Here is a 54,590-nt window from a genome sequence, read left to right as displayed (position 1 = left end):
GGGTGTAGCTCGGACTGGAGCACCCTAGCAAGAAGGGGATGAGGAAGCAGAGGTTGGTGTAGGAAATACTCACAGGGTGACAGAGGATGACGAGTGCACAGGAACCAAAGCAGCAGGGCCCATCACCAGACCCAGAGCAGCCCCTGTCTCCACAAACATGGCAGGTTCTGAGGCATAGGGAGCAGCAGGCAAGGCACTCCAGGAGGCTGAGACAGGCAAGGGCCTTCAGCCCAGCTCCCTAGCTGACCAGGTGGGCTCACTAGCTCTGGGAGGTGGTGTGTGATTCCTCAGCAGGTGTAGGCTTGGAACAGTTGAGGTCCACCTGCCTCATCGAGCCCAGATGTTGCAATCAGCATGCAAAGCACCAAATGGAAGCAGAGCTGAGGTGCTGTGTCTGCTCAGATGCCCATGTTGATGGATCTCAGCTTGGATACTCCAGGATCTTTGTGGGACTGTGCTTTAGTTTGGGCTTTGGACATGTGGATTGAACCTGGACTTGGGGACTTGACATACTGACCAGGTAGGCCAGGGGTTCAGGACACCTGGAAGCAGAATTTTTTCATGATTGTTCTTATTGCCTGGAACACCCTCTCCTTTGATGTTCACATAACATAATCAAGTTATCTGTTTTAGGTGCTTTGTTGTTGGTTTGGGTGTGAGTTCATCACAGAGAATTCTCTTGTGCACTCAATCTTGTAGGAAGTAGGATTGAAACCTCCCACACTCACCCATCATCTGGGTGGGGATTTTTGCCTAAGTCCGATTTGGTGAGTATCCTTCCTCTGCAGGCTAACTTAGGCCAGGGGTGAGTGTCCAAGTTGCCCCGCAGGCTGGCGGGAAATAAAGATCTGGCCCACCAGGCCAGAAAGGTTTCCCACCCCATCTAAAGAAGAGCCCAAATGCATAGTGAACAGCTTTCCGAAATATATAATACGTAAAGGAACTGTGATGAGCTGCCATTCTGTGTTGAATACACACCTGGTGATTAATGCAGACCTGCCTGTGCCATCATTTGTGAAATGCCCTTTCAACAGAAAGGGATCTTCTTCTAGAGACCAAATGTCTATGCTTGGTGCATTGAAATGAGAATGCTTTGCAGACTCGTAACACAGCCACCCTCAAATGAGTCAGCAGCAGCAACAGATGGCTTACGACATACACATGAGGTGTTCATACAGAAGAAAATTAAACAAATAAAATGAAGATTGGAGAGGAGTGGCACTAGGCACATCTTGTCAGATGTTTAATTAGGCAGAAGAAACATCCTAAATTTTAATTGCTTCCCTTTTGGACGTGCTGCGCAATCCAATTTAAATTGTTTCAGTAAGGGCCTTTGAGGTTTCATTTGGACAGAGCAATTCAAAGCGGGTGGGGGAAGGTTAGAGATGCGAGGCGCCCTGTGGTCTTCTTTTAAGGGACTCTAGGACTGCAACCTTAGAAATGACTGGCACATAGAGCACCATCATTTACTAATCAAGTCCATAGTGTCCTGCTGTTTTTACAGGAAAGGTCATAGAAGTTAAATGAGTATGTGTATTAGTTCACATAACTACCCATTCACTCAGGTTGTTTTCATCTGTTCTGATATTCACTGGGGTTTAATACACTGGGGCAGAGAGGGCAGCGTTTGTGACACTCTCCCTTCTGCAAATATCACAACTCATGTTCACATAGTGTATATATATGATTGCCCTTTAACTAATGTAGTTATGGAAATCACCACATCTCTTTTTCTTTGTCTTCTCAGTCCTCTAAAACTAACAATGGACTCAAAAGTTCCAAAATGGAGCCCACTATTGGCACAATATTAGGTGTATGTGCTCTGAAGATGGTAAACAGGCAGTTTCAGATGTCTTAAAGACTGGCATTCTAACAACACTCACAAACTCTAAATTCATGACAAGGTTAACTGTGTCAACTTAAGACAGGGCTTGATTTTATTCTCGTTAATAATAATAATAATAATAATAATAATAATAATAATAATAATAATTTATTATTTATACCCCGCCCATCTGGCCGGGTTCCCCAGCCACTCTGGGCGGCTTCCAACAAGATATTAAAATACAGAAATCCATCAAACATTAAAAGCTTCCCTTAACAGGGCTGCCTTTAGATGCCTTCTAAAGGTCTGGTAATTGCTGTTCTCTTTGACCTCTGGTGGGAGGGCATTCCACAGGGTGGGTGCCACTACCGAGAAGGCCCTCTGTCTGGTTCCCTGTAACTTGGCTTCTCGTAGCGAGGGAACTGCCAGAAGACCCTCGGCGCTGGACCTCAGTGTCCGGGCAGAACGATGGGGGTGGAGACGCTCCTTCAGGTATTATTAGTTGCTTTATCAGTTCCTTTCTGCTTTTGATTGCATTATTCTTTTAATCACACTGCAACATGTTTGTAAGTTTTCCCCGCTTATACCCTGATGGGTTTTCATCATGCATATAATCATCTGAACTCACACTATTATTTCTCTACTGCCCCTGTATTTAGAACTGTGTTTCACTTAACCTTTGGCACAGTGACATGACAGTTTTGCCTAGTCTTAGTAAGCTTAGCCAATTTCCTCATACCATCTTAGGGTGGTGGCCAACTGGGTGAAACAGGATTAGTGTTGTAAAAGGAACAATGATAATTAAGTAAATACAATTGACAATTGTAAAGGTTATTGTCCTAAAGCTGCACACCCTCAGTGACACACACAGATGCCGTTTCTAAACGGACTTTGGGGTACAGCTGGGAAATGCACCTCTGTTTGCATTCTACCTACAAGGCTGCATTTCTGATTCTTTGTATAATTTTTGAAATCCAGCCAATCCTAAGAACCTCAGAATCCCATCAGCTTCAACTGAAATAATGTCTGCAATCCCATGCACTTTTATTTGGGACCAAATCCCAGTGTATTTAGTACACAACACACAGATGCTTTGAACAAATCCCTCACTTTGGAAATTAAGAACCTAGAAGATAATGTAGCCAAATCTAAAGTTCTTAAAGTTAAAAGATGCTTACTTGTAGCTGTGTAGTGTGTTCCACTATTATGTTTTAACACCTGGTGGTTTTACTCTTTCATTGAATTATTCCAGCATGGAGAAGTGTGCTTGCCAATAGCCACAACAATGGAAGTAGTATTATATAATAAACTTTTTCTGAAGGTTTTAGAATCCAGAGAGAGAGAGAGAGAGAGAGAGAGAGAGAGAGAGAGAGAGAGAGAGAGAGAGAGAAGCCGTTTTGGTTGTACATCAAAATCAGAATTTAAAGATGGCTCATGTGAGCCATCTAGTGCCAAACATAAAATAGTACAAGGGTGGTTTTTTCCATTAAAAAAAACAACCATCACCCCGCATCATGATGCAATGGGGGGGGGGGAGTGCATGGGCTCACTGAAACAGCTCAGGCCAGAAAAGTAGGAAATCATTGTCATACACAACTAGTATTATTATTATTATTATTATTATTATTATTTTATTTATACTCCGCCCATCTGGCTAGGTTTCCTCCGCCACTCTAGGCGGCTTCCAACAATTACCAACATATATTAAAATATCACAGATTAAAAACTTCCCTAAACAGGGCTGCCTTTAGATCAGGCATCCCCAACCTTCGGCCCTCCAGATGTTTTGGACTACAATTCCCATCATCCCTGACCACTGGTCCTGTTAGCTAGGGATCATGGGAATTGTAGGCCAAAACATCTGGAGGGCCGCAGTTTGTGGGTGCCTGCTTTAGATGTTTTCTAAATGTCAGTTAGTTGTTCATCTCCCTGACCTCCGATGGAAGGGCGTTCCACAGGGCGGGAGCCACTACCGAGATGTGCTAGTAGTCACATTGTTCTGAACTAGCAATGACCTAGTTCTGCACCAATCTGTTATGCATGTGAACTGAGGTCATACTTTACCTCTGGCCTGCAGAAATGCATAGCATTTCAAGCTCCAAATCTTTGATAGGAAATTTGCACAATTAAGGAAGTAAATGAAATATTGGCATACAAGCACCTAGACAAGATGTGTTTGCGCTTCCTTGGAGGTAGTCCGTTCTCAGTCCAAGGAAAAGCAAACCTTTCCCAAAGGGGCCTGGAGCACAACTCTTCAAAGCCTTTATTTTCTCTCTATGGAAGTCTGCTGATGTCAAAGTGCTGTCTCCTCTGACTTCCATGGAGGGGGGGGGGTAATCTGCCCCTCCAAAAATGCCTGCTGGATAAGTTCACCCCTTGCCAAGGAGTGTGTTACCCCAATACTTCTCAATGGAGAAGCTGCTTCTCCCCACCATTTTCAGGGATACCTTTCTAAATTCTGCCCCAAGGAAGTTGGAGGCAGTACTGTCTCCATTGACATACATGGGGACAGAAAGCTAAAGTGAGACTCTGCCTGTGTCTTGAGTCAAGGCGGTCCTTGACTAAAGGGGACTTGCATGAAGCAACTTCCTGTCTGAAACAGTCAGTCATAACCACCCTCTACCTCACTCACCCATTGTTATAGCTCTGGGAGCAGTGTAACTCCCCACTAATATAGACCTAGTTAGAGGAGCTGTTGCTACCCAAGAAGAGATACTAAAGATAAGTAGCTCTCAGCACAGTGATAAATGCCGTTCTTGAAAGTTTGAGAGGAAGCTGGCAACCCCTGCCCTCCCCATCTTCCCTTTCATAGTGAAAATTATCCATATGGTAAAGATGCTTGATATGAATTACTACCAGCAAGCACTACTTAGTCTGTAGTATTTGCCTTTATTCAACAGCAGGAAGGGTTTGAATAGGAAGTAAGAAGGGCACTTGCTTGGTTTCAAATGGATAGTTTTAATCTCACTATTTAACAGGTTTTTTTTTTAAAAAAAAGACAAATATATCCACATTCATTTTTATTACTTTACATTAAGTTCAATTTTGAGCCCACCCTATGTGTATATTATCATTTAAACAATCTAAAGGCAAACAGGTATAGGAAAAGTGCAAGGATAAAACATAATCAAAGAGAGAAATAAATAGTCCTATGACTGGTAAAGTCTCATCTGGAATTCACTTCTGGTTGAACATCCCAAAGTCCAAAGGTTGGGAGTATGTCCACGCCTGCCACATTCAGTTATGGTGAAGGCTAAAAAATGTGCCTCATTCAAGCACAGAGCTTTCTCTTCACACAGGCTATGGTGGGAAACACATGCTCTTGTGGCCATTTGGATCTCGGGCAGAGGCCCAACCATCTCCAAGAACAAAATGGCTTGCATCAGGCTTTTCAGCAAAATGGGGCTCAAGACGATGCAGGGAGCAGAAAGTCCATGTGCGTTTCAGGTAAGAATTCAGGCTTCCAAGCTGGCAAATTGCTTCTGGTGTATGAAAATCCTATCTGTGATATTACCGTTCAAAAAACGTCACCTTGGAATGTTTAATCACATTGCTTAATATACATATACAGTCGATTGAAATGTAAAATTACAGCTAATAGCACCTGAGCTGCCATCCAAGCAAGAGACATCTGTCATTCAAATATGCATGCAATTCTATGTGAACAAACCCAGCTGCTCTGCAGAAAACTCTTAGGTCTCAATGTGACATGTCACCATCTTATATGAGGTGTGTTGACCTTAGATGATGAGGTATTCCCTATGTGACTTCAAAACTGGCACCAACCACCTGCAGGTTTTTGTAATGAAAACAATGTTTATTTTTTTAAAAAAAAAATCTGATGGGGAAGATGCCACCTTTTATCTGATCAAGTACTGTATTAATATAACTAGTCTCATTGTATTAAAGGCTGTTCTCAGCTGAAAGTAGGCCTCGGTGAACTCGACAGTGCTAGCTTTTGAGTAGACATATGCAGGATTACATTAATTTAGGCAGTTACAGGTAGGTAGCCGTGTTGGTCTGACGTAGTTGAAACAAAATTAAAAAAAATCCTTCCAGTAGCACCTTAGAGACCAACTAAATTTGTCATTGGTGTGAGCTTTCATGTGCATGCACACTTCAGATATCTGAAGAAGTGGACTGCAAGAAGATCAAACCTATCCATTCTGAAGGAAATCAGTCCTGAGTGCTCGCTGGAAGGACAGATCCTGAAACTGGGGCTCCAATACTTTGGCCACCTCATGAGAAGACTCCCTGGAAAAAGACCCTGATGTTGGGAAAGATGGAGGGCACAAGGAGAAGGGGACGACAGAGGACGAGATGGCTGGACAGTGTTCTCGAAGCTACCAACATGAGTCTGACCAAACTGCAGGAGGCAGTAGAAGACAGGGGTGCCTGGCGTGCTCTGGTCCATGGGGTCACGAAGAGTCGGACACGACTAAACAACAAAGGTGCTACTGGAAGGAATTTTATTTTATTAACTTAGGCAGTTGTACTTAGCACCAGCGCCTAGACTACACAGAACTGACATAGATCCCATCACATTAAGGTTGGAGAGGCAGCACAGGACCAAATTTGTACAGAAGGCAGTTGGGTAGAAGTGGAGCATAGAAGGGCAGGCATAATAATACCAACAAGGCCTGGTGTAAAGGGCCTCTACAGCAATGGTGACACTATGTCCCAGTGTGCAGAGGAATTGTGAGGCATTTTAAATTTAAACTTTTACTGAAATTTAATCCCAGAGGGTGGGGTTCTGGTTTCAATTTGTTCTGAATTGCTGCTGTATTTTTTATTGTCCTGTAGTTTTTTTATTGCTGTTTTAATGTATTAAGTTGTTGTTACTTTTTGTCATACACTAGCTTGGAATGCTACATCAAAGGCTGTATAAAAATCCTTTAAATGAATGTGGCAGGGACCTGTTCAGTGGGAACCCCAAGGCTCAAAGGCTCAAGTTCTCTGAAGGAAGAACATGAAATAAAACATTTGGTTTTTTAAAAAAAGATAACGTTCAGGGAACATTCAGATTGTTTCCTCAAGCAGACCTTAAGAAGGGAAATGGGAGAGGAGGTATCTTGATCCCTGGCGTGGGTGAGTGTGTCTGATCCAGACCTGGAAAAGCAGCATGATTTAAAACACAAAGAGAAAGTTAAGGAAGAGACCACAGGAGATTAGTCTATGCTGAATTTGGGGAGCCGGGAGAAAAGGAAAGACAAAAAAGGAATCCTTTATGTACTTTCAAGGGGAATCCTGTCCTTTATCAAAAGGTTGATTAGCTGCACATGTTTATATCAAACCAGTAATAATACAGTTTAATATGAACAGAAATAATTCTCTGATCATAGATAAACATTCATTTGCTTCAAGTCACATGAAGACTGGCATCTTCAATATTTTCCAATAAATAAGGTTTTAAAATTCACACTGGTGCACGAAAAGAGGACGTAACATTTCTCCGTCATGTGGATTAAAAAGTGCTAGCAGTTACAATTACAAGACCTGTCTGCAAACAAGCTTAGAGCATTTACCACGCAGCAATGCCGTACATATGGTGAGGAAGAGGGCCTGGAGTTTCATGGTGTCTGAGAGGGGGGATAGAGTCCTAATAAGTTGCACAAAACTTGTGTAGGGGTTGAAACTGTTGTCCTCACACTGAATTACAAATTTGAGACACATGGACTTCAATGAGGTTTTCAAAGGGGTTCTTGTCGGCTGATTGTTCCACAGCAGAACAAAAAAAAGTGCAATTCGACAGAGGACTGGAAAAAATAATTCAGAAGGAGCTGTAAACAGTCTTGTCACCTTGGCTCTTCATAATTCAATGCGTTACGTAGTTTAATCCTGAAAGATGCCTCAGCTACATCATTTCTAAGACCGTCTCTCCCCTATCTCTGGCTGGAAATTTAATCAAAGAAATAAGCTTGATCAAAGGAGGAAAATGGCCCCGTGAAAACGGGGTTAAAATTATAGATCAGTGCATTGGTCTCCTCACTTTTGTTGGGAAAACGATGGTTGCTCTTCCGGGCTGCAAAACATTGGAGAAATACCCATGTTATCAATTGTAAAAGAACAAATTTTGTCAAATGCATTTTAACAATGCTAGACTAAATGCAAGACTCGGGGTCACACAGGGAATTAATGGTCTCCTCAGAGGCACTTGCGGGAAGTGCCAGCCTCTCCTAGAAGACAAACCCCCCTCCCACTTTTAGTCGCTAATACTTTTCTTAAAGGGACACGGGTGGCACTGTGGTGTAAACCACTGAGCCTAGGGCTTGCCAATCGGAAGGTCGGCGGTTTGAATCCCCGCAACGGGGTGAGCTCCCATTGCTCGGTCCCAGTTCCTGCCAACCTAGCAGTTCGAAAGCACGTCAAAGTGAAAGTAGATAAACAGGTACCGCTCTGGCAGGGAGGTAAATTGCGTTTAGTCATGCCGGCCACATGACCCAGAAAAACTCTCTGCGGACAAACGCCGGCTCCCTTGGCCGCTAAAGCGAGATGAGCATCGCAACCCCAGAGTCGTTTGCGACTGGACTTAATTGTCAGGGGCCCTTTACCTTTTTTCCCTTCAAAAATGAACATTCTGCTACACAAGTGCACATAGGATGTATGTTCTGCTGAAATCAACCTTAAAAAATTAGTCTAGAGCAAGATGTTAGGCAGCCACAAGACAATAGTTGAGCTTTGCCAAAAAAATATTCCAATATCATTTGTGTCAAGAGGACTACTCTAGGGTAGGGCTGCCATATGTCCCCAGACACTTTTACCAATTTTCAGAAATTCCACCCTGACACTCTCTTCAACAGACAAATCCCGGATATGTCCAGACATCCTAGATCTATGGTAGCCCTATGCCAGTGTAGTCCTCTTGACACCAATAATATTGGGATGCCACAAGCAGTTTGAGTACTGCAACTTCCAATAACCAGCCATCCAGACCAATTTTTTGGCATTTATTAACTTGAACGGCCACCCTATTAACTTATGTTCTGTGGGTAGCTCACAAAGTTGGCCAGAAAAAGAACAAAAACAATGAAAGCAGCATTCATTTTTTGTTCTTTTTCTGGCCTATATACAGGAAAACACAAATCATAAAGACTAAGAGGCACTGTAAACATTCAAGTTGTTTAAAAAGGCCTGGGTAATTAAAAGAAAGAGATGGTAAGGATGGCACCAAGCAAGCTTTTCTGGGGATGTTATTCTAAAACCAGCACGTCAAGAGCAAGACAACTCTAGAAGATGCCTGCCTTACTTTACTACTAATCTCAAAAATTCTACAGTTCCTTTGACTAGGTCTCTCTGCTCAATGGTTAAGATCAGGCATCCCCAAACTGCGGCCCTCCAGATGTTTTGGCCTACAACTCCCATGATCCCTAGCTAACAGGACCAGTGGCCAGGGATGATGGGAATTGTAGTCCAAAACATCTGGAGGGCCAAAGTTTGGGGATGCCTGGTTAAGATCAAAACATTAAGGACTGCATTCAGTGAAGTTCTGTTGGTGCAAGGACACCTGTCTGTGCAACAGAACTTACCTGCTCACTTTCTCAACCCTCCCCACTCTGCCTAAGCTGAGCTGGGGTTCCCCTGACCAGGGAGAGGGAAGTCCAGCAAGCAAGTGGAGAACAGGACTTCATGGGATATTGCCCTCAGCATTGTGTGGATAAAAGCTGGCACTGTTTTGTCTAACTTTTCTTTAATCTGAATATGTGGTTGCACTGCCACTAACTATTGCCATTTATATTTCCACAGTTTAGCTGTAAGAAAAAGGTGCCACTTAACATACAAGCTTTTCTCCTTTCAGGTGAAATTTCACAACTGCCATCTACAAACTTTTAATACCTTCGCTGACTAAGAAGTCAGCTATGTAGTATGTGACTTTTACAGCTGCCTGGGAATGTGGAATGCCTGTCGAGTTCTTCCATTCATATGGGTTTTTCTCTGGATGCCACTGGACGCCGTACACAGGGTATCTGTGAGCTAGAAAATAACCAATTGGTTTCCATCAACTCACGCACATAAGACAAGAAGTTTCTCTTTAAAAGTTTGGATGCCGGATTTATAGTTCTAACCAAGATTTTCCAACAAAGGAATTTCACACAAAATATTACCATTAATAACAAGCATCTGTATATAGAGCTTGGGATGTGTCCAAAACACTTTGCGGACATTATCCTTGCATGCTTCCCAAGACAGATGGATGCCAACCAACAACCTTACAAGCTCCAAGGTAGGTCAGGGCTATTACCTCCATTTTCCAGGTGGAGGCACTGAGACAGAATGGCTAGCCACCCAGTGAGTTCGGTGTGGCAGAGGCAATATTCAGGCCCAGAGGGAGAGAAGGGTAGAACTGATGGAGCAATGAAAGGAGGAGGAGAAGGAAAGTCCTCTAGTCTGTAAGCCGACGGTTCAGATCTCTGGCAAGACTAACATGTCACATACATAGACACACCCCAGCAACCCACTGGGAAGCTTTTAATGTTTAATAAATTATTGTATTTTAATATTTCTGTTGGAAGTCGCCCAGAGTGGTTGGGGAAACCCAGCCAGATGGGCAGGGTATAAATAATAAATTATTATTATTATTATTATTATTATTATTATTATTATTATTATTATTGGGCTAGGAGGGAGGAGAAAGGTAGCCCTACTCACTGCCAGCACCAGCCCTGCCCACCATCAGCATGCAGCCCCAGGAATGCTGCCCTCAGCAGAAAAGGCTTCTGCACATCTGATTTACATTACCTTCCATGGTAGATATGAAGTCCACGTTGTTATGAACATTAGTTGTCAAGATCTTATAGAAGTTGCGCAACTTTTCATTATTTGTAAAATTCTGTAAGAGAAAGGGTTTATTATTATTATTATTCCAAAATATTCTTTTAGATGGGGCACTTTTACTCTTCTACTAATCCTTCTCCTATTAACATGTCCATCTGTCCTGCTGCTATTCTTTTTTAAGAAAAAAAATCCAGATGCATCAGTGCGTTTACTTTGAAGTGAGAATCACAGGTTTCACTCAGCAAAACACATTGTCATCATTTGCATCTGTCCTGCTGCTATTATTTACACCTTATCTATCAAACCTTTGCATGTTGCTTCGTGAGGTCATAGTTGTAGAAGGCAGTTTGATATATTTTAAATCATGGGTAGGCAAAATTAAGGCCCAGGGGCCGGATCCGGCCCTATCGCCTTCTAAATCCGGCCCACGGACGGTCCGGGAATCAGCGTGTTTTTACATGAGTAGAATGTGTCCTTTCATTTAAAATGCATCTCTGGGTTATTTGTGGGCCATAGGAATTCATTCATTTCTCCCCCAAAATATAGTCCGCCCCCCCCACAAGGTCTGAGGGACAGTGGACCGGCCCCCTGCTGAAAAAGTTTGCTGACCCCTATTTTAAATTAATGCTTTACATGCAATCTTTAAAAGTACCTGCACGGAAAGGCTCCAGAAGTGGAAGTTTGATGTCAAGGGTTCAGAAGCCATCATTTGTAACAAATCAGCAGGAAAATTCTGGAATATTCCGCTGTTTTTGCCATCTTATACCAAAAAAAAAAAAAGGCAAGAAGAGTTAACATTACTACCTGCAGCGTGCCCACTTGTTTAAAGCCTGCCTGATCTGCTCAGGTAGTGCTTAGAAAAGCTGAACTGATGTCAGATCACACACACACACCAGTCAACAGCAGATACCACATTGGTGGTTGGTCTAGATGTCCTTTGGGGTACCTTCCAACTTTACAATTCTATGGTCCTATGATACTGGTGTTTATTTTGTCAGTCTGCATTTCTTAGTGCAGAAAGTATCAATCTGATTTGTAGAGATCTTTCCTATTCTACTTAATTCAAGAGGGTCCTGGAAGCTTCTCTGTGTGAAAGAAACAAGAAGAAGGTTCCTGATGTTCCTTCAGAGACGCCGAGTACTGCTGGCTTAAACTGGTTCTGTTATCTCTTCTGTCAATGTCATGTTGACTATAAAAGTAAGGCCAGAAGGAAGCGTGGGTTTTGCTTTTCCCTTTCTTTCTCTTTTCCTTCTGGTGTGTTGCTCTGTATATAGTGTTAAGGTTTAGACTTATTACGAGTTACTGTAAATTTAAGTTAAGTCTGCTCCAACTGGATTTCTTATGGACAGTGCCAATCCTGGTTGTATTGGATTTGTGACCATTATGCTCATTTGCCTTCAGTAGCAGTAAAGCTCTGCTGGATTGCCTCCGGTCTATTTTTTAGGAATCCTGCAACGTGTTTAAGTTTTTACTCTGCTGACTATAAATTGGAATCTACTCTGGATCAATACGGAGAAATTTTTCCACGACATATTTTGCTTTAGGAGGCTTAGTTTGGTCAGTATCGAGTAAACGTCCAGATTTAATGCAAAATACATTGCTTTTGTTAAATGAGCTACCATAGCCGCTGGAGGGCCATGAAAAATTGTGTCCCGGGCTTTTTATACTTATCTACCCATGTATTATCTGGAACCAAAGTGGTAAATTGGTTGCCAAATGTGAAATATTTTGACATTATTTTCAACTCTCCCTCCCCACTATATAGAACCCTTTATCAAAGTGTAAATCATAAAACAAACTTCATGAAAAAAAAACCTCTGTTAGCATCGTGTTGAACCAAAGGTGAATTGTTCAAGAAACTTTGCTAACTCCATCTTGGTAGTCAAGATAACGCCACAATTAATTGGCTGTTGTTGCAGCAACAAGCTCATAACAGTCAAACCTCGGATCCCGAACGCCTCTGTTTTGGAACATTGCAGCTCCCGAACGCCGAAAACCCGGAAGGAAATGCTCCGGTTTTCAATACTGTATTCAGAAGTGTCCTCTGAGTCATATTCACTTTATTGGAATGTATTATGACGCATAGATTCAGGATTAACTCAACAAGATGACAAACCACCTATTAATTGCTGGAAGAAGAGCCACACCAGGATTTGGCTTAGGACCTTTCGGTGACACAGACGCTTATATAAGAACATCAGCCCAGCGTGTTTTCCTGCATTGGCCAATCAGATGCTTCTGGGAATCCCACAAGTAGGGCACTGATGGCAACAGCCCTCCCGCTATTGTTCTCCAGGAACAGGAATTCAGAGGCACGCTACCTCCAAACCTGGAGGTGGCACAGCATATAGTCATCAGGGCCAGTAGCCATTTCCTTATTAACACATTACTGCAATCCAGCATCAGCCATACTGTATCCCATTTGCAATTAATGGAGGTGGGTTAACCATGCTGCATTGCTGCAAGGAAAGAACTGTGTTTGTTTGTTTTTAGTAGCAGGGGCAGGAAGGGGTATCGTACTGGGCTCCAGGACAGAGGAGAATAACCACTCAGGCTTCAAATAAACACACAAACCCCTGTGTTGCAAAAAGTACGTCAACAATATCTAAGGCAACACGATGACCATAAACAATATACAATAGGGGAAAATTTTATGGAATGTCTTCAAAACATCAAAAGAAATAAACTGAAATCTTTGAAAGTTTCTGTAAGCCTGAAAGTCTTTAAATGAAGCACAGCGCCAGACTTTGTCCGGTGGAAAACAAGCTATGAAGCTTTGTGTAATCAGGAAATATGATGTCCAACATTGCAACACTGAACAGTGATTCCGGATAATGGCTACTGTTTCGTAGAAATCTTCACCAGTGCAGTGGAAGGATATAGAATTGCTTCATTAACACATTAAGTAGCAGTGACTACATAATTACATGAGCACTGTTCCTTAGCATTTGTCATTTTCATTTATATCTATTCGGAAAAAAGATGTGTTACAGAGACTTTCAAAGATTTCAGTTTATTTCTTTTGATGTTTTGAAGATATTCCATAAAAATTTTCATATTGTATATTGTTTATGGTCATTGTGTTGCCTTAGATATTGTTGACATTCAAATAAACACAGGCTGAAAAATGGTGGGGAATGCTCAGCATCTAAATGTTGTTTTCTTAAGGCAATTAAAAACAATAAGGCTTTTCAGAAATTCATAATCATTCCTCTAATCACTGACAGCATTACAGGCACTGTCCACAACACTTGCACCCTCTTGCGCTTTGCAATAATCAGAACTCTAATAGAAGCACCACTTTTCAGCAAAAAAAAGGAAAGAAGTTGCAATCTGAAGGTTAGAAAAAAGCAATATTCCTTCCTTAAAATGCAAGAGTTTAAGGGCGTTCTTTTTGTGGTCAACGTGTAGGAGCTATGGGTTTAACCATACCAATACCGTTCTGGAAAAACCCTCACTGCCTGCTAATTTCCGGCTTTGCATAATGATTGCTGACTTCCTGCTTTGAAGGAAGACGATCCACCCACTATGTAACAGTGCTAACAAAAGCGGTGCTGCCATGAGAAAATTAAAAATGAAAAAGACTGCAGTGTTTAAATCATTTTCCCCCTAATATTTGGACATTTTGCTTATAACTAGATACAGGTGTGACCTGTAGCATTCCGGATAAAGAGCCCTCCCTCCCAGTTCACTGTAATTTTAAAACATAGACTCAAGAAGTAACAGCATTGCACACATTATGAAACCCTAAATTTTGACTGCTGCTCTAAACAGCTAGCAAGGGTCATCATTAGCTCTACGGAGACAGAGCCATTTCTCTGCTGTTTGGGCCATCAGTGGCTCCATCTCCAGCAGTGGAGAACTTGTGGCCTCTCAAGTGTTGTCAAACTCCCACCAGCCCCAGACAGCATGTCTAACAGCCAGATATTATGGGAGCTGTAGTTCAGCAACATCCAGAAGGCCACAAGTTCCCGACCCTTTTCCCGTCCTTTTCTTAAAGTCCCCTAAAACTCATTATACAGCACAGCCAAACCAACAGCAACAGTCTGCTCCAGCAGAGTTCATGGAGCCAGACTACAATACCAAAGAAGGGACTCTTGCACCAGACCCTGTATTCTGCTACTGATCCCCAGCGCAGCACAGTATCAGGCCTCTCAAACTTATGAGATAGAAGACTAAACATCTCCAGGACCTCAGAGCTCAGTGCATTCTCATGGTCATTATTTCACTTTGACTCACAGAATTTATTATCACCGACCCCCACAGTCTTAAGTCTTCTGTGAACTGAAACTCAGAGTTTTTACCTGGAGTAAAGTTCAGCGGCAATGCAAGGCCATCCGTATTAGTCCAGGTGAGCAGATCTTCCCCGCAAGTGAGAACGCTAAGCAGCTGGTGTCCCAGGCATGTCCCCCATACAGGAAAATAGTCCCCTCTATCATTAGCCTGGAAACAACAAGAAGGGGGGGAATGAATCAATAGCTACAGATCCTAGACACTTATATTCCCCATTATTTAACTACCTAGGAAGATAGCAGGAAAGTTTCTAAGATTTCCTAATGTGTCCCCAGGCCTCAAAGGGGTTGGGGACTCCCTATATACATCACCAGGATAGATCCACTTTATATATCGGAGAGGCTGGGGCAACTCAGTTGGTAGAGCATGAGGCTCTTAATCTCAAGGTTGTGGGTTCAAGCCCATGTTGGGCAAAAGATTCCTGCATTGCCAGGGGTTGGACTAGATGATCCTTGAGGTCCCTTCCAACTTTATGATTCTATTTGCATCTTACATCCCAAAATCATGCACATAAAGATAAGGCAGAGTTGTATGACTGCCCACATGCCAGCTAAAAAGGTGTGGAAATAAGAGGCACCAACAATTGTCATTCCTCAACACTGCCAGCGTCCCAATGCAGAAATATTGGCATGCTCAAATATTTACCTCTAGTGCTTTATTGTAGAATATCTTTGCAACTCTGGCAAATTCAGAAGTCTCAAGGCTAACACCGCCTCCGGGATAGAGAATCCTAAGCCAACAAAATGACAACACTTTCGTCAGCAGCAATGAACTGACGATTGGTCACACAAAGGTAACATGAATAAACCTGGATTGTAATCACGGAAGGATCTGCAATACAATCTTTAAAGAAAAAGGTGACATATTCAAGTACTATAAGCAAGGGTTGTTTAAACAGTCATCGTGGAACATGGTGGGAAGAGCAGGAAGATAGTAGTCGGAAATCAAAACCTCAATTTCAAAGTGGTACCTGATGCCAATTCCATTATTGCATGAGCATTTTCCCATAACCACATTTGTTTTTCAAATGGTTGTTACCTGTCATGAGATCACTGATGATGAAAGGTGGGTTGGAAATTGTGTAAATAAAAAAATAAAAATCAAGTGGCTAGCAGCTGTGAAAGCCAAATCAGCTCAAATAAATTTGTGTGGAATATATAGGCAAATATGCACTTTTAATTACAGGAAATATCTCCCAGGATTCTGTTTAATATGCCTTTTGACAAGAAACCAATGTTAAATGTATCTGCTTTGCCTGCCACACTAAAGATTTGTTCTGTTTGTTTTCATTTCAGCTGGTCTCTTATTCTGGTACTGACAGCCCCACATTTCTGCTAGGAAATGCTCAGAACTGCATGCTCAGGTTATAGAATACTGTACACAGAATTATCAACAAGCAGAGCAAATCAAATGAAAAGCCACCATTACAGTACACTATTATTGTGACATCTTTTTCATTGCAGCCATACCTCATGTTATGCCTGCTTCAGGTTATGTGTTTTCGGTTTGCAGACCACGGGAAACCCGGAAGTAGCAGAACGGGTTACTTCCAGGTTTCGCCGCTCGCGCATGCGCAGAAGTGCTAAATCGCACCTCGCACATGCACAGCGCTTCAGCTTGCGAATGCTGCGGGTTGCGGACGTGCCTCTGTCATGGATTATGTCTGCAACCCGAGGTTCTATTAACTTCTGTAACACTTTGTATATTGCAATGTACTTTACAAACCTTATCATCTTCCCAACAGCCTTTCAAGGTAAACTGCTGAGCAACAGACACCCAATGAGATTCAAGGCCTGATAGAAATTGGAACCCGAGTCTCTGATATCGTCTCAGTTGCCTAATACTCCTTCCACTTCACTGCTCTACACTTTTACTACCAATAGCAACAAAACAGATGTTCATTAGGATGCTTACCCATTGACAGAATTGAAAATCTTATCATATTCTTCATCTGAACGATTCAGTCTGGAGAAATTAAAATGAAACGAAAAGTTGCATTAGAAGTGTATAGCTTCCCTGCATCAGTTTAGAACAGTTTTTTAGCACAGTAACTAAAAGGTTAACGCCAATTTTCTGTGCTACAATTGAAATTCATGTTAAGTCAGTTCATAGTTCAGACTTCCTGGAAAGTCACATTAATCAGTCACATCTATGTCCTCTAAGCACCTCAAGGCAGCATGCACATTTCCCCTAATCTTCACAACGACTTTGCAAAGCAGGTTAAGGTGACAGGTTGTGGCTGGTCACCCGGTGAACTTCATGGCTAAGCAGAATTTTGAACCTGGGTCTTCCCAGTCCTGGTCTAACTCTCGCACCGCTGCAGTGCAATTGCTTCACAAATACACCCATACTGAAGAGTGCTAATCTGCTTCTACCCTAAAGACTGGCCAATATCGTCCTGAGAAAAATTCTACTTTGCACTGCAGAATGTGAGCACATTATTCACACAAGCTTACCTGATTGGTACTACCCGGGCTCCAGCAGATTCAATAAACTTCACATATGAAGCCCCAATGTAAGAACTTCCAAATTTTTGGAAACTTTTAAAGTCAGTTTCCTGTGCTAATATTCCTAGAAAGATCCAGAGTAAAAAAGTTAGGCATCAGCGAGGTCACAGAAAAAACTGAGATGCCGCTGATAAACTAGCAGTAGGTGGGGTATGGTGATTAATGTAATATTATCTATATTTGAATCCAAGAAAGAACATGGTGTCCAATATAACATCACAATCACAATCCAGCAGCAGCAACAGCAGGGCAATCACTTGTTCAGATGGTGTTAAACACAACTATATTTAAGACTGGTTTGCATGTTGCTCATTTTGTACTCAGAAAGCATTTATGTGAAAGCAAAGTGAAAGCAGGAGTAGATTGCTTTTGTAAACTCCTTTGGGGGGTTGTTTTTGTTTTTTACAAGCAAACAGTATAGAAATTATATGATATAAATAAATTACATATATGAAAGTTGCATGTATGTCTCACTACGTGTTTGAGGAAGTACACTGAAAATCTGTGATCATCAGACATGACTGTCTACAAATGGATTTCATGCTACGCTTAAATACTTTCTATATGAAATATGGAATAGCCTAAAAGTCAAAGGCCTGACATATCATCATGAAAGCAAATTTTCCATACCATATGTTAAAGTACCTACATTATCCTTTTAAAACTGACTTGTAGAAATACAATACAGTACTTTTGACCCCTTGAGTGCTTCACAATTTGACACACACAGACAAGCTCCAGCAAGCATCACACTCTCTATATCAAAAATATGTTGTTGTTTTTTTAAAGGAGTTTAGAACCAGCTTTCCAAAAGTTCACAACCCAGGCATAGCAGAACATAATACAAAGATGATACAGGTAAGTTATGCAATGCTGTCACAAGACCCATTGCACCACAATTTGGGGTGGGTTTGAGGCATTCAAGGTTGCCAGCTCATCAACTTGGTGTTGAACAAGCACTTCTTCTTTTGGAATCCAACAACAAAATGAGGAGGAGGAGGAGAAGGTGTGTGTGTGTTTTACAGAAAGCTTAGAAAGAAGAACTTTATAAATTTATGGCTAGTCACACACACTCCAAAAATTACTGTTACTGACATAGTTCCCATCAGGGAGTATAGAACAGGAATGGGAAGACTAAGTTTGTTAGATCTACTTTGCTTTTTGCTAGAATCCCTAGATATACGACAGAGCAGATCTGCGCCTAAAGTCAGGCACAGAAGACTTTGAATGAGTGCTCAGGGTGCCTCCAGTAACATTCTAAGCCCAGGAATTTGTTCTAAGTACCAGAACTCCCCCTGATTAGCTTCCTACTTTTCAGCAAAAGTCAATCTGTTCCTATTGTAAAACAACTGAGGAGTCAGAAATCCTTACCAATCTACTTACTGCAAATCTTCCATAGATCTGCTATATACCCTCTGCCAACAACCCAACACAAATCAAAATAAATAAAAGTCGCTAAAAGGTGAGTTTTCAGCACACACTTTGCTTAGTCCAAAACATCTGGAGGACAGCCAATTGGGAAAGGTCAGTGAAAGACAGTTAGCCTCTTTCAGAAATGGCATTCTTAGTGTTGTTTCAAGATTTCTACAGAGGTACATTTCCCCCAATAACAGGTGATGTCTGGGTGAATGTGTTGTCTTTCACTACTTGCACAGATAGGCTAAAATCATTATTACATCAATCTAATTAATTCACTGGGGTGGTTTACTTCCAAGTAAACATACCTATAGGAACAGGTTGTCAACCACGGATACACATGAATTCTTGTATCCCTTGAAATGAAGACGCTGAAAATGGCAAGGGGAAAACAAGTATTCCAGAAGCTTCAGTTGCCCCAGACACTTGAAAGATGCCATGTTTGCTTGCTTGTTTTAATCTACCAGTTGCACCGTCTCGCCAGTGACAGGTGAATACTGATACGGTAGATCTCGAACCAACTACGGTATGACAAGGAGGCACCTTGCGGATCTTCCTACTCAAGCCTAGGTCATTTGCTTGGAAAGTAGCACTGCATTTAAGAGCAGGGATTCACGGAAGACTTCATCTGAAACAACTGGGGTGATAAGAATCAAGTGCGAAAGAGCCACCTGGTGTCGCAAATAATCCCCTTGGGTGATCCCAGTGCAAGCTTAATATTATTATTTTTTTAAAGCAGAAGTTGGGTGGTCATCTGTCATTCATGCTTTAGTTGGTCCCTTCCAACTCTTCAATTCTACGATTTAAACTTTGCCCGACCCACCGAGCTAAAGGAGGGAAGAGAGACTTTTTGCATTTCTTTTATTTCCTCTCTCTCTCTCTCTCTCTCTCTCTCTCTCTCTCTCTCTCTCTCTCTCTCTCTCTCTCTCTCTCTCCCCCCTCCACGTTCCTTGGCAACAGGACTCTTTCTCTGGCTCTTTGGAGAATCCCGGGGATCCCCCGTTACAGGCGCAGCGCGCGGCGACTCACCGATGATGGGTCTCTGGTTCGCGCCCCGCAGCGAGAAGGGCAGCGCGGCGCCGCAGAAGAGGCCCAGGAGGCAGCAGGCCCCCAGCGCGCGCCCGAGTCCCACCCAGCTCGCCATGGCCGCCCGCAGCGTTCGGCGACCCGAGCCAGGCTCCGCGTCTTATGGCGCGCGCTTCTGCCGGCGCCGAGCGGCTTTGCAACGCCGTCCAATCAGGGCGCATCTCGGCCGGGCGGCCGCGGCATTCTGGGAAATGTAGTCCTCGAGCAGCCGCGGCATTCCGGGAAGGCGCGCTTCTTCGCCGCTGCGCCTTTTCTTCCTCGTTCCTTCTTTGCCGGCAACGCAAAAAGAGGCGGAGGAGGAAAAGCTGCTGGAAATGCCTGCGTGGGAATCGGTGCGCGCGGGAGATTTAGGCCGGGTGGGGTTGTTGGAGTTTATTTTGTTTTGTTTATGTCGATCTTGCTGTTCGTTATATTATACATGTACTACTCTTTATAGATTTCGTTAAAACTTGTGTGGGGATTGCTTAATTTCGTTGTGGGCGCTTTGATACGGTTTAAAATTATGATGAGTGTATTTTGGTAATTATGTAAATAATGCCATGTAGTAAGGCGCCTTGAGCATGCTTTTTAACTATGGAAAGGCAGCATGCAAATGACGATATCCGGGGAGGTTTCTAGGCAGCCAGTAAGACAATCACGTAGGAATAAAGGGCAGTTCTGCCCAACAAACTTCCTTGATATTTATTTGGCTTAGTACTACAGCCTAGCAAACTGACCTTTGTGTCATAAATAGTGTAGCACACTTATAACGAATGATGAATTTTAATAATCACCATTTGGGTGTTCATACAGTATTTAGAAATAGCTCCTTGAGGACATAGTAGTATTAGTAGCCCTGCTGTTTTTGGTAGAAGCAGTGTGTTCAATTTGTGTTTGTACTGTATAATGTACAGAGAGAAGGAATAAATGGACTGTCCTCCCAATAGAAGGACATAGGAAGTAACACCCAGCTAGACCTGTATTGGAACTGATGCTTCTTCACTTTTTCATAAATGATATGGGATCAAGGGAAGTGGTATGGGGACCAAGTTTGCTTAACTCAGCACTGTAAAAAATGGGGACTGTAAAGAGCTCCAAAAGGGTAACTCCAAACTGAGTGAATGAGCAATAAAACGCCAAGTGAAGCTCAGTGTAAGTGTGAAATGACACAATGGGGCAAAAAGTCATATATCTGCTTATGGGATCTGAGCTGGTGGATACTGACCAGGAAAAAGACCTTAGGATTGTGTTGCATAGCTGATCAAAACTTTTAAGTCACTCTATGGTAGGTGTGAAAAATGCACATTCCATGTTAGGCATCATTAGGAAATGAATTTAAAATAAGGCTGGCAATATTATATTGCCTTTATACAAATCCATGGGGTGAACACACTTGGGAGTATTATGTATAATTCAGTTGCTGCATCTCAAAAATTACATTGTAGAGTCAGAAAGTTCACAAAATGGTAACCAAAACTAGCAGGGGTTCATAAAGCTAGAAACCAGGGTCACCGGGTGAAACTGAATAAGGAAGGAAGTTATCCTTCCTTCACACAGTGTATTCTTCATTACAAGGTATGGTGCCGCCTATGAATTTAAATGGTTTTAAAGGGGAATTCGACAAATCCATGGAGGAAAAGGTTATTGCTGACTACAAGTCATAATGGATATATGTTGGCTGCAGTATCAGAGACAGTATATCTCTGAATACTAGTTGCTGGGGAATAGCAGCAGCAGAGGGTTATTGCTTTTGGGCACTGCTGATGGGCTTCCCATCGGCTGAAGGTGGGTGGGAATTGGACAATACCAGTAGGACAGATCCCTAATTCACCCAACCCCTGCAGGCCAACTTTGATAGATGGGCTGGCTAACCAACTGTCAGTCACCAGCTGTGATAATAACATCAGATTATTGACACTCATCAAAGTTTTAGAGTGGCAGCTAGAGCAACCTCCTCCTGAAGATGCACATTCAGCAACTATCAGCTGACTGGTGCTGGGAGCTTGCCTTGTCTCTGCTGATCAGCTGATAGGCAGTTACAGAGAGTTCCTTTGAAGTGCTTCTGGAGGAAGCATTTTGAGTGTAAATAGCTTCCTATGCAGTAGAAAAACTGCTCCGTTTAAATGGAGCATCCCCCATGCAGACAAAAACATGCTGCTTGGTGGAAGTACTTTGAATCCAAAGCACTTCCTCCAGCCCTATTAACATAAATAGTTTGTCTTCAAATTTTGACTGCTTTATTAACTACTCTTAGTGTAGAATGAACAGAAATAGACTGTCCTAAAATAATATTTAGTATTGCAATAAAAACAAGTGGTGTTGAGGAAAAAATACACACTCACAAATGATGGGACAGCTTGGCTCATTTATGATGTTTAATTTTATATGTACAAAATTAGAAAAAAATACAGCATACCGGTATAATAAATTGTATCTGCTAACATGTTGCTGGTTGGGCACACTTGGTACAATTAGAGTTCCTTTATCATTTCTAAATAACATGATTTCTTCTTTTCTGTTCTGTTGATGTCATGCTACCCTATAGGATTCTAAAATTGCTGGATAAAATATAAATTAGACATCTGAAAATTAAATATATTTCCCATTAATAAATAATTTGCTCATTAACTGTTAATAGAACAATGTTGGCAAATGCTTAAGTATTTATCACAAGCAACATAGAGTATTGTGACACTTTAAAGACTAAATTTTTAGACTGCAATTCAGTGCACTTAACTCGTTGGGGGTTACTTTTTAGTGGAGATGCATATGATTGTCCTGTTATTGCAGAATAAGCTTTCTGAGTCCAAAGCCCATTTTGTCAGATGCATGGCATGGTAAGAGGTCTAGGTAGACAGAGAAAGCTGTAGATCTGTCACAGTAGTTTGTAAGTAATTCAAATGAATTCAATAAAATAAGAAAAGTTTACACATCCTAAGGACCTAAAGCTGCCACAGAACCATCAGAATTGGCTCATTGCCTTGTGCTGGGAAGTGACAAGGCACCGCAGCGTGATAGAGCTTTCCTCTTTGCTTTGCAGAAAACACTGTTGCAGCAAAACTGTTTCATATTAGCAGGTATTCACATCTTTTCAGGGTGCTGGTCCAAGAAGATAAGCAATCAGGGCTTACCCAACTAGGGAATTAATAAATACGTAACAGCTAAAATGTGACTTTTCCCATTAGTGCACTAGGCCACCAACCCCTCTCCAGCAGCGGTAGCTAAGTATTTCACAGATAATCCACCTCTCCCCATAAAATAATTTCAAGCAAAGATAATCTTCTGAAACCAAACAGTAAGGCTAAGAAAATCATTAGTGTGTCTAAGCACAATTACTATTGTAAGGACTATGCTGCAGTTGGTGCATATTATTTTATGTATTTACTAGTTAGCCCCTTGTCAGCTTGTACAATGAAAGAATAAGTAAAAGCTGCAATCCTATATTCACTTACTTGAGAGCAAGTCCCAGTGAACCCATTGCAATTACTTCGGAGTAGACAGAAGGCTCAGAAAAAACTCCACTGAATATAACAAAGATTAATTTTATGTAAACATAAGCTTAGCCTGCAAATATATCAAAATTACTAGCTATTGTTGTATAAAAAGTTTGATCCCTCTCCAGTATCCCAAAGGCACCACAATTGAAAGTAGGTTCATGATTGATAATAAGACTACTTTGTGTATGATCAATTATTTTATGGCTATTAGTCATAACAGCTGACATCAGCTTCCGTATTTAGAGGCACCATATTTCTGAATACGATATTAAGGCAAGAAACTGAAAATGTTTAATTGCACTTTGCCACACATGGCAGCTTCTAAAGGGCATGTAGCTGGCCACTAAGAAGACCAGTGGGGTAGATGAGCCTTTGATCTGAACTTAGGCTGTTCTTATGTTTGTTTTAATCGTAAATCCAGCAGGCAATTCAATTAACATATAAGAAGCTGCAAAGTGCCTTCTAGTGGAAATATTCCCCTTCCTGTAAAATGAACGGGGAACCTGTGTCATTCATACATTACTGGACTAAATCTCCCATCATCCCTGGCCAGTGGCTGTGCTTGCTGGGGCAAATAGAAGCTGGAGTCCAGCAACATCTAGAGGACCCTAGAGGACACATTCACCACCCTTGTTGTAAAATTTCCATTTTACTTGTTCTCTTCCTTGCCTTAAGAAAGAATGCAGTAGATAAGGCATGTATTCTCCAGAAATATTATTCAGATATCAAAACATTTGACATTGGTCTAAAAGCAATTTCACATTTATCTAAGGCAAGTCTGCATGTGTAGTTGTTTGTTTCACTAACTTCTGTATTCTGAGCCAACCTCAACCCCCATTTAAATCTTCTGGAAATCACCATGAAGCTATCATTGTCGTCACCATCATCATCTTTTGGTTAATAATCAAATAACTGTGCTTCTCCCACAACATACTACTTAAACAGAGTAATACTCTGAAGATAACTTTCAGATTCCATTACGAAGTTAGTCCATTCTTGGGAAAGGGTTTCAATGGAGACAGCTTCACCACCATGTTCTTTTGGGAGAATGCTGGCTGGAAAGTGTTGTTGGAGAGTATGGACATAGTTACTCCCATGCATGTGGATCTGCAATAAGAGGAATTGTTTATAATTTTACATAATACTATTCAATAAGACAAAATTCACTCTCAGAGTATTGTACAGTTTAAGTACTATTAAGGCAAGTGGCTTAGTTAATAGGGAAACTGATGTGTACAGTCATTCATAATGACACCACTGACTGCCTGTTTCCTACTAGGCCCAATTCAAGGTGTTGTAGGTGCTGCACTCTACCTATAAGCAATGCTATTTTTCTAGAAAAAGAGGTGCTGGAGCTCACCATGAACTTCTCCCTTGTTCTCTTAGAATGGCAATGGCACCCACCTAAGAGGTGCTGGAACTGAGCTCTGGTGAGCTCTGGCTGAAACAAAAGACCTGCCTATATGACTTATGATTGCATATTACTTTTATCTGATGTTTTCAAGCTTTATTATTTGCTTCGTGATACAGATATTTTTATTGAATTATTTTGCAAACCATCCTAGGATCTGAACAGATGAAGTGCAAGTCTGTGAGCACTTACCCTGTTTCTCATATTTTAAGACATACCCATAAAATAAGCCATAGCAGGATTTTTAAGCATTCAAGGAATATAAGCCATACCCCAAAAATAAGACATAGTGATAGGCACAGCAGCAATGCTGGCCGCGGCAGGAGGAGGAGGGAAAAAATAAGACATCCCTTGAAAATAAGCCATAGTGTGTTTTTTTGAGGAAAAAATAAATATAAGACGTGTCTTATAATATGAGAAACACGGTAGAAGATGATGCTGTGATTACAAAGACCCAGCATAAGTTTCTCAAAAACAAGTCATGCCAAATTAATCTCTTTTTTTTTTTGGATAGAGTTACAAGCTTGGTGGATCATGGAAATGGAAATTTCAGGAAGGGTTTTGACAAAGTCCCCCATTATATTCTTGCAGAGAAGCTAGTAAAATGTGGCCTGGATGAGGTAACTGTTAGGTGGATTTGTAGCTGCTAAAAACTAAAGAGTGATCACTAACAGTTCCTTGTCATTCTGGTGAAAAGTGATAAGTGGGGTGCTGCAGGGTTCTGTCCTGGGCCATTGTTGTTCAATGTCTTTGTAAGTGAATTGGATGAAGGTATTGGGGTGATGCTCATCAAATTTGCAGATGACACCAACAGGCAGGTATAGCCAATGCTACTGAAGACAAAATTGGAATTCAAAATGACCTGACCAGATTGGAGCACTGTGCCCAATCCAAACTAATAAATGAATTTCAATAGGGACAAATATAAAGTTCTACAATTTAAGAAGATTATTGACAAGCTGGAACATGTGCAGAGAAGGGTGACCAAGATGATCAAGGGTCTGGAAATCAAGCCTTATGCAGAATGATTGAGGAAATAGTGTATGTTTAGCCTGGCAAAGAGGACACTGAAAGGAGATATTATAAACATCTTCAAAAATCTAAAAGGGTGTCACATGGAGGATGGAGCAAGCTTGTTTTCTCCTGCTTCAGAAGCTAGGACCTGAACCAATGGATTCAAGTTACAAGAAGGGAGATTTTGACTAAACATCAGGAATAATTTTGTGACAGTAAGAGCTGTTTGACAGTGAAATAGACTCCCTTGGGAGGTGTTGGACTCTCCTTGGAGGTTTTTAAGCAGAGGTTGGATGGTCATCTGCCATATATACTTTAGTTAAGATTCCTGCATTGCAGGGTGTTGGACTAGATGACCCTCAGGGTCCCTTCCAACTCTACAATACTAGGATTCAATGTGGAGCATCTATACAAGGGCTGTTGTTCTTGTGAAGAAGAAGAAGAAGAAGAAGAAGAAGGAGAAGAAGAAGAAGAAGAAGAAGAAGAAGAAGAAGAAGAAGAAGAAGAAGAAGAAGAAGAAGAAGAAGAAGAGTAGTTTGGATTTGATATCCCGCTTTATCACTACCCGAAGGAGTCTCAAAGCGGCTAACAATCTCCTTTCCCCTCCTCCCCCACAACAAACACCCTGTGAGGTGGGTGGGGCTGAGAGACTTCAGAGAAGTGTGACTAGCCCAAGGTCACCCAGCAGCCCCGGTTCCCCAGATTACGAGTCTACCGCTCTTAACCACTACACCACACCACTTTGGAGACAGTGGGGAATACAGTGTGGCCAACATGGGAAACATGCATGAAAATAACTTGAATGGCACCATCTCGTGGCATTTGGAACTATCGTATGAACCCACATTAATGAAATATAAAGCTTACAGGACCCTATTGGAATAAAACAGGTGTAGTCTCTTTATTTAAAAAGAAAATGTGTTGGGATAATTACAGGTAGGTAGCCGTGTTGGTCTGACATAGTCGAAACAAAATAAAAAAATTCCTTCCAGCAGCACCTTAAAGACCAACTAAGTTTTTTATTTTGGTATGAGCTTTCGTGTGCATGCACACTTCTTCAGATACCATAATGTGAATTTCATAGAAAAAGAATGAACATTCACTCACCCGTGCTTTGATCTTTTCTGAGAGGAATGTCTTAATTAGAGCAAAGACTGGGTGAAAGAGCAAAGGCTCATTAATCAAGTGGATTCCACGAACTTTTAGGGGAAAGGCATCCTGCAAAGAGAGTGAAGAGAAGCATGATAGAAGACTAGGATCTTCATATTTGAATGCCTACATTCACATGAGCAAACCTGTAAAAATGTCTTGACTACATTTGATTTTAAGCAGACGTTTTCTGACCATAGCCACCCCTGGGTTTTCAAGTACTTAGGAATGCACTTATAAAACAGTCACAATATGCCTATCTCATAAGAAAGAAAATAAATGTGGGGTTGAGAATATGCAGGAGAATATGGCCCAGTTAAGACAGATATATCTTGCCTTATTAAGCTAAGATATGCCTGTGCCTTGTGCTTAAGTACTCCATTCTCATGCTGCTCTTCCCTCCTTGGCATTCCTGGGTTAATTAATAGTAGTTTCCTCATTACACCTGAACCACCACCAACACTTTCCACCCTGAGCAGCAGGGCTTAAGAGGCAGCAGTGGATCCACATCTCTGCTGAGCCCCACAGCTCCCAGTGAGAAGTTATGTTGGCTCCCTAAGAAGGACCTGACCCACACTGCCCACTTGACCAAGTGCTAATAATACTAAATATCGGTAGTGGTGGTGTTAGTATACCTCAAGCCATCTAGAACAGCAGAATTAGACTATTAAAAACACAGGAGCTATCTAATCCTCTTATTCTCCAAAAACATTGGTATGTGAAGGCCACTATCTGCTTACGGCATAACTAAAATTTAGAACCAAAACTCACTGTGATCGCAGCAGCTATTATCCTGGCAACCGTTGGGGAGATCTGAAAGGCATGTGCGAATCTCCATCCTTGAAGATCAAAGATAACCTTGACTCCATTCCGCTGTGTTTCTAGCTCTCTCACAATGAGCTCAGATGTGATAAGACTTAAACGAAACAAATCAAATGCTGTGAATGTCTTTGGGTCCCATTTTGCTAAATGACAAAAGAGAGAAGGAGAGAGAGAGGGAGGTGGATAAAGTAAGCACTTTCCCAACAAAGGCCAATGGAACTAAAATGGCTTAAACCTGGTACTTTGGCTTAAACTGGATAGTGGACTAGGCTGCAAGAATAATGGGCAAAATACACCAGTTTGCTGATTTCTCACCTGCTTTGAAATGATGTCACTTAAATAAATGCCTAACCCTTCAAGGGCTACAACAACAACAACAACAACAATTTATTATTTATACCCCGCCCATCTGAAATAAAATAATCTATTAAACATTAAAAGCCTCACTAAACAGGGCTGCCTTCAAATGTCTTCTAAAAATGGGCCATTCCGTGAAAAATGAGCCTGATAAGAAAAAAATTATTTTTAAAATATACTTATTTTACTTATAGTTTCATTAACTAAACATATTAAAGTTCAATATTCCAAAGGAAAAAAGAATTTGAAATTATTTTTTTCATGAGAAATTTGAGCTTGAAGTTTCAGTATCACTTTTCTGATTGTGTAGCTTAATTCTGTTCATTTAGGTTGGCATTATTTTTTAAAGATAAACAAAAATTGTGGTTGTCATTGTTGGTATATTATTAAAGTGAATAACTTTGTCTACACATTGGACTTGAAAAATTTTAAATAGGTAAGTTATTTCTATTTTATTTTTATTATTGAATGGGATGCTGTTTCAGTGTCCCACCCGTGACAGCAAAAGGTACAAAAGTTTATTTTGTGATAAAACTAATTTATAGGTTATGTTTGTTTTATTGTGGGAGTATGTATTAGAGTATAACACACCTATCAATAATAAAAATGCAGTTAATTAATGTAAACACCATGAAATTTTAATAATTTTTTTCTGTCCCACCCGTGACAGTTTTCAGCTTGTTTTATTAGGTTGCTAACTGTTGTAGCTTGAGTTAGTGATTTCAGCAAGTGATTTCAGCTCTCTGCAGACAGGAGACAGATTCCTCATGTAATAATTCTTTATTCTGGCAAACAAGACTGAGGGACTGAGGAGAGGGGAACTAGCTAGAAAGAGATACATTTTGGAGGGAACAATCTCAAGCAATCACAAAGCTGCCTTTTGGTGGAAACCAATAAGACTAAGGAGCCAAATGCAGCTGCTTGAATGAACCAATAGTAGCTGTTCCTTCTGGAACATAAAGGCAGTTACCGTTACTTTACCCTAATGCGAATACATACAGTAATAAAGATAATATAACCTTTGAATCAATACACAAAATGGGAAAGACTACATCTGCAGAACGTATGAGAAAGCTGCGTGAAAAACTAAAACAAGATAAAAACAAATGTGAAAGCTTCAAAGAAAAGGAGAGGGTCAGAGATAAGAAGAGGCGAGAAAAGATGAAGTTGGTAAAGAATTTGTCTGCAAAATCACTTATGGAATACAGACGGAAAGAAACTGAGTGCAAAAGAAAGTACAGACAAAAGATAAAAGAAAAAGAATCTAGGCCAATTGGCGACACTACTATTCCAGAGATTGGGTCATTTAAATGCCCACAATCTCTTGGAAAGGCTGTTACCAAAGTTAAAAGAGTGTTGCCATTAAGTCCACGGAAAAGAATAGCCGTGTTACGAAAGCTTGTGTATGAGAGTTCACCTCAAGCGTCAAAAACACTATTTGATAAAAGCCCTAAACAGAACACCAAAAGTTCTATTATTTCACAAGATAATATCGCAAAGGTCCATGGGTTTTATAATTCAGATGATATTAGCAGGCAGGCACCAGGAATTAAGGATGTCAAATCTATTAAAGATCCAACAAGTGGAAAAAGAATCAAAATCCAAAAGCGGCATATGAATATGACAGTCCAAGAGGCCTATGCCTTATTTAAGATTGATAACCCAACAGTTGAAATCAGCAAATCAAAATTTTATGAACTGAGGCCTAAAAATATTGACTTAGCTTCTCAAATGCCACACAATGTTTGCGTTTGCAAATACCACGCTAATTTCAATTTCCTAATTGAAGCCATAAGTAGGAAAGACATTTTTTTTCCTTCCACACATTCTGATCTTTTGAGCCTTACTTGTTGTGATTTGGAAAATGAAAAGTGCATGAATGGTGAATGCAAAAAGTGTGTACTTAATTTGCACACCCTAATTGATGAAGACTTAAACATGTCGTCTGAGATTTTCTGGAAGCAATGGAAAGATGACTGTTCTAGCCGGCCTAAGGTTTTTGAAGCAAAAGGAACCATAGAAGAAGCTGTCAATGAGCTACAAAATCAATTTAGTAAATTTAAGAAGCACTTCTTTGTAAAGCGATTACAAGCTAAAGCTTTCAAAAATATGAAGGACACAGTAGCTGATGATGAGGTGATTCTTCAAGTGGATTTTGCTGAAAACTATTTGGCAACATCGCAAGATGAAATCCAAAGTGCACACTGGACCCACAACCAAATCACAGTATTTACTGGTTGCGCTTGGACTCAAGGCAAAGTACGTTCTTTTGCCGTGGTTTTGGATCACTTAACCCACGACAAATACTCAGTATATGCATGCCTAAAAGCCATAATTGAAGAACTTAAGAAAGAATTTAACAGACTGACAAAGGTCAAAATCTTTTCTGATGGGTGTGCTGGTCAGTTCAAAAATAAGTACACACTGTCCAATCTGTGTTTTATGCCTGAAGACTTTGGTGTTGATGGGGAATGGGTTTTTTTTGCTACATCCCACGGCAAGGGTGCCGTGGATGGGATTGGTGGATTAACTAAGCAAGCAGTTTGGAATGCAGTGAAACAAAGGAGAGTAGTAATCAATTCAGCATCAGATTTTGTTAAATGTGCTGAAAAAGCAGTACCGAGAGTGAAGTTTGTCCTTTTAACACCTACTGATATCAGTGCAAATATGGCGATGCTAGATGAGCGCTGGACTTTGGTGAGGAAGATTCCAAACGTGCAGTCCAACCATTTTTTTAAAGCTAAAGACAAAAGAAGTTTAGTTTATGGACCTTCTTTTCAAAAGTCCACCCACGTAGTCTTCACAGAACTGTTCAAGTTAAAAGTTTCTGATGTTTACAGAGATTCTGATAGTGACACAGAAAAACAAGATGGTGTAGCAAGTTGTACAAATGAAACAGATGTGCCGGTGGTTGGAGTGAAGCCGTTCGTTGATGGAGTGACTATTGGGACATATGTTTTAGTTGAATTTGAAGCAACTACAAAAAGACAAAGAACCAGGCCTACTAAATATAGATATGCTGCAATATGCCAAAGTAATGTTGAAGATGATGGAGAAGTCAAGGTGATGTGTATGCGAGCAGTTAACAATTCTGGAAAGCTGTTTCAAGTTGATGAAAAAGACATATCATATGTGCAGTTTGAACATATTCTTAGTATCTTACCCCAACCTAATGTTAAACGAGTCAGAAGGAACATTTTTTATGAATTTACTGAAAATGTAGATGTGTTTGAAAGTGGTTAATTGGCCCAGAGATGGACTAGAAGAAAATATTTTTTAAATAGATTTTAATTTTAGTAAATACAACATTATACTTTGTAGGCTATAGTAGATAGTAAGTATAGTAATAGCAAAAGGTTTTTTTGTAATTATTCCATTTTTAACAACCTTAATTGTATGTTAAATCAAGTGTATGCCAGACGCGTCCCACCCGTGACATTTCATTGTCCCACCCGTGACAGCATTTTTTCCTTAATTTTGTATCATTAAATTTCTTAACCTAAATTTCTGATTGCATAGTTGTAACCAATAAACATTGATTTAAACAGATATGCTGAGTTTATAATTGATTCACCTCCCAACTCACAGAGTTTTTCCATAAATCAAACTTATCTCAAGCTCCGTGTCCTTTTTTTGTCCCACCCGTGACAATACTTTAACATTTAATAAAATTGTCAAAAATATCCATAAAAATAATAAAAAATTAGTAAAATGTTCAGTATCTTATTAAGAACATAGTTCAAATTTTGGTTGTTAATTTTTATGTATATTTACATTCTTACACATGTGTGAATACCAAAAAACATGGTCCAAGTGTCCCACCCGTGACAATGGAATGGCCCAAATCTGGTAGCTGTTTTTTTCTTTGACATCTGATGGGAGGGCGTTCCACCATAGCTGTCAACTTTTGGATTTGAAAATAAGGGATCAGCAGCCTCACCTGTCCCGGGGACAGTCTACGGTATATCTAACAATCCAGGACAGCAGTGGGAAACGGCGCTGGAATAAGGGAATTTCCAGCAAAAAAAGGGAAAGTTGACAGCTGTGGCTTGAAATCAGGGAGTTTCCTGCAAAAAATGGAGGGTTGGCAGCTATGCGTTCCACAGGGCGGGCGCCACCACCGAGAAGGCCCTCTGCCTGGTTCCCTGCAACTTGGCTTCTCGCAACGAGGGAACCGGCAGAAGGCCCTTGGTACTGGACCTCAGTGTCCGGGCAGAATGAAGGAGGTGGAGACGCTCCTTCAGGTATACTGGACCGAGGCCATTTAGGGCTTTAAAGGTCAGCACCCTTTGAACTGTGCTCAGAAACGTACTGGGAGCCAATGTAGATCTTTCAAGACCAGTGTTATGTGGTCTCGGCGGCCACTCCCAGTCACCAGTCTAGCTGTCGCATTCTGGATTAGTTGTAGTTTCCGGGTCACCTTCAAAGGTAGCCCCACGTAGAGCGCATTGCAGTAGTCCAAGCGGGAGATAACCAGAGCATGCACCACTCTGACGAGACAGTCTGCAGGCAGGTAAGGTCTCAGCCTGCGTACCAGATGGAGCTGATAGACAGCTGCCCTGGACACAGAACTGACCTGCGCCTCCATGGACAGCTGTGAGTCCAGAATGACTCCCAGGCTGTGCACCTGATCCTTCAGGGGCACAGTTACCCCATTCAGGACCCGGGAGTCCTCCACACCTGCCTGCCTCCTGCCCCCCACAAACAGTACTTCTGTCTTGTCAGGATTCAACCTCAATCTGTTAGCCACCATCCATCCTCCAACCGCCTCCAGGCACTCACACAGGACCTTCACCGCCTTCACTGGCTCTGATTTGAAAGAGAGGTAGAGCTGGGTATCAAAAATGCTAAGCCATTTTAACCTTCACCCCCTTTTCCCTTCTTCCTTTTTCTCAATTCCCCCTTGCACATAGACCACCCCCACTTCCATGTCTCCTCCTGTGTCCTAATTCACAGCCCACTTTGTCCATACAACCCATTATTTTTACCTTCATCTCCTTTATTCCTACCTCCTCCTTCCTACAACTCTCCCTTGCACACAGATACCCCTCCATTTACGGACTTTCTCCTGCCTTCAATTCCAGAGGCCCCTTTGCACTCACATACCCTGATGTTATATGTTACTATACCTTAAAGATGAATAGACTCTTAAGAGCAAGTCTGTCAGTTAGCTCCTTCAGTTAGAGAAGGTTTGGCTGAGTTGATGGATGTTGTTCCTGTATGGGTGTTTGATTGTTAATAAAATATTTGTTCTAAATTTCTACATTGAATCTGGAATGTCATGTTGAAGTCAACACTTAGCACCATCGTTCTGCCCGGACACTGAGGTCCAGTACCGAGGGCTTTCTGACGGTTCCCTCGTTGCGAGAAGCCAAGTTGCAGGGAACCAGGCAGAGGGCCTTCTCGGTGGTGGCGCCTGCCCTGTGGAACGCCCTCCCATCAGATGTCAAAGAGAGAAACAGCTACCAGATTTTTAGAAGACATCTGAAGGCAGCCCTGTTTAGGGAGGCTTTTAATGTTTAATTGTTTTATTTCATTTTTCTGTTGTAAGCCGCCCAGAGTGGCTGGGGAAACCCAGCCAGATGGGTGGGGTATAAATAAAATATTATTATTATTATTATTATTATTATTATTATTATTATTATTACTTCTGTAAACAACTAAATAAATTTGAGTCCTTGGAGAGTTGAGAAAATCAAATGAAAAGATTCCAAGAGCTCTGGCCAGGTAGTAGATTAATTTTTAAAAAGTTTTAAGTTGATAATAATAAGACAAATTCCAGTAGCAATCCAGTTTTTAGAAATCCAGGACAAGGCCCTGTTTAGGTTTATTCTTCATCAGCTCTAGTTTCACAGTTTCAAGGTCAAACCTAAGGTTAGAAAAACATGAATGGTACGCTTTGACCTTGAAACTATGAAACTAGAGCAGATGAAGAATAAACCGAAACAGGGCCTTTTCCTGGATTTCTGAAAACTGGATTGCTACTGGAATTTGTCCTATTATTCTCAACTTAAAACTTTCTAAAAATTAATCTACTTATGTAAACAACAACAACAACCCTCCCTTTCCCATCTATTCAGACCCCTCCCACCACTTTCCATCCTCGGAGTTTTCCTAGCTTCCTGCCATGGCCATTGCTGTTGGGAAACCTGCCTTCTCTTCTGCCTTCTCCACCCTAACTTCATGCAAATCCAAGATTCTGATGAAGTACTACAAATCCACCAGTGGGGGCTGTGAGACGAGACAACAGCCTTACAATACAAGAAGTCGGAGGCAGAGCATGCCACTTGACAGTGCTGCAAAAAGAAAAGCTACTTGCCAATTCTGTAAATGAGAACTTTGCTACCAGCTGGGTCCCTCTCCTTCAGAACTCCAAGGTAACCAGCTTTCATCAGACCAAGGACAGAGAAAGGCCGTACATCTCCAACTATTTCTGGGAATTCAGCTCTCCACTTGTGATAGTTTTTCAATAGCTGGGAAAGAAATAGCAGAAAGAGGGGGGGGGAGAGACAGTACCGCAAAGCAGTCAGTTGTAGAGTATTCTGTTACATGATTCTTATGTTTTAAAATATTACTGCCCTTCCCGCTAAGTACTGCATACTGTACTTTTATCTCAGTTAATTTCACAAACTGTGTATTTTAACATTCAGACTGGTTTCCTTTTGTTGCAATTAATCTCCTGTAACACTAGACTTGACCATAGATAGCTCAGTCGATTAGAGTGTGATGCTGATAATGCCAAGGTTGCAGGTTTAATCCCTGTGGGGCAATGAGGTAGCAAGGAGTCTGGATTTTAATCCCTACTCAGAGATGAGGCTCACAGGTTGACCCTGTACCATTCAATATACAGCATCTCAAGCTAACCTGCCTCACATGGTTGCTGTGAGGGGGGTGGGGAAGCAGGCACTCGTGTTCATTGCCTTGAACTCGATGGGAGGAAGAGCAGTGCACAATTGTGACAGAAAGTATAAGCTTCCAAAACAGTACCAGTACAGTATAAGGTTTCCAACCCAGCCTTCACCATAAGGGTATATAATCATGCAATTGAAAACAAGTAAAACTTGCTTAGGTAAAGGTAAAGGGACCCCTGACCATTAGGTCCAGTCGTGACCGACTCTGGGGTTGCGCGCTCATCTCGCATTATTGGCTGAGGGAGCCGGCGTACAGCTTCCAGGTCATGTGGCCAGCATGACAAAGCCGCTTCTGGCAAACCAGAACAGCACATGGAAACACCGTTTACCTTCCCGCTGTAGCGGTCCCTATTTATCTACTTGCATTTTGACGTGCTTTCGAACTGCTAGGTTGACAGGAGCTGGGACCAAGCAACGGGAGCTCACCCCGTCACAGGGATTCGAACCGCCAACCTTCTGATCAGCAAGCCCTAGACTCTGTGGTTTAACCCACAGTGCCACCTGGGTCCCTCATAAAAAAAAACTTGCTTACAAGTATACAATTTTAATGCAAAACAAGTATACAAGGTTAAGAAGCAAAACAATTTCAAACAAAAGCAGCTCGGTGTGGGTCAAACAAAGCAGCAGAGGCGTGGGTCCCACAATTATTAACACGGTCACTCAGGCCGAATCCTGTGCTCGTTTACCTTGGAGTAAACCCCACTGGATCCTATTTACATCTGAATAAGCATGTAAAGAAATCACTGAAACCACGCATGTGGGTTGTATGCAAAGAAGACATGCATCCCATGAGTGCAAAAACTTCTGCCTGCACAACGAGACTTCCCTTTTCCCAAATCCCTGGAAGGTTGGGGGAACCCTCAGAAACAGACTGGGAGGTGTGGAAGACAAGGGAAGAAAAATCCTGTTGTGCAGGTGAAAGTCTTTGTGCTGATGGGATGATTTCATTGGATTCAAGCCTAGATTTTTTTCTACACACCACCAATAAACATTGCAGATAGCAATACAGTAAGACTGTCAAGCACTATAGATATTTTTCTGGTTGCTAGCCTGGTTCTTTTTGGAGGAAAAGAAAACAGATCCTTTCCCCACTGGTACTGTATTCAGAACAAGATAGAATTCAGGAGCACTACATAGCTATTATCCAACCAGAACATGATTTTTACATAAGTCTTGTTGAACAGGAATCTTACTTGGAAAATAATTGCTGCTTAATAGGTTACACTCAGTAGGTAAACAAGGAAATATCCAGAGTTTATTTTAAGACTTATCCTGGTAGATGAAGCAACCTTTCAATTACTTACTATTCTTCTGTCAACAATTCATTTCTTTTTCTTTCTTGTAAATGCAAAATAATAATACAAGTTTTCTCCTTCATTTTTTGGTCCCATTATCAAATATGTACGAATTGGCTCACTTTCATTAAGAACAAAGCTTCCAAGGAATGATTTGCTGATATCTGAATGCACTTGCCCCATGATCAACATGAAGTAAGTCCCTTTCGGCAATTATTCTGTAATATGGAGCAGTTTTTGATACCTTCAGAACTACGTTAAGTAGCTAAACGTGCTGAATAAAGAAGCTACAGTCAGGGCAGTCTCGAGCAGGTCGGGCGCCCTGGCGCTGAGGCGCGGAGATCGCTCCGGCGCCTCCCGCCCTCGCAGCGCGCAGCACGGCTTCCGCGTGGCTTCGTCATGCAGCACCCCACACCAGCGGGACTCTACCTAGAGCCGGCCCTGGCTACAGTAAATGTACAACTGTGAAGAAGTGCCTGGAAAGAATGAAGAAATGAGCCAAGCTTCTCTTTTAACAGAGAAATCCAACATCTTCTTTCTACACTCTCACCTAATGAATACATTTAGGCAGATGGTCTTATCTTGCATTCATATCAGTGTATGTACAACCTATAATTTCATTCGAGTTTTGCTTTCATTGTTCTGAAACAGTATCTGCATGTTTCCTGTACATGCATACTTCTTACACTGGGACTGAGGACTTTGCTTATGGATTTTCACAATTGTACCAAACACCCGCAAACAAATCTAATTCACTTCACTCAGACCATCTGTAGAGTGATCTCATGATTCTTAGCCATCAACACAGTTATTATAAGGCATTTTCATTTACCAATTAAAGCAGGAATCACAAATTCCCAGGGCTCAAAAGATAAATTAATGTATAGCTTTAAAGGTTTCTGTGCTTCTCATATGAGAAATTATTTATCCACATTAATCAACCTTAGGCTTTCAACCAGAGAATTTTGGGTTGAAAAAGTCTAGCCTCAAAGTTTGTTCCCAAATGTTCCCAAATTCTTATGAACTTTGAATGGATATTTCTCAATGCTTAATTCTTAGCCTTTCTCCCATTTTCAACAGGATGCTTGTTTTTCTAATAACACTTTAGTGTTGCAACATAATCCTCTTTATTTTGAATAAACACTTACGGCAAAGGAAACAGATTTGTTAAGTTTAATGCAGAAGCATAAACAAGCACCATGATTCCTTATCTCTGGATTGTGCCAAGCTCCTAAACCAGGAATACTGTATCACACTGAACTAAGATTGTGTATATATTGCAGGGGTACCATGGCCAAACTGGCCCTCCAGCTGTTTTGGGACTACAACTCCCATCATCCCTAGCTAACAGGACCAGGGGTCAGGGATTATGGGAATTGTAGTCTCAAAACACCTGGAGGGCCAAGTTTGGCCATCACTGACCTAAGCCATATCTTCCCAAGTGCTTCCACTGATGTGAAGTACCTTGAGTTGAAGCAGCATGGGAAGGAAACTGATCAGCCAGATCAGGAGGAACCCTTGTGGACCATTAATGGCAAGGGGAAGGCATAAAAGGAAGGGTCAAAAGGTAGGAAATGTGCACAACAGGGGATGGAGTTGGTGGGTGGGTGTAGTCCAACAGGAGTCAGAGCCAAAAGAAGAAAAGGCTGACAATTGGTATTGGCAGCAGAGTTGTACCGAGGCTGAAGTTAGCCAAACCCACACAAGCAGCTGTTGTGGGAAGCCCAGACCCTACCTGGGAGTATGTACTTGGAGCAGAGATCTAGAAACAGATTGCCCTGAGAGATTAAGAGAGTAGAGATGATCTTGTGTCTATTTCACCAGGCATATTCATGGAGAACTTATTCATTCATTTATACAAATGTTTTGCGCAAAACTGCTTTTGTACAAAACTGCTGCATTAAAAATAAATTTGGCCTATTTACAATTACCCTATTTGCCATGGTTACTGTCATCTATCTATAGGGCCAATTGGTATTTCAAGATTCCTTACTAGCCAGAGTTCTGAAGGAAATCCTTTCTTGAAGGCAGTATTTCTTCTTTTCCACCTTTGACACCGAGGGTTGTCTCTGAGTAATGTCACTCACTTGAAGTTGTTTTCTAATGCTGTTAATATCTATCTATCTATCTATCTATCTATCTATCTATCTATCTATCTATCATCTATCTATCTATCTATCTATGCAAAGTATGGGTACTATGAATGTTGCCTTCCTCAATTACAAAGCCGTTTCTATCTTTGCCATTTCTCAAATACTCAGAGGAAAGCTCCTAGATGCAATAGTGATAATAGATTTTCTGTCACAGCCACAGCAGTAAAGGATGCTGGCACACTTGCATGCATTATTGATCCAGTGAGGAGTTAGGCTGGAGACCAAATGTATCACTTTGCTAGGATCCCCATAACAGTATGAATAAATGTTGCCATTTGTAGCAAAGTATTAGTTGTATCACTTGTTCTATTCTGACTGTGAATCAATAACTGCACAAAAGGAGTGCAGGAGTGGTGTTTGCAAGGCAAGCAACTAACTAACATCAACTGACTCAGGAGTAAGTATACTGTAATTTATTACCTTGATATAACTCAAGTGGTGCAACCGTGTGGTTTTTCCTCCTCTATCATATAACGAAAGCACACACCCCAAGTGAGTAGATAATCTTGCATGATGGAGACTCCCAAGGCTTTAAAACAACAACACTGTTGGGAGGAAGCCAACAGTTCTATGCTCCCCATCAGACCAGCTTCATATAACTCAAAAGTTGTGCTTGCTCGCAATATTTTAGGTTACCAGAGATCCTTAAGTTGCCAAGGATCTGAGACTAGTGCACAGGAGATGTTCTTTCTGATGGGCCACTGGAAGTAAAGGAGGTCAGTAGATGGCCTTCCAGCTGCTTCTCTAGCCCACAATGCATCAACAAACACCCTCATCCTGGAGCTCTTCCATCAAAGACTTATGGGAGGTAAGTTGACAGCAAGTTTCTTCCTACAAGCACCAGAAAGGGTCTGGATGATGATGAAGAAGAAAGGAGGGGTGGTGGGATGAGAGAGAGGTCACATGGGTTTGAGGGGCAGAACAGAGGGGGAAAGTGATGAGAGTACTCATTTCCCTTCTGTACTCCTCTTGTGAGTATATGAATGCATACATGTGAGGAGAAATGGATTTGTGTGTGTGTGCATGTGAAAGGGAGTGTAAAGGTGGGGTTCCATACCTGTTAAATGATGGTGTTATATATGCATGCTAACATGTGGGGGAAATGTTTGCATGTGTGCTATGAGGTTTTCTGCAATCAAGCATTATATAAATTTTATGAAATAAAACAAATCAACACACGGGCATCTGTGAATCAGCAAGAGCCCTCTTCCTTCCTGTGCCCCAATTCCCTGTACATTTTTCCTAGGATGAGAGAGAATCAGATAGCCTTGCATTATTGATTCATGAATGGCACTGCAAACAGACATCAAATAAACTCTTTGTGCTTTTATATTATTGGAAATGCATTTATATTATCACCAGAAGCTTAAAAGACAATACTGTATGGGTTTTCTGCTGAGCCATTCGGATCCTATATCCTTCTACAGTACTGAGGATATATTCACCTAGCCACTTCATGGTCTGAAGATCACTGTTTCCTTTCTTTTTGCTTTCCTCTGTGCCTTACCCACTGGCAGCATGACTTACAAATTTTAAAAAGATACGCAAACATCTTTATTCCTTCTTCAGTTGTGCATTAGCATACATGGCATTAACATGAGTCCATGTTTTATTCATGACAAAGGGAGGTGCTTAATCTCCTGAATAATCCCTGAAAATTTGTCTTTCCTTACAGCAGAGAAAGGGATGTAATTCAGTGGTAGAGTATCAGTGCTGCACATCCCAAAGTCCAAGGTCCAATCCTCAGCTTATCCAGGTACATCTGGCATAGACCCCAATCTGAAATCCTGAAGAACTGCTGATAATAAGTGAAAACAATACTGAGCTAGTCACTGTAGTAGATAATGGTCTGACTCAATAGAAGACAGCTTTCTATGTTACTATTCTCTGCACCAAGAACCTGCAACTGCACAAACCTGTGTGTGTGTGTGTGTGTGTGTGTGTGTGTGTGTGTGTGTAACTAGTTTTCCAACATACCCCCAATAATAGCCAAATTATAACAATAACAATTAATCCCCAAAATGGCAGTCAACTTCCAATTAATACATTTTAGTTAAAGTGGCTCCCCGCATGGTGGTTTGGGTGCATTTCTGATCTTAAATCACTGCATTCCATAATCTTAATGTCAGTTACTTTTCAGTTATAATAATAATCCCTTAGTCAACAGCCACATAATTAATGATTTCTATTCATGATGTTACAATATATAAATTTATAAAGCTTCAAGTGAGGAACTCAGACTATTATCTTTATTCTGTCCTGTGTGTGAAAACTGTTACGTCCATGGAGATTCCTTCTGTCCATATACTGTATGGTGTTGTCTCTTTCACTTCTCAGCTGTTGTTTAACACCAAACATTAAAAACTTCCCTAAACAGGGCTGCCTTCAGATGTCTTCTAAAAGTCAGATAGCTGTTTATTTCCTTGACATCTGAAGAGAGGGTGTTCCACAGGGAGGGTGCCACTACCGAGAAGGCCCTCTGCCTGGTTCCCTGTAACTTCACTTCTTGGGGTGAGGGAACCAGCAGAAGATCCTCGGAGGAGGACCTCAGTGTCCGGGCTGAGCAATGGGAATGAAGATGCTCCTTCAGGTATACTGGAGCTTCAACTGCTCTGTCACTTCCCTCTCTTTTCTTTGCAATATGATGTGACATTGGGCTGCCCCATCACCAACATCTAATGATATGTTGCTGTTGGTAGGGCAATGTGCAAGAGCAATGATATTGCATCACACACACTGTGTTATAACGGCAAACAGAGAAGGGATGAAGAGTGACAGCAGCTCCATATTTGTTTAGAAGATATGTTACGTGAAGTTCTGTGATTGTAACACGGCAAATGCTTTCCCACCCCTTTCAGAAAGCAGCCACAGGGTTGTGTAGGTATGTGGGTGTGTGAGACAGAAATATGAAAACAAGATTAGGACAAGTACCCACTAGTTGTACCCACAAGTACCTGTTCTCACAGTGGCTGGCTATATCCCCATGGGAAACCCATAAGTAGGATGGGAGAACACAGTGTTCTCTCCCAGTGGCAGAGGAAGCGGGCGGGGTGTGTGGTCTGCCCCAGGTGTCATTACTGTGGGGGTGGGGGTGAGAAACTGAGTTTTTTTTTTAAAAAAAGGGTTCACAAAACTTTTTAGGAGTGGCGTGTTGGCTTAGGCGCCTGAAATGGCAGTGTGGGACTTGTGTCTGCCTACTGCCTCTCCCTCAGCCGCCCTACAGCTGAGTGGGAGGTGGCGGAGAGGCTCCAAGTGTCGGAGAGGCTCGCCCCGACCCATTGGCGGATCGCCCTACCCTTGGCTGCAGAACACATGCCTGCACCAGGCACCCAAGCAGCTAGCTATGCCACTGTTCTCTCCACTTGGGATTCCCAGCAACTGGTACTTAGGGGCATACTGCCTCCAACAGCAGAGGCAGAACATCTCAACAGCTTCTAGCCATAATGGCTACCATTATCCTCCATGCATTTATCTAATTATCTTTTAAAGGTGGTGACTATAACTACATCTTTGATCAGGAGCAGTGTGTGTGTGTATTAGCCCTTTGCAGTGCTTTTTTTTTCTGCGGGAGACGCAGGGGTACGCATACCCCTAAACATTTTGTGAATCTTCATACTTTTGTCCATTTACTGTATTTATTTCCCCCAATTTGAACTATAAAATGGTGATTTTCTTGAGTCAAAAGGAGAATACTCCTAAACATTTTTTTTAGAAAAAAAGCACTGGTCCTTTGTCCCCATATAAAATCCGTGAATTAAAGCAGATGCACCAGAGGAACTGCTAGCATATTAGTATCCTACCTACTGCTTGCTTCAGATTGCTTTTGTTTTTTTACTGCTTCTTGCCATACTGAGAAGAACAGGCATTATCACGGATGTTTTTACAAACACAAAAAGGTACAGAAAGAATACAAAAAAGGTAAGAAAAATAGGCAATTCTAAACAGTATCCTGAAATAAAAAGTCCCTTAAAAAGAAGTGCACATGGAGGGGGGGAATCACATTAACTGGAAAAATACATAAAGTTGAAAGGTTCTAGCCAATACTGTAATTAGGGTCCAAAGACAGATGCAATAATCTATGAATGAGGAAATATGTTTTACAATATCATGTCTCTGGAGTTTTATATGCAGACATAAAGGTGTGAGCTTCAGGACAAATGAACAATCCAAAAGAGACCAGTGGACTCACTGGGCTTTATAGGACAAACTTTGGTTTATGTGCTGCACACAACATGGAATTCTTTATGTGATGCTGTGCATCCAATGCCATATATTTTGTGTGTGTGTGATGTACAGAATCTTTGGGAACTATTTTTTCACTATGTGACCTTTTTTTAAGGACTTGTCTTCTTAAAACAAGTATTTTACTGCCCCTCAAGAATAGTAACCGTAAGCAGAAACTGTGCAAAGGAAAAATATACCATCAATTTATTTCATTCTAATATTTAGCAGGCGTATCTCAGCGTGGTGTGTTTCCAGGGGCAGCCCACCCATGAGGGCAGGTGAGGCAACCAACTCAGGCCACAGGGTTCACAGGGGCAGCAGATCTCAATATTAGTCTTTCTCCTCCCCCCCCCACCCTTAGTCCTGATGTAGAACTTCACTCATCCCTTCTTCCCTGGCCAGGGAAGGTTGGCCTCCGTTACCAAAATGTCCTGTGTGTTTGTAACAAGGTGCCTATGAATATTAAGTCAATGATGTTAAATAACTTTAGTGTCCATCCTTAAGCTTGTATGGTAGGAAGCCCCAGAGTTGGGGTGGGGTTGGGGGATGTGGAGCCCAAAGCTCCCATGGAAAGCTGCTTTAACTAAAGGTGCTCCTAAATATCCTGAAGTATTATTGCATGTGCATACAGGGCTGTTTCCAAGAGCTGTTCTAAGAGCTACCTGTACTTTGAATTGCAATGTGATGCTTGTTTCTGATGTGTCCTAAAGCCCTCTCCATATCCTGCCACATTTCAGCCTGGCTATGCACATTACACAGAAGTGCAACTGACCCATGTCCTCTTCTTATGCTTTGCAGTGTGCATACTGATTCTCTGCCAGCACCTCGCTTGTTGTGGTGAGATGCATGCTGTAGTCACAACTGAAGCTCAGGCATCTTAAGAAAGCGTGGTAGTGCTGCATTCTTAGGCAAGGTGGGACTGAGTCCCTGATATGTGTGTATTGAAAAGCAGCGTGAGCCAGGTAGGTTTATCCGCGCGCGCTCAGCCGGCATCCCCCGCCGCCCGGGTGGGTTAGACGCGCCTACCGTGCACGCGCCCGCGCGCTCCCTTTACCTTCCACGCCAGGTCGCCGTCGAAATCCCGAGCTCGCAAGAAGCGGACCAGGAAGGCTTCCGACAGGGACCAGGGCGAAGGCTGGACATTCTCCTCCTGGGCTCGGCGCCTCAGCGCGACCACGGCGGCCCTCACGACCGGGGAGCCGTCGGGCAGCTCGTTGAGGTTCTCTTTCAGGGCGCGCGGCTCGTCTTGACTCATGGCGCGACCTCCCCGCCGACTCCCTCGCTCGCCTCGGCCTGCCGCGGCTGCAACTGAGGGACGAGCGAGGGCTTCCCATGGCCCCGCTCCTCCGGCCCCATTACATAATAACGAGGGCGAGGTGTGCCTGGCGCGCCTGCCAAATTGGCGGCCCAGCCCGCTGCCAAGCAAACCGCCGAGTCTGCGCCGCGCCTCCCCATGGCAAGCAGTGAAGAAGCCGCCGCTTTCCTGGCAGCCTTCGCCCACTCGGCTCCGGGCCAGGCTGCCTCGACTCCTGCGCCTCCCCAGGCGCAACGGATGAGGGTCCCCCGGGCTGGCGTAACATATCGTGAAGCACTGTGGGCGGAGAAGGGACAAGGAGAACTCAAGCCCGGCTCCCCCGTGAGAACCTCGTGGGCCACCGAGCGCAACCTTGGTTCCTTGTCAACCTCCTTACCACGTACACAGCTAATATAGGACCAAACCACCGGGGCCCTGGATTGGAGGGGTGTGCGCATGGCTTCTAGCTTATATTCAAGACGGTTAAGGGAAGAGTTCAAAATGAAATACGAGTTGGTCGGGGTCACCGGGATTTCATTTCCCTTTCCTCAAGAAACAAGGCTCACGCAGTCACGGTCCCCAGCCCTGTAGCAAATGAGTGCCTCTACCCGCTAAAGCCCACTTCCATCTAGGACGTTCATTGACAGGGGGAGAGGGAGAGAGAGAGACACGCCCGGTACTTCTCCCTGTACACAATAAGCATGGGATGAGGAAAAACATCCAAACACCTGTTCAGCTGTAATAAAGACTAAAAGAGCAATCAGCCATGCTGAGTGTCCTACTTATGAGCAAGGTGATTAAAGAGTGGAATGTCCCCACACAACTTTTCAGGGCTAAAGGTGGGTATTAATTAGGCTAATTCACTAGTCAGTGCTTCCTTAAACCATTTTAAAGTAGCCTTGTGCTGATTTCAACACTAGTTGAATTTAGAATACAGCAGGCGTACCCAAACTCGGCCCTCTAGATGTTTTGGGACTACAATTCCCATCATCCCTGACCACTGGTCCTGTTAGCTAGGGATGATGGGAGTTGTAGTCCCAAAACATCTGGAGGGCCGAGTTTGGGGATGCCTGGAATACAGATACTGTACAGAACAAAGTGTTGTAAACAAAATCTGCCCTTATAGAGTCCTTTGTAGGTTATCCATCGGTAGGAGAAAAAAAAAAACAGAGGCCAACCAGAGAATATTGAGAAGCAAAGCAGCTGGTAATCCTGATCTTTATTGAACTGTTGCAACAGGGTGCCCCCTCACAGGCAGGAGAAAGGAGGAGGACCCAGAACAAAGGTTTGCCTGCCCTTATATAGACATTTTGAAATTCCCTGCTCTGGAGCTCAAGACCACCCCCCAGATACATCATACATACATCACAGAAGGGGCGGTCTACAACAGAAATCTGAGTGTGTTGTTTATCTCCTGTCTGGCAGGTTACCTATTAATGGTCACTTGATTGGATTACCTGGGGAGGCTGGCCAGTCTTTTTGTAATGATAAAAACTTAGTTCCTGAACCAGGTCACAGGCTCACCATATTCATACACAGACATCCTTGAGACAGGATTTGTGAACGAAAAGACAATGGGGTGGCTTTTCCATTTTCCTTCAGAGAAATATTTGCAGAGAAATATTTTTCTTGCCCCCTTCATGGATCAATGCCTTGTCGTGGCGAAGGGGCTTGAATAACTCAGAGAAGCTATGAGCTATGCCATGCAGGGCCACCCAAGATGGACAGGTCATAGTGGAGAGTTTTGACTAAACGTGATCCACCTGGAGAAGGAACTGGCAAGCCACTCCAGTATCCCTGCCAAGAAAACTCTATGGACAAAGACAACAGGCATATAAAAGTTATGACGCTGGAAGATGAGCCCCTCAGGTCGGAAGGCGTCCAACATGCTACTGAGGAAGAGCGGAGGACAAGTACAAGTAGATTCAGAGCTGATGAAGCGGCTGGGCCAAAGCCGAAAGGACGCTCAGTTGCGGATATGCCTGGAAGCGAAAGGAAAGTCCGATGCTGTAAAGAAAAATATTGCATAGGAACCTGGAATGTAAGAACCATGAATGGAGGTAAGCTGGATGTGGTCAAAAATGAGATGACAAGAATAAATATCGACATCCTGGGCATCAGTGAACTAAAATGGAAGGGAATGGGCGAATTCAGTTCGGGTGACTATCATATCTACTACTGTGGGCAAGAATCCTGTAGTAGAAATGGAGTGGCCCTCATAGTCAACAAAAGAGTGGCAAAAGCTGTAATGGGATGCAATCTCAAAAATGACAGAATGATCTCGATACGAATCCAAGGCAGACCTTTTAACATCACAGTAATCCAAGTTTATGCACCAACTACCGGAGCTGAAGAAAGTGAAATTGACCAATTCTATGAAGACCTACAACACCTTCTAGAAATGACACCAAAGAAGGATGTTCTTCTCATTACAGGGGATTGGAATGCTAAAGTAGGGAATCAAGAGATAAAAGGAACAACTGGCAAGTTTGGCCTTGGAGTTCAAAATGAAGCAGGGCAAAGGCTAATAGAGTTCTGTCAAGAGAACAAGCTGGTCATCACAAACACTCTCTTCCAACAACACAAGAGACGACTCTACACATGGATATCACCAAATGGGCAGCATCGAAATCAGATTGATTATATTCTCTGCAGCCAAAGATGGAGAAGCTCTATACAATCAGCAAAAACAAGACCTGGAGCTGACTGTAACTCAGATCATCAGCTTCTTATAGCAAAATTCCAGCTTAAACTGAAGAAAGTAGGAAAAACCACTGGGCCAGTAAGATACAATCTGAATTAAATCCCTTATGAATACACAGTGGAAGTGAGGAACAGGTTTAAGGATTTAGATTTGGTGGACAGAGTGCCTGAAGAACTATGGATGGAGGCTCGTAACATTATACAGGAGGCAGCAACGAAAACCATCCCAAGGAAAAGGAAATGCAAGAAAGCAAAATGGCTGTCCAACGAGGCCTTACAAATAGCGGAGGAGAGGAGGCAAGCAAAATGCAAGGGAGATAGGGAAAGATACAGGAAACTGAATGCAGATTTCCAAAAAAGAGCAAGGAGAGACAAGAGGGTCTTCTTAAATGAGCAATGCAAAGAAATAGAGGAAAACAATAGAATGGGGAAAACCAGAGATCTGTTCAAGAAAATTGGAGATATGAAAGGAAAATTTCGTACAAAGATTACCATAATCAAGGACAAAAGTGGTAAGGACCTAACAGAAGCAGAAGACATCAAGAAGAGGTGGCAAGAATACACAGAGGAATTATACCAGAAAGACATGGAGGTTTCGTACACCCCAGGTAGTGTGGTTGCTGACCTTGAGCCAGACATCTTGGAGAGTGAAGTCAAATGGGCCTTAGAAAGCACTGCTAATAACAAGGCCAGTGGAAGTGATGATATTCCAGCTGAACTATTTAAAATTTTAAAAGATGATGCTGTTAAGGTGCTACACCCAATATGCCAGCAAGTTTGGAAAACTCAGCAATGGCCAGAGGATTGGAGAAGATCAGTCTACATCCCAATTCCAAAGAAGGGCAGTGCCAAAGAATGCTCCAACTACCGCACAATTGCGCTCATTTCACACGCTAGCAAGGTTATGCTTAAAATTCTACAAGGCAGCCTTAGGCAGTATGTGGACCGAGAACTCCCAGAAGTGCAAGCTGGATTTCGAAAGGGCAGAGGAACCAGAGACCAAATAGCAAACATGCGCTGGATTATGGAGAAAGCTAGAGAGTTCCAGAAAAACGTCTACTTCTGCTTCATTGACTATGCAAAAGCCTTTGACTGTGTCGACCACAGCAAACTTTGGCAAGTTCTTAAAGAAATGGGAGTGCCTGATCACCTCATCTGTCTCCTGAGAAATCTCTATGTGGGACAAGAAGCTACAGTTAGAACTGGATATGGAACAACTGATTGGTTCAAAATTGGGAAAGGAGTACGACAAGGTTGTATATTGTCTCCCTGCTTATTTAACTTATATGCAGAATTCATCATGCGAAAGGCTGGACTAGATGAATCCCAAGCCGGAATTAAGATTGCCGGAAGAAATATCAACAACCTCAGATATGCAGATGACACAACCTTGATGGCAGAAAGCGAGGAGGAATTAAAGAACCTTTTAATGAGGGTGAAAGAGGAGAGCGCAAAATATGGTCTGAAGCTCAACATCAAAAAAACCAAGATCATGGCCACTGGTCCCATCACCTCCTGGCAAATAGAAGGGGAAGAAATGGAGGCAGTGAGAGATTTTACCTTCTTGGGCTCCTTGATCACTGCAGATGGTGACAGCAGTCACGAAATTAAAAGACGCCTGCTTCTTGGGAGAAAAGCAATGACAAACCTAGACAGCATCTTAAAAAGCAGAGACATCACCTTGCCGACAAAGGTCCGTATAGTTAAAGCTATGGTTCTCCCAGTAGTGATGTATGGAAGTGAGAGCTGGACCATAAAGAAGGCTGATCGCCGAAGAATTGATGCTTTTGAATTATGGTGCTGGAAGAGACTCTTGAGAGTCCCATGGACTGCAAGAAGATCAAACCTATCCATTCTTAAGGAAATCAGCCCTGAGTGCTCCCTGGAAGGACAGATCGTGAAGCTGCGGCTCCAATACTTTGGCCACCTCATGAGAAGAGAAGAATCCTTGGAAAAGACCCTGATGTTGGGAAAGATTGAGGGCACTAGGAGAAGGGGACATCAGAGGACAAGATGGTTGGACAGTGTTCTCGAAGCTACGAACATGAGTTTGACCAAACTGCGGGAGGCAGTGCAAGACAGGAGTGCCTGGCGTGCTATGGTCCATGGGGTCACGAAGAGTCGGACACGACTAAACGACTAAACAACAACAACATTTTTCTTGCAGAGAAATATTTGAGGTCAATTTGGGAGGGACAAAATGGTTTCAGGACTTTTTCTGTGGGGTTTCAGACATGTGGTTTATATATTTATGTACGTGTTTGCTTTGTACATTTATGAACATTTATTATAGATCTAAGACCTTAAAATTCTTATAACAATCGTAAAACAAAAGACCTAATTGTGTTTGCCACTGAAGCCACCACAGAATGTCACTTGGCTCTGAAAGCCTTTGTTACTCCCCATCAGGGACATGGGTTTTTGGGAAATTTTTCAGTTTGTAATGGGAAATTCTCTTATGCCCTAGAGTAGGCATGGCGGAAAGTGTCTCATGCTATATTCATTTTATTTACTACATGTATATACTACCTTTCCTCCAAGGAGTTCAAAAGGAAGCAGGATAGTTCCCCAGCTCTGTGTGCTAGGTTTTACAAAGCCAAGTGACAATGTATTCTAGTAAAGCCTCTGTAGTGGTTTTATTAGTTCAACCAGGTTCTGAGTGCTCTGCCTCTGTTAGAATATTTACTCCATTTAATTGTGTGATGTGTCCTTTTTAGTTTAAATGTTTAGTTTTGACCATATCCTGCCCTTATGTAATGTCTTATGTATATAGACCCTGGCCTTTAGATTTAGATTTATAATTTGCCAGCTTTTTAGGCTCCGAGATTCGTATTGTTAATCTAAAGCTGCAAGCCTGTGCATTCTTCTTTAGGAGCAAGCCCTATTGAATGCTGATATTTACTTCTAGTAAACACAAATAGGATTGGGCTTCATCTTGGTTACATCCAAACTGCTGAACTGAAATCACCTGAGGAGAAACTGGTTTGAATTCTAGTACTTTCATCTGATGGATTTATGGTTAAGATTCACCAGAAACTAATTAAATGGAAACAAAATAAAAAAATTCCTTCCAGTAGCACCTTAGAGACCAACTAAGTTTGTTATTGGTATGAGCTTTTGTGTGCATGCACACTTCTTCAGTATCTGCATGCGAAAGTTCATACCAATGACAAACTTAGTTGGTCTCTAAGGTGCTACTGGAAGGAATTTTTAAATTTTGTTTCGACTATGTCAGACCAACACGGCTACCTACCTGTAATTAAATGGAAGCATGGGAATTCCCTAAGGGTGAATATGGGGAAAGATCAGGGCTTTTCTCTCATTTTTCTTTTGGGGTGTGTGTGTGTGAGAGAGACAGTAGTCACTGTTATAGAGTACTGGCACTTTTTTTTTCCTCCCCACCCCCCAACACTGGACATGATTAAGTTGTTGTGGATAAATTGCTTATACCAAAAGCTTGAAATACTTACTATTGCTATTGAAGTTTATTTTAAATGTTTGTATATTGTTTTACTGAATAAACTGATGAAATAAAAAAGAAATTAATTGGAATCCTAATCTCATGAACTCTCCAGTACCTTCCAATGTAACTATGCGTACGTAGCACTGATTCTGTAGGGCAAAGGAAGGTCACTGCAAATTTTCAAAAGTGAAGAGCCTACTTCAAACAGCCTGCCTTGAAATCTAACATTAATGGCTTTGCTATAACCTTTTGGTTTTAGAGCTGTTATTTTTTTTATTATAAATCTCAATAGCCTTTTTAGTATCGCAGCTTCCAAAAATGGTTAAACTAAGTTTTCTTCATAAACAAGCCAAATCTGAAAAACAAGCTAATCATTAACTAAGATTGCAACATTCCACCCCACAATCTCTAGAATTTTAAGGTAGATCTTGCTTACTTGTCCTTTTGATCAGACACCAGCCTTGTGAAAAAATGGCTCTATAAATATTTGAGTATCTTTTAATTATTGACTTTGGTGATGTCATTAGAAGTCAAGGAAGCAATACCTATGAGTTACTGATGTGCAAGACTGCTGCAAGACCAAGGTTACAAGCATTTTTTAAATGCCCCCCCCCCACCCTCATTTTTTTGTGGTTGCACCAAAAACAATCAAAACTAGAAACAGGGCAGGAAATATAAGTTTAAACTACTCCTCCCAGCTCAGAACAGTAATAGAGATGCAAATTGTCTCCTATCAGATTGATAATCTTTTGAACAGGGAGATGACAGCTCCCATTCTCAGCTGAACTACACATGTGCCCGTTTTTGTGTATGCATGCACATGCAAGTGTGTTCTTGTTGGGAGTATAGAGTGACCACACCCACTAGAGTGGGCCTTGCCTACTCTAGATGAGAGAAGGATTGAAGCCGACAGAGACAATCATCACAATTCTCAGGTGCCAGTTCCTCCATGCTTTTAATTGAAAATGCAGAAACCAAACAATGCTAATAGTTAACAAAAAGAAAACAGACACACAGCCTTTCGGGAGGCATGCTACATGTCCTTTAGTAGTTCTGCCATTTGCCAAAACATTCCAGGAACCAGCAGAGAGTTATCTGTGCTTGTGCATATGGGGAGGAGGAGCTGAACTAAATGCTTTGAGTGACCTTGTTATGAGGGACAAAATGAGAGATAAACTGTTCATGAACAAAGATAAAAAGCACTCCTTCAGAGAGAGCTGTGGACCTGTGCACATGATAGAAACATTAAAGAGAGCTTGGATCTGGCATGGATTATTTTGTCAATTTATGCTTTCTCAAACAGACCATTCTTAAAGAAAGCACCCCAAAAAATGAGACGCAATGCAGCAGACAATCCAGATTACATAAAACTGGCCATAGTGAAAAGTTTATTGACCATAATAAAGCTTAACAAAAGAGACCAGATCCGAAGCAGCTTACACTTCAAATGAAATCCTCCTTTCTAAGGGAGCACTTAAATGAGTAGTTCTGCTTCATCCTCACAGCAGTTGAGGTACTTCCATGGAATGTAAGTTCATTCTCTTCTCCGTATGAGTGTAAATCAGGCATTGAATAAGCAACAATTTGAATTTTTACTTCAGAAAATTCCAAAGTTTGATCTTATTCATAAACTATTATTCATCCCGATTTGGAGAACTCTTTATAGCTTGGAGTAAAAGTGGAGCTTAATTAAAACTTTCAATTAGCTGCCAGTTTTCAAGTCCAATACCTTTTACTACCGGTAGATCCAAGGAAGACTCCCTCAGTTTAAATAAACGTTTACAAGAGGATCAGTACATGCCCCTAAAAACCAAGCATAGCTTTCTACAACTTTCTTCTGTTACTGATTTTTCCCCCCTTCCAAAGTTGCAGCTCCACAGGCACAATGGATTTCCGTGTGCACAACAGAGCTTTCTTTCTCTGCCAATCCCCACTATGTGCACCCTCAGTCAGCTCCAGAGCATTGGGAGAGCCTGTGCAGCACACTTGGCAGCATGTGTGTGTGCAAGAAATAGAAGTCTTGTTGAATCAGCAGAACCCCACTGGCACAGCATTAGATGTAACCCACTCTTATGTGTATTCCTCCTTCCTCCAAGCTGCTCAATATTAAGCCACCGATAAACCCACTATCCAACCTGACATAGTTGTAAACTCAAGTAGTTTTTGTTGTTTTTTATGTGGGAAATTGAAGTCAAACAGAACTATGTCCAAGTGCTAGCTAGTGCATGAAGGGGCGAAGACAACAGGGTTAGATTCCTATGCTCACCTAGGTCACACACCCTTGTCTCTGATGAGAGAGGAAGAGAAGCCTACTCTTCTTGTTCTCTCTCTATACCATGTAACTGGCAAGCTCCGATCTTAAAGCATGTTTGAAACTATCTTTCTGTATTTTCCACCCAAGAGTATTCTGCCTGTGCTCTCTCTCTAACTGCCTGGACAAATATATGAATGTGGTCTTTGGAACATTTTGTAAGTAAAATATTTTTAAACTTACTTAACTGTGTCTGGTCTATTTATTGCAAGAGGGGTACAGAAGGTCTTAACAACCTATATTCCTAATGCTATACTGCTGCTTGACTTTTGTGAATTTAAACTCTGTTCTTGGGGGGGCTCTCTCCTGCTGGACAGAAAGTTTAGCCCCATGTTTTGAATCCAGGCACCCAACCAATTCTTTTACAGTATTTATCCCACCTGCATGGGTCACAGGGATTCTTATTTTCCTCTCACATTTTAAATAAGCATTTGCAATTGAGTATGGAAGCCAACATGTAACAAAAAGTCTTGTGGCACCTTAAAGGTGAACAGATTTATCACGACATAAGCTTTTATAGATCAGGGCCCACTTCATCAGATGCATGAAATATTATTCTGTTGGTAGATTTTCAGTTTTATTTATTACATTTGTTATATACCACCTCCTTTAATCTAAAACAGCACCCATGGTTCCTTTTCTCCTCACAACAGCCCTGTAAGGTAGGGAAGGCTGAGATATGGGGACTGCTTCAAGATCACGCAGTTAGCTCCATGGCTAAGCAGAAATGTGAACCAAGCTTCTTAGACCTAGTCAAACTTTTAACTACTATAGTCAAACCTCAGTTGTTGAACGTAATCTGTTCTGGAAGCCTGCTCAGCTTCCGAAATGTTCGACAACCAAGGCGCGTCTCCTCCAATTGGTTGCAAGAACCTCCTGCACTCAAGCGGAAGCTGTGTTGGACATTCGGCTTCCAAAAAACATTCAAAAACCAGAGCATTTACCGTACTTCCAGGTTCTCAACGCTCGGGAGTGAAACGTTCCAAAACAGAGGCATTCGGGAGCGGAGGTTTGACTCTTCCAAATTGGAACTCATATTTTATGGATGTGAATTCAGTTTATAAGGGGCTTAATGTGCTAGATGGCTTTCCAGCTACAGCTTTCTGCAACTTCTAATTTGGGAATGGTCAGAGATGTAGGATATTGATTGCTCAAAGTTTATTTTTTATTTCAGTTCTTTATTCAAGCCTTTGCAGGTCGTGTCATAAGGAGTCAGAACTAGGAGCCAACATCAGCTTCATGGTTAATTCTGCATTCCAAGCATTCCAGTCATTTTTCGTACCCCAAATAACTGGTGTATTACTTGTAGTTGTGGCTGCTTATTTACAACCCACTTTTTTATGTTCCAACCATTCCCTCCAGGATGCAGGCCAAACCAATTAGGCATGCAAAGGAGCAATTCCACTAGTTAGTTTCATACCTCCACAGGTTGGCTCATATACTTTTGCTGTTGTAAAGAGGAAAAGCTAGAGCAAGGACGAGGAACCTGTGGCACACCAAGTATTCATTGGATTAAAACTTCCATCCCAAACCGCGGGCTATGCTGGCTGAGGAAAACAACTTCTGGGGAGTCACAGGTTCCCCATTCCTGAGCTACAGGTAAATTCAATAACAGAAATACACCTTTACCTGCAACCTACAATGGCACAATCCAAGAAAATATTAGCTACTTAATTCTACTGACTGCAGAAACAGGTAAGATCCAGTAACATAAACGCCACCTCTGATAGTCCAAGGAACAGTCCTCCAGGTTTTTCCATGGCCAATTCCAGATACAGTGGTGCCTCACTAGACGAATTTAATTCGTTCCACGGGTCTTTTCTTATAACGAAAAATTCGTCCAGCGAATCCCATAGGAATGCATTGAATTTTTTTGAATTTTTTTTTGCCCATAGGAACGCATTAATTGAATTTTAATGCATTCCTATGGGAAACCACGATTCGCTAGACGAATTTTTCATAAAACGAATTCGTCTAGCGAGGCAACCTCCTCTAGAAAAAACCTTTCGTTAAGCGGAAATTTCGTTAAGCAGGGCATTCGTTAAGCGAGGCACCACTGTACCAGGTTGTATCCAATTCAGGACAAAGCTTTCCTGAGACAGCGTGTA

General features: G+C 41.9%; 2 protein-coding genes across 3 annotated transcripts; both read right to left on the bottom strand.

The window, feature by feature from the left end:
• Positions 1–4,763: 4,763 nt before the first annotated feature.
• Positions 4,764–20,014, bottom strand: GGH (gamma-glutamyl hydrolase). The gene is made up of 9 exons (XM_035125607.2): positions 19,843–20,014; positions 17,347–17,461; positions 16,805–16,855; positions 15,536–15,620; positions 14,902–15,040; positions 11,250–11,356; positions 10,562–10,652; positions 9,659–9,796; positions 4,764–7,847 (listed from the first exon to the last, which is right to left on the bottom strand). The coding sequence occupies exons 1-9, from the start codon at positions 19,955–19,957 to the stop codon at positions 7,726–7,728; spliced, it is 963 nt and encodes a 320-aa protein (XP_034981498.1). The 5' UTR covers positions 19,958–20,014; the 3' UTR covers positions 4,764–7,725.
• A 2,221-nt stretch (positions 20,015–22,235) lies between these two features.
• On the bottom strand, positions 22,236–44,372 carry TTPA (alpha tocopherol transfer protein). Of its 2 annotated transcripts, none has more exons than XM_035126250.2 (5): positions 43,766–44,372; positions 34,448–34,601; positions 27,721–27,914; positions 26,908–27,018; positions 22,236–24,482 (listed from the first exon to the last, which is right to left on the bottom strand). In XM_035126250.2, exons 1-5 carry the CDS (start codon positions 43,964–43,966, stop codon positions 24,309–24,311), a joined length of 834 nt encoding a protein of 277 aa, XP_034982141.1. In that variant the 5' UTR covers positions 43,967–44,372; the 3' UTR covers positions 22,236–24,308. The 2 variants fall into 2 exon arrangements, with proteins under 2 accessions (XP_034982141.1, XP_060133764.1); XM_060277781.1 differs by lacking the exon at positions 43,766–44,372 and adding an exon at positions 40,161–43,054.
• Positions 44,373–54,590: the final 10,218 nt, after the last annotated feature.

Source organism: Zootoca vivipara, chromosome 8 (genome assembly GCF_963506605.1).
Source record: "Zootoca vivipara chromosome 8, rZooViv1.1, whole genome shotgun sequence".
Lineage (NCBI taxonomy): Eukaryota > Metazoa > Chordata > Lepidosauria > Squamata > Lacertidae > Zootoca > Zootoca vivipara.
The sequence above is the reverse complement of the archived record's forward strand: the minus strand, read 5'-3'. Positions and strand labels throughout refer to the sequence as shown.

Excerpts from the sequence above, each read along its gene's own strand:
- GGH (XM_035125607.2), bottom strand. The coding sequence starts at position 19,957 with ATGGCGAGCTGGGTGGGACTCGGGCGCGCGCTGGGGGCCTGCTGCCTC. Across the intron at positions 15,041-15,535 it reads TCTACAATAAAGCACTAGAG|GCTAATGATAGAGGGGACTA; the intron begins GTAAATATTTGA and ends TGTTGTTTCCAG. Across the intron at positions 10,653-11,249 it reads TCTGGAGCCTTTCCGTGCAG|AATTTTACAAATAATGAAAA; the intron begins GTACTTTTAAAG and ends TTTCTCTTACAG.
- TTPA (XM_035126250.2), bottom strand. The coding sequence starts at position 43,966 with ATGAGTCAAGACGAGCCGCGCGCCCTGAAAGAGAACCTCAACGAGCTG. Across the intron at positions 34,602-43,765 it reads ACGGCGACCTGGCGTGGAAG|CTATTGAAAAACTATCACAA; the intron begins GTAAAGGGAGCG and ends TTTCTTTCCCAG. Across the intron at positions 27,019-27,720 it reads TAATAGCTGCTGCGATCACA|GATGCCTTTCCCCTAAAAGT; the intron begins GTGAGTTTTGGT and ends CTCTCTTTGCAG.